The 72,089-nt window shown below is 38.7% G+C and overlaps 2 protein-coding genes across 4 annotated transcripts; both read left to right on the top strand.

Moving 5' to 3' along the window:
• The first annotated feature begins 5,704 nt into the window (after nucleotides 1-5,704).
• LOC137255490 (uncharacterized) lies at nucleotides 5,705-6,862 on the top strand. Its single transcript, XM_067792925.1, has one exon. It carries the CDS (start codon nucleotides 5,705-5,707, stop codon nucleotides 6,860-6,862), a length of 1,158 nt encoding a protein of 385 aa, XP_067649026.1.
• Nucleotides 6,863-13,617: 6,755 nt separating this feature from the next.
• On the top strand, nucleotides 13,618-42,410 carry LOC137255794 (transmembrane protein 98-like). Of its 3 annotated transcripts, XM_067793334.1 has the most exons (8): nucleotides 13,831-13,955; nucleotides 21,346-21,413; nucleotides 22,328-22,497; nucleotides 23,985-24,116; nucleotides 24,694-24,903; nucleotides 25,846-25,966; nucleotides 28,590-28,626; nucleotides 32,219-32,329. In XM_067793334.1, exons 3-8 carry the CDS (start codon nucleotides 22,361-22,363, stop codon nucleotides 32,245-32,247), a joined length of 666 nt encoding a protein of 221 aa, XP_067649435.1. In that variant the 5' UTR covers nucleotides 13,831-13,955; nucleotides 21,346-21,413; nucleotides 22,328-22,360; the 3' UTR covers nucleotides 32,248-32,329. The 3 variants fall into 3 exon arrangements, with proteins under 3 accessions (XP_067649434.1, XP_067649435.1, XP_067649432.1); XM_067793333.1 differs by lacking the exons at nucleotides 13,831-13,955; nucleotides 28,590-28,626 and adding an exon at nucleotides 13,618-13,701 and having other exon boundaries at nucleotides 32,219-42,410; XM_067793331.1 differs by lacking the exon at nucleotides 28,590-28,626 and having other exon boundaries at nucleotides 32,219-42,410.
• Nucleotides 42,411-72,089: the final 29,679 nt, after the last annotated feature.

Here is a 72,089-nt window from a genome sequence, read left to right on the forward strand (position 1 = left end):
CAATGTCATGCAAAATCCTATTGAGCATCAATAAAATACATATTTTACTACTAGTTGAAAGTAATTGTCCTTTTGTAAGTCGGTGAAAACAAACTTAAATAGCATTCATCCCAAGACAGATCGCCGCCATTTTTGAAAATCCTGAAGTCAAATCCATTTGAATTAATGAGATTATGTATGGTTGGTTCTCATCACGTTAGAAAATCAAAACTACATAAATATGTATTTGAATCATTACCAAAAGGAGTTTGCATCACACAACCTGTAACATAACCTAAGCGAGGTCAGGGTCGAAGTGAAAATACTGCGCGATAAATGTCTTCACTTGCTAAATTTACTTGGTTTGTAACGTTCACTCACCAGTATGTAGACACTTGTCAATATACGTCTTTATACTTGGTCTCATAATCCTAATTACTTTATAATCATACTTGTATGCATTTTGAAACTTAATAAAAAGAAACGATCTGCAAATGTATAACAGGAATGTAAGTTGTAGACATTTCATAGTTTGCCTATATGAATCATAATTCGCACCCACGCCCTAGTGTATGTCGTCTGCATCATTACACTTAACGACGAAAACAATGATTCTGTTGAAAGCTACGACAACGTATTAAAAACAAAAATGCAAATATTAAAATTAAAGTTATAGGAGCAATGTGAGGCTATTACCTTGTTCGAGGAATGTATCCATCAATATCCACAAAAACAAGTCATACATAATTCATCTGAAGATTTCCCAAGTGATGTGTCTTTTAACAGTCTAGTATACGAAAACGTGATGTATCGTTTCAGGTTTTTCACATTGCTGTATAGTTTCATTGTTTGCCCAAGATAGCACACGTGGCAACTAATTGCATAATGTGCGTCATTCTTTTTAAAAAGTTATTTAGTTAGCCAACAATGAGCAATCAATCTATTGGCGGTTGATCCTTTGAAAGAAGGGTGTTGTTTTACATAGACACAGACACGACAGAGTGTATTCAGTATAGATTAGTAAATGCACATACATAAACACTACTTTTCGACAAATCCCCCATTTAAATCCCCATAAAACTAATTAATCAATCAGCGTGTTATCGGTTAATCCTTTGATCGATCCAGACAAAAGAAATGCCAAATGGGGGCCTTTGTCGGGTAATCTAAGTGGCGTTACCACTAATTATACCTGTTATAAATTCATTGACTGAGCATCAAGTGAATGATGACAAATAACGTGTAGGTTTATACCACCTAACACGGATTACAACCTAGCGACACCTAGTGATTTTGACAGAATCGTCCATGAAAACAAGGGTTGTAACTCGAAAACTAGGCAAAGTAGGAGACAAAACTAAATGATAGTAGATTGTGAGAACATATAGCTTTCATTTTTCTCAGCAGCTTTCGCGATTTCAGGTTTGTACAAACCTGTAAACGAAATAGTTTAACCCCTGAAATGTAGATGAATACTGCGCAGACCCTCATTTCTATACCTACTATTACGTCACGGAGACGCGTCGCTCTGATTGGTTGAAATTTCGTTTGCGGCTGAGAATTGTGCGTTGTTGACAAAAAGGTCGATTTAAGGTAATTAAAGATCGAAATGAGCAGTTTTAATGACGGGGTTTCATTTATAACGATGTCAGCAAGTGATTTTGCATTTGTACCCTATTAGAATATATGTGACCTTTAAGTGTGTGTCATCGTGTTACCTCCAAAATATATAAACATATACTGTCTGGTTTAATGCATACAAAAGCATCAGGACACTATATACTGTGACTGCTTTCTCCAAGTCCTATGAAATTTGTCTTCAGTAGCCCAGTGTTGTGCCGTTTCCATCCTTCCTCGCTCATTTTGTCTATTTTTCAGGTAAACAATTCAATCAAAAACAGAGTTGGTATGATGTTTTGATTGTGATCAGCGTATAATTAAGTATTTTATCTTATATTGCAACTGATCGGTCCTCTTTTGAGTCAAATGGACTATTGTGGTTGATAATATGAGTGACAATGGTGATGCCATGACATACATTCAAACAGCTACAGGCAACATATTGACCGCCATTTTACGTAACTTCAAACTATCAGCGTCGTCGCCAACTGTAAAATGCACCCCAGCGCGTCAAGTCTGACCGAATCACTTCAAACAGGCCTGTATTCAACAAAAACCCTCTAAATGATTCTAATTTCATATAAAGGAGGCTTATAAACACACCCAACCTTGGGGGCATAGCATACACCAAGACGCTAGAGGACGCCTCGAGCACGTTTCATTGGTGGATAAAACTAGCCTGTGTTCAGTTGCACAAACACAATACATGCATACTGTCAGGTGCAAATTACAGGTGTCGGGCACGCCCTGCCTCTGGGATTCTGTGAATGAACATTGAATACGTGAAATAGGTATTTGGACGCCAAACTGAGAGGTTGTAGAATGTGTATAATCACTTAACTGACGGTCAATAAAAGGAGCTATGAGGTTAGTGAGTTTGTGCTAAACGCCGCGTTTAAAATCAATAACCCTGTTATATTATGGTTGACAGTTTGTAGTGAGAGGAAAGCCCAAGGTGATGGTTATTTTTTATTCCACAGGTAGACAGCGGGGTAGCCTAGTGGTCAAAGCGTTCGAATACGGAAGACCCGGGTTGGATTTCCCACATGGGTACCATTAGTGAAACACATCTCTGACGCCGCACATATTCAATCACCTGATTATCTGGTTGCTGAACTGAACTTTATTTACACTCTTTATTTACACTGTAAGAGGTACAGGGTTACATACAATGTATTACTTAAATACAGTTGTAAAACATAAAATGGTATACATATCGCTTGATTTCGGACATAAGCCGTATATACATTCATTTAATCAGCAAATAAACAATTTTACACTCGTGTGTTATCGGTTATCTTTTGTGGTGGCATTGCTTATAATGAGACATTATTATTTTGCAGAATATTGCTAATTTCCTGATTGTTCCTAGTTTGTTTGAGCGAAATAGCTGGTTCATTGTGTACATGTTTGGGCTGCTACAGAAATAGTTGTTAGTATATTTATTTTCTTTCTTGGGTCAAAGTAGAGCACATAAACAAAAAGTGAAACTCATCTCCATTATCGTTGGTATTACAGAGAGTACATAATCTTTCATTCCTGGGAGTTTTAATCCATCGTCCGGTTTCAGTTGGAAGGAACTGGTTTGAGGTTCTGAAATTAAGTAAAGCCCTCCGATTATTATCATGTAATAAATTCAGATAGGCTTCATATTTGAATTCAGGGTTTTTAAGGATATTATACATAGCGCCTCTTGAAGAATTTTCTGTGTTTGAAATCCAGGTCTGTAGATTGATGTCCTTAAGTCTGTTTACTACAAGTGCTTTAAGATGTTTTTTTATTTGGACATGCATGTGTAGCCAAAATTTAGCTCATTCCAATTTGGTCAAAATTGTCCTTAATACAGACAATCCATTTATAGCTGGATATATTACGGGTTGTATCATTATACAGTAATTTATAGACATGGAGGGAGAATTTAGATGCCTTTCCTGAAACGAGTGTTCCCCAAAAGAGAAGCATTCGCGATTTAATTTCAATTTCCATTGCAGCAGTTGTATTGCAGATTCTGTACAGGCCCGGTCATGTAAATCCAATGTCGCCGACAGCGGCGTAAAACATCAGTTCTGTGAGTGTGCGTGTGAAGTTTAACTTACGAAGCACATGGAAATGTGTCAGACGAGACATGATACGAATCGGTTTAGTATTTGTGACAGGGTAGCTTGGTGATGGTCACAGACATTTTAATACTGCAGCAACACCATACTCGCCGTGCTAGCTGGTTAACTATTTTTTTAAAAAAAATTCATTACCTAATATGCTCTCAAAGGAGGCACGCTTTATGTCGACTGTCTAAATATACCTGTGGGCGTTTCACGTCAGAGACTTACTGGAAAGCTTGAATATGACATGCATCTATATTTTGGTCTACTACTGAGTAGCGCTTAAACTCTGAATATATTAAGATTTGGCAGCAACAAATAAACCCATTTAAATTGAAAAGGAGCCCAAGTGAGGTGGGAGATTCAGGCTTGTGGAAATCTCGACTTGCTTCATTTAGGGCTAAAGTTTAGCATTGCAGGGAGAGCTAGGCACGAATGTGGCAGATACATTACACTGTACTTTTACAGTCATGTACATATTAGTTTTAAGTCATTTAACCACTTTGTCAGTATTTGTATATTAACAACTACATTGTGATTGCAGAATTGTCATTTATTTTTGTAACATTTCTAGATATTTAAATATTAACAGTTACTTGCTTTGCAGTTATATCATTTCGTATTTATATATGAATGACTGATGTTTTCTTTCAACGGATCTGTTCAATTGGATACTAAACAGACTCATCTTTTGAAAACAATCCCCACATTATCACTGTCATTCCATCTCGCCAATGAAGAAGAAATCAGACTCACCTCCAGTTTCTGAGATTCCTTTTCCGGACTCTACGACACCGCCGCACGTAATTGAGGATGTTGCTGTTTGTCGGAATTGGTCAGCAGGCAGCGATGCCAAAGGTGATAAATGGTGCCCTGAAGAACGTAGAAATGTTGAGCAACTGCAGACTGCAACTTTCCAGCTTCAAGGCTGCCTATGGCGATGTTTCAATGGCATTCGGTCGTGGCATGATGATTTTATCTTTTCCTGCAAAAACGAATGTCAAAATTAAACACAACTTTTGTTGTTTTTTTGTTGTGATCGATGCTGCCGTGCATTTTGCTCGGCGTGTTTTCTTGGTGGCGACAATTTTGGGCGAAAACCTCTTCAAACGATAATGGCAAACTAAAAGAATGGGTTTTTTCGTTACAAATTGTGTGGAACATATTCCTAGTGTGCCCCGCCGTGATATTGTTGGATAACATAACATACTAACTCACTGAAGCGAGAGGAACAGCCATCGGTTTTATCCTCTTGGAAGGGGAGGTAAGCCGATATGTCAGTGAAGCGTCCGTACAATACCCATTTCTGCATTTGCAGCATGCGTTCAGATCGCCTGCAGATCCACAATTGCATAATCCACAATGAAATTGAATCAAAAACCCTAACTTTTATACTTTGAATCAAAAACCCTAACTTTTATACTCTTAATTAGAACCAGCGGAGGAAATATGATCACGGGACATATTTCGAAAATAATTTAATTGTGGTAGCTAGACGACGTCTGTTTAGTTCATGATCAATCAAGCGATGAGGGACCGGTCATACGTTGTGAGCCCCTATACGGTGTCCTCCCAATACGACTACTCTCCAACTGGACTACTTCCCAACTCGACTACTGTTGAAATACTCATTTCAATTAGGCACCCTTTATAATAATGGACTCATTCCACTGACTTAGTTAAGTAAAGAACATAACATTTAAAAAAAAATAATTAAATAACCAGGAAACAGGACGGATTGATAATCCTCACTTGTTTGATCAGCTATTTGTTTATACAAACATTAGTTTTATCTGATTGCATCTTTAAAGTTGTGTTTGTGATGATCCTTAAAAGAACTGATCAAAGTATTCTTGTATAAACAAACAAACAAACAAGCTTCAATGCAAAACAAAGGAGTAGTAGCAAGAGGTAGTAGAGAGTTAAATGTCTCAACGTCTCAGTTTTTCAAAACTTAACTAACTTAAGATTGGAATGGAAATTTCATGTTATAACTATGGCGAATGTTCAGAGAGTTTGTGATATCACAGAGAGGAGCCCGGCAGGTTATACATCAGAGCTATAGATACAAGCTGAACCGCACTGGAGATACTGCAGTCTACTGGAGATGTGCTCAGACTGGATGCAAAGGAAACATCTCTACAGTTGGCGAATTCATTCGTACTGTTACAGGAGCACACAACCACCAACCAGAAGATGAGACATCAATGAAGTTGATCAGCAACCTCTGGGCTAACACCAAAGACGGTCGCCGATTCCTGGCAGTTAACAGTGGCAGAGAAGACAAGATTCTTGTATTTGCGACGGATGAAACACTTGAGATGGCCCAACAAGCGAACATTCTGTATATGGATGGCACTTTCTATTCTTGTCCAGGACTGTGGCACCAGCTGTATGTCATCCACTCCATGGCCGGCGGCAAGATGTTTCCCCTCATGTTTTGCCTCTTACCAGACCGTCGCCGAGAGACTTACACTCGCTTGTTCCAGCAACTGAAAGAAGTTACCCAGGACAAAGTAGGAAGACCCCTCAGCCCAGACGTCATCCAGGTAGACTTCGAGTATCCTGCGCACCAGGCTATTCACGCAGAGTTTCCTACCACCGCAGTCCGAGGTTGTTATTTCCACTACTCCCAGTGTGTCTGGAGAAAGGTGCAGGACTTGGAACTTGTACGTGCCTATAAGGACAACCCTGAAGTTGGACGTTTGGTTCGCCGTGCTGCTGCACTGGCACTGTTGCCTGCAGGGAATGTCCAAGATGTGTGGGTGGACTGCATGAATGACGGCCCTATTGGTCATGCCAAGTGCGAGCAGTTTAAAGACTACAACTGGGTGGACTTCGGTGCTAGATTCCCCATTGCTGTCTGGAACCACAACAACACTGAAGGGCCGAGAACAAACAACCACCTAGAGGGTAGGCACCATCACCTGAACCAAACTGTGCAGCGCTGTCATCCCAACATCTTCAGTTTCATCTCCACCATCAAGTCCTTGGAAAGACTGCTTGCTCAGATGATGCATGGTGCCAACCCACCACCCAGGAAGAGGAAGTATGTTCAACTGGACACTCGTCTGCAGAACCTGAAGACCCAGCTGCAGAACAACCAGAAGACACCCTTGGAGTTCGTGGACGCTGCAGGAAGATTGCTGAAATTAGACTGAACACTGTGCACATGATATACCTGTACCTAGCAACATTCAGTGATGACTATTTTGGCTATGCGACAAATTAAATGCGCTATGTGATAAATGTGTGATAAATGTGTAATGTGTTGTATGTAAAATAAACATGAGATTACACGTGTGTTTATATTTTTGTTGAAAATGAACTGATCCAAGAGTCGCATGATAGGGGTGACAGGTAGTAATTAGAAATCAGTCGTCCATTAAGTTTGTGTATTTAATGAGTAGTCCAGTTGGAGAGTAGTCGTAATGGGAGGGAACCCCCTATACAACATTGATGGTTAGTGGGTGTGATGATTTTTATGAACTTGCATGCACAATGTGAATGACCCGTTCACAGAAAACATGACTATTTGGAATGGTCAGTTATTATGTCTCCGTGATGACTAGTGACTACCTATTAATTGCAGTTATGACATACATTACATAACATGACAATTAACAATGGTTACGTTTATACAATTTTACGATGTTTGCAAAGGGAGGAGAAACTTGCAGGTTCGTTAGGTCCTTTATCAAGCTCTTCAGAAGAAAACCTCTTCCACTGCACTACACTAGCCTGATATATATTAACTTTTATATTGACGTTGTATAAGCAACAAAGATTCAGTATTTACTGGCGCAAGTTTTTAAACCATATGTGCCAGCATAGTCTCTCTTTCGTGCCGCTTAATGCTTTAAAGGACCACTAAACTCAATTTTTTGGTACTCTTTTTATCACTGCATATGAAAGACCTTTGGTTAGTCATAAACGAAACACCATTTTAAAAAAAAAAACAACCTTGTGGTTAATTAATACCAAGCGCTTAAAAGTTGCTAAAAAGCCGTCTGCTTCTCTCTCGCCCGCAAACGAAACCGCAGACAGGTTACGTAACTCTGTCACCAGAGCCCTACAGTGACGTCATAGAAGGAACGATTTCCGGTTAAATGTAAAGAAATTGTGTAGGAATATCGTCATTTTGCTGATTTCTCGACGTCAACAAAGACATGCCGAATTGTTGTGTTGCCGTCAATTGTTCCTTGGGGTCGGGTGATGGTGTCACTGTGCACAGATTTCCACCAGACTCTGTAGTTTGTGCTTAAATTGGTTGTTAGTGAGTGCGAAGTGAGCTTTGTGGAAGCCCGTGGTATATACTAAATCGGATGGTTAGCCCCCTACCACGCTTTCAGGATAGACAATGGAGTTCAAGTTTCATCGAGTTAATAAAATCAAGACTGCTTACTACACATTGTTGACCAAAAGGATTTTGCATGGATATAACGCTTCTTCCTTGGAAACGAGTGACAATATTATCATAAGTAATATATTGACCCCTTATATTGACCGATTCCAAGAGTGAAGCTGTTATGTTATAAGCAGTGTCATGTAAAATCCTAATGTCTATCAATAAAATACATAATGTCCTGCCAGTAGGAAGTAATTTTGATTTTGTAAGTCGGTGAAAACAAGCTTAAATAGCATTCATCCTCAGACAGGGCGCCGCCATTTTTGAAAATCCTGAAGTCACGGGCTAAAGTCCGTTAGAATTATTGAAATTATGATTTGTTTTCATCAAGTTAGAAAATCAAAACTACTTTTTACTGGTAGTTAAATATGCATTTGAATCATGGCCAAAAGGATTTTGCCTGACACAACTTCTAACATAAGGACTTCTTCCAAGGAAGCAAGGTGGGGGATCGAAGTGACCTTTACATTGCAAGGAATGTTATATTGACCTCCACCTCACTTACAAGAGTGATATTGTTATGTTATAAGCAATGTCATGCAAAATCCTATTGAGCATCAATAAAATACATATTTTACTACTAGTTGAAAGTAATTGTCCTTTTGTAAGTCGGTGAAAACAAACTTAAATAGCATTCATCCCAAGACAGATCGCCGCCATTTTTGAAAATCCTGAAGTCAAATCCATTTGAATTAATGAGATTATGTATGGTTGGTTCTCATCACGTTAGAAAATCAAAACTACATAAATATGTATTTGAATCATTACCAAAAGGAGTTTGCATCACACAACCTGTAACATAACCTAAGCGAGGTCAGGGTCGAAGTGAAAATACTGCGCGATAAATGTCTTCACTTGCTAAATTTACTTGGTTTGTAACGTTCACTCACCAGTATGTAGACACTTGTCAATATACGTCTTTATACTTGGTCTCATAATCCTAATTACTTTATAATCATACTTGTATGCATTTTGAAACTTAATAAAAAGAAACGATCTGCAAATGTATAACAGGAATGTAAGTTGTAGACATTTCATAGTTTGCCTATATGAATCATAATTCGCACCCACGCCCTAGTGTATGTCGTCTGCATCATTACACTTAACGACGAAAACAATGATTCTGTTGAAAGCTACGACAACGTATTAAAAACAAAAATGCAAATATTAAAATTAAAGTTATAGGAGCAATGTGAGGCTATTACCTTGTTCGAGGAATGTATCCATCAATATCCACAAAAACAAGTCATACATAATTCATCTGAAGATTTCCCAAGTGATGTGTCTTTTAACAGTCTAGTATACGAAAACGTGATGTATCGTTTCAGGTTTTTCACATTGCTGTATAGTTTCATTGTTTGCCCAAGATAGCACACGTGGCAACTAATTGCATAATGTGCGTCATTCTTTTTAAAAAGTTATTTAGTTAGCCAACAATGAGCAATCAATCTATTGGCGGTTGATCCTTTGAAAGAAGGGTGTTGTTTTACATAGACACAGACACGACAGAGTGTATTCAGTATAGATTAGTAAATGCACATACATAAACACTACTTTTCGACAAATCCCCCATTTAAATCCCCATAAAACTAATTAATCAATCAGCGTGTTATCGGTTAATCCTTTGATCGATCCAGACAAAAGAAATGCCAAATGGGGGCCTTTGTCGGGTAATCTAAGTGGCGTTACCACTAATTATACCTGTTATAAATTCATTGACTGAGCATCAAGTGAATGATGACAAATAACGTGTAGGTTTATACCACCTAACACGGATTACAACCTAGCGACACCTAGTGATTTTGACAGAATCGTCCATGAAAACAAGGGTTGTAACTCGAAAACTAGGCAAAGTAGGAGACAAAACTAAATGATAGTAGATTGTGAGAACATATAGCTTTCATTTTTCTCAGCAGCTTTCGCGATTTCAGGTTTGTACAAACCTGTAAACGAAATAGTTTAACCCCTGAAATGTAGATGAATACTGCGCAGACCCTCATTTCTATACCTACTATTACGTCACGGAGACGCGTCGCTCTGATTGGTTGAAATTTCGTTTGCGGCTGAGAATTGTGCGTTGTTGACAAAAAGGTCGATTTAAGGTAATTAAAGATCGAAATGAGCAGTTTTAATGACGGGGTTTCATTTATAACGATGTCAGCAAGTGATTTTGCATTTGTACCCTATTAGAATATATGTGACCTTTAAGTGTGTGTCATCGTGTTACCTCCAAAATATATAAACATATACTGTCTGGTTTAATGCATACAAAAGCATCAGGACACTATATACTGTGACTGCTTTCTCCAAGTCCTATGAAATTTGTCTTCAGTAGCCCAGTGTTGTGCCGTTTCCATCCTTCCTCGCTCATTTTGTCTATTTTTCAGGTAAACAATTCAATCAAAAACAGAGTTGGTATGATGTTTTGATTGTGATCAGCGTATAATTAAGTATTTTATCTTATATTGCAACTGATCGGTCCTCTTTTGAGTCAAATGGACTATTGTGGTTGATAATATGAGTGACAATGGTGATGCCATGACATACATTCAAACAGCTACAGGCAACATATTGACCGCCATTTTACGTAACTTCAAACTATCAGCGTCGTCGCCAACTGTAAAATGCACCCCAGCGCGTCAAGTCTGACCGAATCACTTCAAACAGGCCTGTATTCAACAAAAACCCCCTAAATGATTCTAATTTCATATAAAGGAGGCTTATAAACACACCCAACCTTGGGGGCATAGCATACACCAAGACGCTAGAGGACGCCTCGAGCACGTTTCATTGGTGGATAAAACTAGCCTGTGTTCAGTTGCACAAACACAATACATGCATACTGTCAGGTGCAAATTACAGGTGTCGGGCACGCCCTGCCTCTGGGATTCTGTGAATGAACATTGAATACGTGAAATAGGTATTTGGACGCCAAACTGAGAGGTTGTAGAATGTGTATAATCACTTAACTGACGGTCAATAAAAGGAGCTATGAGGTTAGTGAGTTTGTGCTAAACGCCGCGTTTAAAATCAATAACCCTGTTATATTATGGTTGACAGTTTGTAGTGAGAGGAAAGCCCAAGGTGATGGTTATTTTTTATTCCACAGGTAGACAGCGGGGTAGCCTAGTGGTCAAAGCGTTCGAATACGGAAGACCCGGGTTGGATTTCCCACATGGGTACCATTAGTGAAACACATCTCTGACGCCGCACATATTCAATCACCTGATTATCTGGTTGCTGAACTGAACTTTATTTACACTCTTTATTTACACTGTAAGAGGTACAGGGTTACATACAATGTATTACTTAAATACAGTTGTAAAACATAAAATGGTATACATATCGCTTGATTTCGGACATAAGCCGTATATACATTCATTTAATCAGCAAATAAACAATTTTACACTCGTGTGTTATCGGTTATCTTTTGTGGTGGCATTGCTTATAATGAGACATTATTATTTTGCAGAATATTGCTAATTTCCTGATTGTTCCTAGTTTGTTTGAGCGAAATAGCTGGTTCATTGTGTACATGTTTGGGCTGCTACAGAAATAGTTGTTAGTATATTTATTTTCTTTCTTGGGTCAAAGTAGAGCACATAAACAAAAAGTGAAACTCATCTCCATTATCGTTGGTATTACAGAGAGTACATAATCTTTCATTCCTGGGAGTTTTAATCCATCGTCCGGTTTCAGTTGGAAGGAACTGGTTTGAGGTTCTGAAATTAAGTAAAGCCCTCCGATTATTATCATGTAATAAATTCAGATAGGCTTCATATTTGAATTCAGGGTTTTTAAGGATATTATACATAGCGCCTCTTGAAGAATTTTCTGTGTTTGAAATCCAGGTCTGTAGATTGATGTCCTTAAGTCTGTTTACTACAAGTGCTTTAAGATGTTTTTTTATTTGGACATGCATGTGTAGCCAAAATTTAGCTCATTCCAATTTGGTCAAAATTGTCCTTAATACAGACAATCCATTTATAGCTGGATATATTACGGGTTGTATCATTATACAGTAATTTATAGACATGGAGGGAGAATTTAGATGCCTTTCCTGAAACGAGTGTTCCCCAAAAGAGAAGCATTCGCGATTTAATTTCAATTTCCATTGCAGCAGTTGTATTGCAGATTCTGTACAGGCCCGGTCATGTAAATCCAATGTCGCCGACAGCGGCGTAAAACATCAGTTCTGTGAGTGTGCGTGTGAAGTTTAACTTACGAAGCACATGGAAATGTGTCAGACGAGACATGATACGAATCGGTTTAGTATTTGTGACAGGGTAGCTTGGTGATGGTCACAGACATTTTAATACTGCAGCAACACCATACTCGCCGTGCTAGCTGGTTAACTATTTTTTTAAAAAAAATTCATTACCTAATATGCTCTCAAAGGAGGCACGCTTTATGTCGACTGTCTAAATATACCTGTGGGCGTTTCACGTCAGAGACTTACTGGAAAGCTTGAATATGACATGCATCTATATTTTGGTCTACTACTGAGTAGCGCTTAAACTCTGAATATATTAAGATTTGGCAGCAACAAATAAACCCATTTAAATTGAAAAGGAGCCCAAGTGAGGTGGGAGATTCAGGCTTGTGGAAATCTCGACTTGCTTCATTTAGGGCTAAAGTTTAGCATTGCAGGGAGAGCTAGGCTGTAGGCGAAATAATATGGTTCAGGGCTGTGAGACAGACTTTCATGTCCGTACAGGAGTCAATACAGACAGCGCCCCTTAGGCTGACTGTATGATTTGCTGTGTTTTCAGTTCAACGTAAAATAATGTTTTTCTCAGTTTTCCCCGCCACTGTGGACATTTATGCCTATAGTTTTTAATAAGACAAACTACTCTTACCCTTTAAGGGCAGTGGGGAATAGCCATGTGGTTAAAGAGTTCGATCATCACGCCGACGACCTGGGTTCGAATCCCCCACGTGGGTACAAAGTGTGAAGGCCATTTCTGGTGTTCTCGCCGTGATATTGCTGGAACACTGTTGAAATTTAAGTGGCGAAACACTAAACTCACTCACACTCACTCACACGCTCAAGAAAAAATGGTCAACTTGATATTTTATTCACTTTCATCCCTTCAAAATTCGATCTACATAATGAATCAATCTCTGGACTATACTCAGTTGGGCGAAAAAGATAAAGCATTTCATTAAATATGGCTCACATTTCGTGACAAATGGTTTGGGTTGGGTTTTTTTCGGCGCGTCCGCTCTCATTCTGGTTTACACAGGATTTGAGAAACACATTAAAAATTACGGACATCCTTAACACACTTCGTACTGCATTAATTTGCAATGACTTTGCAAGATTTGTAAGCGAGATAGGTGTTACGCTCCCCATTGTCCTCACGATGGATCGCATTTGTTGACGGTGTCAAAATGACATGGGATACGTAAACGAGCCCTGAAAATTTCCACCCTACACGAGTTACTCCCCGTCTGTATACACACATTTTATGAAGTGCTTGCTACTTAATTACTCAGGTTGGTGACGGGAGCCTCAACGACAAAACGAAGTGACTCACAAGACCCTTTCAAGTCACGTGATCAAAGTTGTGGGCTTGCAAAAAGAGAAAAGTAAGTTAAATTTTATATACATGCGACCTATATAACCTTTATCCAACTTGTGTAACTTTTTAAAACCTTTCGCCTTAATCGTTCAAAAAATTGTGAAAACTTTTCAGACAGTTCGAGAGTAGGCGATGACCGCCATCTTAGTCGATGAGAGAGGTGGAAAAGTTTGTTTGCATTTGTTGATAACGTTCAACAGGTGGTAGAACCTCTAATCACGCTTTGATTTACGCACTGCTGCAAATTGTTTACCCTCCCAGGTGAGTTATCTACATTAGACGTCATAAGATTGTGATATATTGCTATTAATTTCCTACTTCTTCAGGGGTTTGTTTACAAAACGATTCCGGACACCGTGGGCTTGCAGATCATGATTTATTGTTACACAAACTCACACATTGTTATACATCTCAGACTTTATAGTCGATACTGACGTTAAGACTGGTTGCATAACACATTTATTGCAGGTGTCTTGTGATATGACCAAGTAACCCAAACTGATAGTGTTGTCATCTGGTCAAAATGTACTACAGAGTAAACAGAATGAGACGCTCCTATGCAAACATAGTAGGTGGGATGTACTACCGTATTACATTTACAGCTGTGAAAGGTTAACAGCTGTGCCCAAGCTATCAAATACTTACTCCACAGCGTTTGACACCATTTGTGATAGGGATAGTGGGTTTTCAGAGTAGTTAAGCATTCGCTTATCATAAGTTTGACATAAGACCTGGGTTCGTTTCCCCACATGCGTACAATATGTGATGACTATTTCTGCTGTCCTCTGCTGGAATATTAGGCTAAAATCAATCACTCAGCATTCATGACATATGTCACATGGTTTATGTTTCAATTACAGTCATGTGGAGGATCAAACTCGCTTGGCCAGCTTCAAGCTGAGTTTGATTAGAGTGAGTCCAATTAGCCAGCACCCATTCCACAGAAACGTGTGCTTAGTTTGTGATCATTTACCAAGTGCCAACACACTATTGTTTATTGTTTCACACAGAAACAGTAGTCATTTTCTCAGCAAAACTCAAAACTTGATAAAATCGTATGGCTTATCCAAAACCATGGAGGAAAATATGTTTTTCGGTCACCAGTTGTGTTTCATGGACCATCGGTTCATGTCCGCAAGTCATCGTCATTCTTTTGAAGGAGACATGTGAATGTCCAGGATAGAATAGGTTTTCAGCAACCCATGCTTGCCATAAAAAGGTGACTATGCTTGTCATAAGAGGCAATTAACGGGATTGTCAGGTCAGACTTTTTGGCTTGGTTGACACGTCATCAGTTCCCATTTGCACAGATCGATGCTCATGCTGTTGATCACTGGATTGTCTGTCCAGACTATAGTTACACATCACCACCATGTATCTGGAATATTGCTGAGTGCTCTGTAAAACTAAACTCACACACTCACTACTTTGAAGGATGATCAACTCAACTTTCACCCATTCAGCGAATTTTTCAGTTTCTTAAAGAATTTGGGAAGGTGATGGACAAACACTTGACGCAGATCTCCAAAGTGGGAATAACTATATAAGGTATGAACCTATATATGGTCATACATGGTTTTGCACACACCATCTGGCGAGGTCGCTATTTCAGTGTTCGCATTAACTCAGAAACCTACATTTTTCACACACAAAAAAATAATAAAAACATGCAAAAAATATTTTGTGGGCATGGTTTGGATGCATCAATTCTGATCTACTTATTTTTAAAAAGACACCTCAAAACAGCAACATATTAAGAAAAACTAAAAAAAATCATGAAATGATTCAGGATTGTGAATGCAAATTTTACACACATAGGATGTGGACTACGTGTTTATATTTTTATTTCTGCATGCACTCTTACAAAACCTGCAGCGAATGCTGTATTGAAAGTATTTATAAACCTTGGGAATTCCAAGTTTCTGTAACATAATAGCCATGTCAAGAAGGATGATGTTACACTTAGTGCGCAGACAAGAGAAACAGGAAAAAAACACGGAAAAAGAGTAACAGATTTTGCTAGGAAAGAAGCAACAGGCTAAAAAGAGACACTTTTTCAGTTGTGACTTTATGAAGGGGGGTTGTGCAGAGACAGTCGGTGAAATTGCTCAGTTGAGGTTTGTTTTTGCAGATGAATAGTTTACTTGACAAAGTTCCTTATATACTATCAAGTAAGCTGAGTTGGTGAGAAGTTTCTTTAGTAAACAGGCAACAACAACAATAAAAAAAGATGATCAAAGTAACACTTTTTACATAACTGAAATAAGACAATCAAACAGGGCTCCTGATAAGGGCTGTATTGGCACATGTGCAAAAAAGTAGCAGATGAACACCACAGCAATGGTGTATGTTTTTAGAATTAATTATAGATGTATCTATCTGAGAAAGTTTTGCTTTATTGTGTATTGTCCTGTTTACACGAGTAGCAATATTATAGTGCACATATGAAATGAAACACAAGACTACTTACATGCCATTAAATTCCATTCAGTACTCTAAGTGTACTCTAACTTTTCCCAGTACTCTTATATTAAAAAAATAGGGCATACATACTCCTCAAGTCGAAAAATTATCTGGAGCCCCGATCAAGGCTCATCCGAATCTTGACTAAGTATTTATATAAAAACTGTTACTTTTTTCCAGTTACCTTTTTGCCTGATTCTTTTCTTCCTGTTACTTTTTTTCCTACATTTGTTATACTTCAGTATCAATAGAAATGTAACTACCCAGAACACAAGATGCTTTATATGCAAAGCATACAGGTAGAACATGTCGTGCATGAAGTGTAGATTTATTTGCTTGAAACATGCATGATTTTGAGTTAACACGAACACTGTCCAAGTTCCAACATACACAAATTGCCAAAATTTGTTTTTAGGCAATTGACTAGTCTGTCTCTCACAGTCACATTTCATTTCCATGAAGTTCTGCTATTCTCAATATCATATTATTGTGATCTCTGTCTTCTGCTGTCACCTCGGTGAGAACAGCTTGTACTCCTTTGTACAGTCTGTATATTATCAAATTGAGACCAGACAGTCAAGTGATCGACAGCATGAGAATGAGTCTATGCAACTGGAATACGATGAATTGATGTTGTTAACCAAGTCACAGAGTCTGACCACCCAATCCCTCTTACAACAAGCATACTTTACTCAAGACCAATTCTCATCAAACTGGATCTCATAGTCTGGTTCGATGATATGGTTGGTGTGGTACCCTACTGCCTGGGCTTGCACTCATGATATTGATCTCTGGGTTGCTGTAGAGCTTCATTATTTGTGGGCTATTGTCATGTGGAGAAATGTTTTTGGTATGGTGTGAAACAATGAACTGGTCAAACTCAATGGTATTTGGAATGAATCCCAAACCAAACATTGCAACTAACCCTTGCAGCTGTTTTCAGTATTTGGCCAACATAAAATATTATATTATGTCAATAGTTAGAAATCACCTAAAATTTAGATGTATTTTCATACCTACAAATAGCTGAGGTTAGGTGATTTGGTAGGTTTGATATGCATGTGTTATTGTTAAGTGATACTGTTATATACATATTTCTAAAAGTAGCTATCACAACTGATTATATTACATGTATAACACATGATACTGTTTCCAAATGAGATCATTGACCAACCCCTATTCGACAGTGTTAGAAATATGCATTTGCACCTGATTAGGGCAGGCAGAGAATATGGAAAATGCATTAAGAATGCATGGTATATAAGTCAATTGTGAGAAGCCAGGTTTTGTCAATAGTCAGGCGAGAAAACACTGATAATAGATAATTAACTTAGTTGACAGGTCTTTGACGCTGGTATAACATTATTGTGAGCATCTCAAATGTTCTATTTATGTAAGCCATTTTCATTGGTATCTTTCACCAACTGTTGCAGGTGGGATTCCCCTCTATACAGGTCATGACATTAACTGTGCACTTACCTCCACTGAGCATAGGCTGTGTGTGTACCAGGCCGTGAAGGAACAATACTTCCTTGAACTTTCCCTGCTGTCTGTGTTTAGACTTTTACCTATCAAAGATGTTATCAAAGGCCAAAGTAGACTAACAACTAGTCTCTGAATTGAACATATTTTACAGAAAGTAAAACTTGTAGTAAAAAATATAAGATATAATGAAAAGGAGCTTTGAGACTTCTTTCCTTTTCAGATTCCCTGAAGCTGTGGAAATGTAGACTTGCCATGTTTTCTAGACTTGCACAGACTTTCTTGGATAGGTTTGTGTCAAGGTCTGTATGACCATGATGACAGACTAAGGCCAAAGTTGTGTTTGTATTTTGGATACAAATGCTGTTGAAAAGACAAAGACAAAAGAGATATTTTTTTCTTGAATAGAATTCCCATTTTAGTTGGACCTGAACAGGCCAAAAATCATGATAATCAGCTACAGTTCTGCAGCAGATATCACTAATACTACCTGAATCAGATGGGCGTTTGGATAGCCTGGTGGTTAAAGCGTTCGATTATCACGCTGAAGACCCAGTTTTGATTCCCCACATGGGCACAGTTGGAAATCCCATTTTTGGTGTAGAGCTATTCTTTCCCAAATTTTTTCTGCCAAGGCCACAAGGTTTACAATTCAGTGTAATTCCCAGAATCAAGATGCTGAGATTAATATTTCATTTGGGTTACATATCTACCAGCTTGAAAAATGACGTTTACATCATAATACCTTTATCATATTTTTAGCATTGTTTAGTAATACAACCATCTCTTGTATGAAGATAAAAATTTGAATAAGTGAAATAACCCCAGACTATCTTTATTTCTAGTTTTTCTGATCCCACCCAAAAAACAATTTTGTAATTGTTTTTTGCCCCATTGGTGCCAGTTTCTTTAATAATGTCTTTCAAATACAAAGTTTGGCGTTGACAATTTCCCATGTGTTGTTATAATTTGGTGAAAAGAGTTATTGATCGTGTTTAATAGGACCAGGATTTCTTGTTTTGTTCAGTATTTTTCCATTGTAAATATAACAGTGCATTTAGGAAAATGAGAGCATCATTATCAGGAATCTAAAAACAAAGCCAATTTGGGATGAAATATCTTTCCCCAATTTGTATGCCAGAGGCACGTAGTTAAGCATGTTAAAAGGTGTTAAAACCAGAGCTCCCTGCTTTTAATTGGTTCCAACTTGGGAGGCCTGAACTGAATGTATTCATGGCAGGGTGACATACACTTCCTTGAACACACAGTGACACAACAAAGTGTTGCCAAGGTTACCGTATTTTCTTGTGTGTAGTTTGTGTGTTGTTTAGCACCTCAGTCAAAATCATTATAGTTATATTACAGCAATTCGCAAGTAACTGAGTCTGGACTTTATGATCCAGTGATTAACATCACTAGTAAATTGAGTAGCTATCTACACAATTGGGGTATGATGAAGTGTCAACCAAGTCCACCTGATCCCGTTGGTCACCTCTTGCGGACAAGCATGGTTTGCTAAAGACCAATTCTAAGCGGGATCTTCACAGGTTGTGGATATTGAGACAAGAATTACACTAAGCATTGTGATATAAATATGTCCATATTGTGCAGTGTTGGATTGTGTACAGTGACTGTTCATGTGTAAAACACCACCGAGTGGAAGGGGTGAACATGATGCACCTCATAATGAGTTTTGATGGTTCTCTTTTTCTGATCACAAATACACTGCCCTGACTACGTAACCTGTTCGTAACACTGGATAAGTAATAGCTAGACATGGAAGTGTATAATAGAAACAAACATTTAAAACATAATTTGTTTGATTGCAAAAGTATTTGTTGTTTATCTGGACTTACGTTTGAAAATCTATTTTATCGATTTTAGTCAGAATTTTTTTCAATATTGTTCCTGTTATTATAGGGTAATTGTTTGTGAAGTTATCAACATTTGGTGCCTAGCCTTGTCATCAAGATCAACTGTGATAAGGCAGCCAATTTTGCTACACAAATACTAACAAAGCATGACCCCATGATGGCACTGAAAACTCTCCCAAGATGATTCCAAATAGACACTGTTTTTTCATAACAAGTTAATAGTGCATGGCGGAAAGCTTGTCTCCTAACACCATCCATTTGATCATGTGTTGCATTGGAGCTTGCACTAACAAACATTTCAAATGAAATTGAAATTGATTTTAAATATTATTTAATAAATTTTCCACTATAATGTTTAAGAATAAACAGCAGAAAATGATTTAAGTCCCACACTTTCAAGTTTTTTGAATGAGTTCACACAAAAAGTAATCTGTTGGCGCATTATAAAGACTATTGAGCATAAACCGTGCTGAATGGGAGCGAGAGAAAGCATATTGACTGTTTGCTTTATCCAAGCTAAAACAAATATGCCTGGATTAGGCTTTATGTGACACTCGCTCAGACCTGCGATTGTTGGCCAGTGTTTGCTTCTATAATTAGCCAGAGGAATGTCATGTTCCTGATGGCCGTGGTGACGGGCCGATGGTCAGCATCATGAGATGCAGAGTAGGTGCACTTTAAGTGTAATCGTGTAGCTTTAATACTGAGTATCACGTGGTTGGGAATGCTGATGTATCAGCCCTGTATTAAAGGTACATGTGTAAATATTGTGATGGTATGCTTTTAAGAGCAATCTGTAAATGGTGTTTGGTTTACCTCCTTTGAGGAGGAATTATGTTGGTAGATTTTTGTTGGTGTCATATTTGTGTTCATGGACGTAATGTTAAAGGATGTGTTGGTTTGAATTAACATTGGGATGATCATCTACTTATGACGATCTAAACAGACAGGTTTCTTGAGAATATCAGAAGTACATCCTTTTTACAAGTCTTGTGCCTACAGATGCTTGGTAGGAGGAAGAGTAGTAGTAGTAGTGGTGGTGGTGGTGGTGGTGGTAGTAGTAGTAGTAGTAGTAGTAGTAGTAGTAGTAGTAGTAGTGGTGGTAGTAGTAGTAGTAGTGGTGGTGGTAGTAGTGGTGGTGGTGGTGGTGGTGGTAGTAGTAGTAGTAGTAGTAGTAGTAGTAGTAGTAGTAGTGTCATGATGCTATTGCAAAGTTGAAAGATGATTTGTACTCAGAAGTGGACACTTCCAGTGTCCCTTTTCTTCAGTAATGATGTGATCCCTACCAAAGGTAACAATCCCTTTGTCATTTTTTGATATCCAAATCTTAAGGTTTGCCTGGGATTACAATTCCAGCCCATCCTAACTACACATCTCTTAGCACCAACTTATCTGCATCATGGATATGAAAAGGTTATCAGGCCCTGACTTCTCAAAACAGACTGAAGTTTTTACTCAAATCTCAAACTGAGTTTGACAATTTAAAATGGCTAAAATTGTATTTTAAGTCCTAACAACTTAAGAATTCTATTCACCAAATCAAACTGTCTACTATGTTTCAGTTTATAATTGATTTGAGTTGATTCTGGAAAATGCATTTTCTCAGATTTGAGTATTACCTCTTAAGTCATATAACTCAAGACTTAAGTTTGCTTCAAGAAATCGGTGCCAGGTCACAATAAGTGATCATAGTCCTATGGGTCAGACCAAAATATCTGAACCTATACCATCTACATGGACTCAATTTACAAGGATCTGTATAATACAGTTACCATGCCATTAGTAATATTTATACATCAGGATACGTGGGACATGTTTTTTTTTTTTTTCAGGCCGCTCTGGACTTGGAAGATGCGATTGTGAGCAGATGCTCCCGGACAGAATGAAGACGTATAATTAGGTGAGACAAGCACCTTGTTTACCCTGTGTTAGCAGGATGTGATGTGTTTATGTTGACACCAAGGGACAAGGGCAGGGAGGGGTAAACCAGGCAGCTCATGGAGGACATTCTTGGGGAAATGCAGTCTTACACTAACTGAAAGGTCACCTTCCCTAGGATATAGTGCCAGTTACAGTCCACTGAAAAGTCATTTTCCCCAGGTAATAGTGCCAGTTACAGTCCACTGAAAAGTCATTTTCTCCAGGTTATAATGCCAGTTACAGTCCACTGCAAAGTCATTTTCCCCAGGTTATAACGCCAGTTACAGTCCACGGAAAAGTTATTTTCCCCAGGTTATAATGCCAGTTACAGTCTATTAAGTCACTTTCTACAAGTTATAATGCCAGTTACAGTCCACTGCAAAGTCATTTTCCCCAGGTTATAATGCCAGTTACAGGCCACTGCAAAGTCATTTTTCCCAGGTTATAATGCCAGTTACAGTCCATTGAGTCATTTTCCCCAGGTTATAATGCCAGTGACAGGCCGCTGAAAAGTCATTTTTCTCAGGTTATAATGCCAGTTACAGTCCATTTGATTTCATTTGAAACCGATGAATCTCTCAGTAATACAAACTCTAATAATTGTAACAAATCCAAATTTTGCAGTTGGATGAAATCAACAGACCAACTCTGGTGGTGTGTCTCATAATTTTGGACATGAATAGAAAAGTTATAACAAGTGATCATTAATTTGTTGTCACTTTTCGCTATTTCTTATGAGGGGCACCACTTGCTGGTAGAACAGACAGGTAATCAACAAGCATGTGCATTGAAATTTCTATTTTACATGTACAACAAATTACGACTTGATAGCTGATTTTGTGGGAAATATATCCGAATATATTTGAAACTCAGTTAACCCCATGTGTTTTCCAGACTTTCCAGATCAACCCTTCCTGTGGTAGCAACATGGAGATTGTGGTTGTGGTGGCTATCAGTATTCTTGCCACGATATTTCTTGCCTCTCTCGCAGCGCTAGTATTTGTGTGCCGGCAGAGATATTGTCGTAAGGTGGACCTCATCACAGCACAGCACAAGGACACGAGGTAAGATGCCATATGTTATCACATTATCAGAATTATGTTAAGAGATTTTTTTATACAATTTACAGTGTTACCAATACGATAAATCATTCCCTTTATATCGCTCGCATATAATTATGCAAATGAAGTCTTCAAGCTTTGTATGACTCCCAAATGCTATATGACGTTTCAGTGACAGGTGGCCACATTTTTATTCAATTTAGCATTGTTCAGATGATGTCAGGGATAACTGAAAGAGTTTTGGGGATGTTCTGACTGTATGTGGGGTGTATTTAATATACATTTGAGCTGTATTCAAACTTCAGTCAAAATATTCCAATACATCTCCCACCTGAAATCAAGCAGAAATTGAGATACATTCTGACTGAATCGAGGCGCATTTTTGATTTGGCTCGTCTTTTCTATACTCCCTCAGTTATGTTCAGAATTATTAGATTGCAGTTAGAATGCAGTAAGAATTCATAGAATGTAGTTTGAATGCACCTCAAATGCTCTTAGGTATTTTTCCACTTTGAATGTACCTCAAAAGTTTTGAACATGTTCAAAACATTCAAGCATGTTACAAGAATGGACCCGCATATTTGGAATGCATCCAGAATCCAGTAAGAACTTTTAGAATTTAGTTTGAATTTTCAAGAATCCCAGAAATTTTCATGCTAATAACATGCTGGGTCATTCTTCCTCATGTGTGAAGGGGGTATAACATTGTCACTTACACCTTACTTTTGATAAATTCCTCCTATAAAGTGCCCTTTGCTTTTTTTTTCAATGTGTAAACTTGTGCATCTAGTACCAACCACATGCTTTTCTGAGGCATATTCACTTTGAGCCAGAGGGTGATGTGACTGTATAATTTGACGTTCACTACAACTGCCTGGGCACTTTACGTTACCTCTGCAATGCTTGCAAACGGCAATATGCCCATCTGCTTTTCGGTTAGATCTCAAGTTGAGTTCAGAATTCTTCCATATATCGGCTTCAGCCTTTCATTTGGCACAAATTTGTAGTCAGTTTTAGCCATTTTGTAAATAACAAATTGTAACAACATGTTTTGTTAAACCATTCACTCATTTACATCATCATCTGGTCATCATCTGGATGATTGAGCTTTCACAGCTGCCAGTACTTTTTGTTTGATTATTTTCTGCTTTCAATCTACATTGGATGGACGCATTTTAAAGAGACCATATAAAACCAGTGAGAATACAAATGTTTCTAATAAATATCTTTGTGAAGAGAAAATAGCGTTTTTGTTTGAACAAATAATCGGTTTTCTGCAACCTTTGGGGGTATTAAGAAGCGCTCCGTCAGTCCACACTGATATAGACACAACAAAACATATGACATAATGATATTGATAATTTGTTCATTGAGAGTATTTTGCCATTGCTCGGGATATTGATGACTAAGTTTTCTTGTTACAATTTTTATTTAAATGTTTCGTTAAACTTTTGTTAAGCATGACAGCCCTAATATTCCTATATTGTCAGGCCTGATGTACAGCTGATCACATCCGACTCGGGTCCTCAAACAGTGACTGGAGTGGAACTGGACGATGTCCAGATAACCAACCCCAAGTTAGAGGAGATACTGAAGGACGAGCGATGGGTGGACGATGCCACGTAAGACTAGAACACTTCTTAGCTAGGGGTGAAATTGTATTGCGCAGTATTTTGCAGGTTGGGCATACAGTAATGCAGTCTTAAGATCAATCATATTTTTGGTAGTCATAAAGTCATAGTTTTGTTAATTGAAACTAACAAAGATAATATTTTTTTTGTTTCTGTGTTACAAACAGGCTTGACTACTCTTATCATTAGTCTGCACATTTATCAAATCTCCAGTGTTAGCGATAGGGTTTGTATGAGTGTGTGCAGAAATAAAATAGGAAATATTTAGTCCAAATCTTTTGCACATGAAATTTTAATTTACATTCCTGAGCAATTTTAAAATAAATTGGTTCTTTATATGTTGCTGTTTGAAGGTACTTATTCAAATTATGTAGATCTATTCAAATTATGTATTTCAGAGTCTCTGCAGCCAAAACACTCATGAAAAATATTTTGTGCATGATTTTGTTATTTTTTGCATGAAAAAAGCAGGTTTCTGCATTAACGTGAACACTGATCTCATCATAACTCTACGTCACTCAAATCACATCAGCTGTTGAAGTTTTTCTTGTTTTGGTATTATTTTCAGTGGACTAGTGCCTCACTGTATATCAATACTGAAAACTTGCCACCAGCTGACGGAGAAACTCGTCGGCATGACCATGGGTAATGCCCAGAACATTCGGACACAGGAAACACTCACCGATATTGTTGCCATCGCCAAAAGAATCAGTCCTAGAGTTGATGAGGTGGTGAAATCCATGTACCCCCCTCTAGACCCTCGGCTACTGGAGGCCAGGTGAGTAAATTGTTTTTCTGATGCTACCTACCACCACCCATCAAGACCCTCACTTAGTGGAGGCCAGATGAGTAATACCAGTGTTTCCATTATCTGGTATATACTTGACTTTGGTCGGTAGAAAGATAGAATGTCCATTAATTTCAGAAGCTGTCACCCATCATGTCCGTCTCGAAAAAGATGATGTGACATTGACTTGTTATCAAATAAAAAATAGCAGATTTGGAAAACACCAGGCTAATAATGGCAGCATTGACATATTATGAGACTCTCTACATTCCTAACTGGTTTTTGGGTGCAAGGTCTCATGCACAAATAAGAGCGTTACCACTTGACTGGTAAAATTTATAAATGTCCAGTATTTGAAATGCTAGCCAGTCAAAAAGTTCAGCTGTTAAAAATGACAGCTGTATCTCTGATAATGCTTTTAACAACCATGTAATACCACCACTTGTGCACCACCCATGAGACCCCAGTTTTCCTAGAACTGTGTTGGTCAATAAGCCATCCATGCATTAATATCAGTCACAGTAGACTTCAGCACTTTTCTCCTTTATGTTCTCATACCCCCAGTAACTGGGGTGAATTGAGATTATCTTTTTAGACCTCTAACTGTTTAACAGTTTGTTCATGACGCAATAATCTCCTGAAACAACTCACTTCAAATCAGTTATGTGTAATGTTCATAACTGCACCTAATGAATTTAGATGGTCACGCTTGCTGGCTTTGTTGACAGATGTCATTGTATCCTAATTACATAGAACGATACTCATGATGTTGATTGCTGGAAATGTCTTGTGTATTAGTATTTCCAGATTGCCTCCATGCAAAATATTTGCTATGGCATTAAACAAACAACAACAACCATCAGTGATTACAGCATCAAATTTATGCCACACTTATTTTGGATAGTAAAATGTGTTTGTGTTGAATAATTGCAGATGCACAGCCTTGGTCCTTTCTGTCAGCCATCTTGTTTTAATCACTAAAAATGCCTGCAAGATGTCAGGAGTCCTTGACTGGATTGACCAGTCTCTGGCAGATGTTGAAGATCACCTGAGGGTAGGAATCACTGACATCATGACCCACAATACTGAACCCTATATTACCATGTACCTCTTCCGATTTCAACCCTAGATATTAACATCTGGAGCAAGATCAGATTTGAACAGACATGTTCTTGGCCAAATATTTTTTTTTCGTCAGTTGAAATTTTTTATGACATATGTTGTTTGTCAGTCGTTTTTTTCTTTTTGTGTGTCAGTGTATTTACTTCAACAAGTAACATTGCATGACTGGTTTCTTGTTAAGTGGTTGCCTTTGTGCAGAGTTGCTGTTACCTCTCAGCGAGTCTCAGTATTTTCTGCAGAATGTCTGACCCTGGTGTTATAATCATGCTATTTTGGTGCTACAAAGTACAGGCATGGTAATCTTATCTGTAAATTCTTGTATCTTTGCACTGAGCAGGGTAAGAGTTTTCCCTTGTATTTGGTCACAAAATTTGTGATGTTCTGATTATCAAATCTGACCTTGATCATGTGTCACACATATATATCCTCCCTTTCATGTTTCATAAAACTGCCTTGTATCGTACACTTCCTTCTTACCCAGTCATGTTAGGGTATACATGGCTCCAAGTAGATGGATCATTTCTTGACAGAAACTTGTGAACTTTAATTTCACCTGCTACCCAGACAGCTACTTTAACTTCAGTAATTTGAGGTTATTTCAGTTTCAATCGCAGGTATTTATATTTCCAGGACATGGAGAGGTCATTCTTTCAGATTTAGATCTAGATGTAATTAATCTTCAGAAAATAAAGGGGAAGGCCTATGTGCTTGCTTGAATTTTGTTTACTCAACCATGCTTGTAGAGTTCGTACCTAATATGTCCCATTTTATACCCCTGAGAAAGTTTTCAGTCACATGATCACTTGAGGGCAGTGTGAAGAAGCTTGTGTCCATGAATTCATGAACATTCATGAGTAGAATTTGATTCATGATCATGAAGGCAGGGTCTCATTGGTTTCAAGGTCCCCCATGATCAAATTCTGAAACAATTTATTTTTTTTTTTTTTTTATTTATTCATTCGTGAGAAATTGTTTGATTTTAGAAGCTGAAGAATAATATATTTATGTCGATTTTACCATAATGACTAAACACATAAAGTATGAGGGAAGATATCTGGAGCTTTGTAGCAACAAGGCAAGATCTTGAGTATGAATTGATTAATATTAATGTGTTTACATATTTTGTTTCATATGTGTTTTATGTGGTCCTGCTCAGTTTAGGGTAATGTGTGCAAAGATGACCTTTTGGATTTTCAAGACCTTCCTGGGAATGAAATTCAAAATGACTGAATGAACAAAATGAAAGACAATCTCAAAATTAATTTTTACTGGCCTTGATGCTACGAAATCTAGAATGTGGGTCGGTGCTGTCAGAATATAACTGCTACCCATGTATGAAATGGGACTAGTTAATTAATAAGCTATTGGTTCTTGGGCACTGAAGTTAAAGAAAACAAATCTTCCTGAGAATGTATTATTTATATATTTTGTGTTATATGTAATCATGTCTTACATGTACAATGCTGAAACTCTTTAAGTTAGTTGGCAATTTCAGGTTTTCTGACTTGAGTTCTGACATCATCACAAAGTCTGTGTTCCACAGTTTGGTCTGGTCGTGGGCTGATTAGCAAAATGTTGAACATATCAGAATTTTTTTTCAAATCAGTGCCTGACAACCAATTGTTTTGTTTTAGCCTGATACCAGACCAGTGTGTGTTCTTGCTTCTCAGATACATGCCTGCTGTATTTGCAAAATTTGTTTTGGAAATTCACCCCATTAGTTAAAAATTACCTTTGTTTGTTTTTTGTGGGGTTTTTTTAATGTTTTTTTTTTGTCAAATTGTTTTTATTACCCTTATAAAAGAAACTCTGTAAAGCAAGGAAGCAGGTTGGTTTGGTATGATGGTGATGAGACCATTCCTAATGGCCAAATAAAAACAATATTGTAGATCCGATTACACCTGTTTATGATTCAGGGTTAGTGGGTAGGTAGGATTTTTCTTGTTCATTTATTTTGGAAGTAAAGTATGAAATATTTAGGAGATAAACATACTGTGTTATAATAGCTCTAAATTTTGTATTTAGAGCTATTATAATTTCGTTATATACCGCTGATTTCCCAACACAATCCGTTTATCTCCATTCTACCATAACCATGTTATTCAGATTTTAAACAAGTACATGATGTGTTTGAAAATCAGAGGTATATAACGTGATTATATACCTCTGGATGACTTTGATTAACCAATCACAATCCAGTATTTACTGAAGTCATGGTAGAATTACACATTTATTAGTGTGTAATTGTTTATTCAGTCAAGCTTGTAACATCATGTTGACTTTCTTTATCTGAATGACCAATATCTGTGAGTGCCAGGTAAAAACAGTGGTATTTGAAAGCCCTATTTATTCATGCCTCTTAAAAATGACAGGGTTGGCACCAGAATTTAAAAAATCCGGGATCAGTTGGGTAATCGGAACCACAACATGTTTTTATTTAGGCCTGTGGTGGTGACGGGATGGTGATGGGATTGTGATGATGATAGGGATGGGATGAAGTTCATACTATAGACCTTAACATGTCAGCCGCTAACATTACCCCGCTTATTTTGTAGATAATGAAAATCATGGCGAACAATGATCCTGGTGTAGGTTAGTATCACTAACATTGCTGATACCATATTTCCTCAGAATGATGCTTGGACATCAAGAGATGCCTCACCAAAACCTAAAAAATAAGTCAGAAGAAAGTGTAGAAAAAGTATTACCGTATTAACTGCTGAAATTTAGAAAGTACACATTGAAAGGTTTGGAATGGGTCTTTCTCAATTGATGTATCATGTTCTAGCATCATCAATTAGATGAAATATGGTGTGCTTATGCCAAGATGAATTTCTCACATTTACCTAGTGCTTTGTGTTTATGATATATTATTGTTTGCCGTCTGTCCTCTATGACTGCTTTGTATTTAATATGCTATTTTTCACCTGCCAGTAATTTGTACTTGCTATGACGGAAGTTCCATACGGGCTGGGAGGCATTCCTTGTTATTTTGTTTTTGTTCATACAGCTTCATTGTAAATTGTGTGTGTGTGTGGTGTGTTGGGTTTTTTTTTCTCCTTGTAAAGTTGGAAAAGCATTCACATGTCACATCAAAGATTCTAGTTCACGTCCTCACAGGGGTACAATCTGTGAAGCCTGTTTCTGGTGTTCCTGCTATGATACTTCAGGAATATGGCCAACAGCAGCCATACTCAATAACCACAGTGAAGGAGAGTTATGCCCCTTTGTTTCTGACACACCTTCGGGTCTCCATCTTAGCCCTGGTCATGCTAGAAGCTTGTGTTTGTGGGTTCAAATAATGTTGTTTCCAGGTTTGTCTGCACTGTACTTGGAGCTTCACCTAAGTTGTAAACATCTGATCCCACATTAATCCCACATTAAGCTGATATACCATGGTCATCTTGACGCAACAAGAGTACTGTACAAAGTAGCCTCAAACACAACTCACTCACTACCTCTTTTAGGGCATAGGGGTAGCCTTGTGGTTAAAGCATTTCCTCGTCATGCCGAATATCTGGTTTCAATTACGTACACGGCACAGTATGTGAAGCCCATTTCTGGTGTTTGCTTCAGTGACAATGCTGGAATGTTGCTTTAAGGCTACATGAAACCATAGTCACTCACTCACACGGTCACACACTCACTCACTCGGGATGTAAGGGTAGCCTAGTAGTCATGCCTAAGACCCCTGTTCAATTTTCCCCACAGGCACAGTATGAGATGACCATGTTATCCGCCATGATATTGCTGGAATAAAAGCTGTGCAAAACCATACTCACTCACTCACTCACTCACTCAAACAAGGATTGCTGAAGACCAATTCTTCTTCTTTGACCTACCTTTGTCATTCTGTAAATATTATTCATGGAGTGGAGTAGATCCGAGAAGAATGACATTTTATTCTCCAGCTTGTATTTGCCTGCTCCTTCATTACAGGCTTGTTACCATGGTTATCTAGCCAGCACACCTAGCTTGTTATTACGCTCAGAGTTTCAAAAGCAGTATTAAGGGCACTTTATCCATCATCACAAGGATTGACTAGATATTTGAAATTTACTCAAAGCAAATTTTGTAAAGTTGAACAAACAATGGTATCTGACCTTCTGTAAATATGTATTTCTTTTTCACACTGGTTGTCGATGTTAATTATAATCTTGTAGAGTGAGTGAGTATGTTTTAAGGCTGCAATGTCACAGCTGGGATTTCTAGAAGTAGGATTTTCACATGGTACCCATTTGGAGAATAAAACCCTTGTCTGTGAACCCTTTAACCTCTAGGTTACCATACCATCCCAGTCTTGTAGAATTAACACCTATCATGCAAAGAAGTGCACTGGGGCCTGGAATAGTCATGGCTGGATTTTTGTAACAAGCCCACAAAATAATGATGATAATGATGATACAGTTTTGCATGTTGCCCCTAGTGACCTCTTTGTCAGTTTAAATGAAAGGCTGGTTCACCAGGAACGCTTACTTCCTTGTTGCATGGTATTGAGGTCATCACGACCATTATATTGCTGTTTTTCACATCACAAAGAAAACAGACACAGACTTTAGTCATTTTGTTTGTGTGTTGATGGGTTCCACAACTGAAGTGAAAATTTAAGAAATTATTTAGAAGCATCTTTTAATTCCATTGAATATGCTGTATTTTGCAACAGCATATTGCAATGAAGTCTTGAAACACCTACCAGGTACTCGTAAACCTAAGTATTTTATATCATATCACCTGATCATCTAAGGACGTTTCTTTATTCTTGCATTAGAAGACTTGTAAATTCTTGTGCTTGAAGGTTTAGGAGTTCAGTGAGTACATTTCTCACCTCAGTGGTTGCTGTGAACACAAAGAAAATTTAGAAAGAAGTTCAGTACTCAAATTATTTGTTGTCAGATATCCAGCATACAAGAACAAATATTTTTTCAGGTGTTTTTTTTTTTCATCTTTTGAATAAAAAAATGAAAATCATTATGGGCATCATTATTCCCTTTTAAGTATGCCTTTTTCTCAAAATAGTCTATTCACAAGAAACTTGTTTTGTAAATTGAAGTTTCAGTAAGCGTTCCTTGAAAAAATTACCTGCTTACTCATTCTGAAGTTACTCAGAGAGGAGTAAATATGGAGTGTATGATGTACATAGTTTGTATGCCTATGAGTACTTTATTTCTGAAATACTATTCTCCAAAGATTTTTTATGTTTGAAACCTTTCAGCACATAGATGTCAAGGTCATGCTGGATCATGCAGGCTTATTAAATTACCAAAGATCACATTCTGACATTGGACTCATGTCATTAGGTACATTACTTAGACCTGATACAGCGAGGGTCACTTGCTGACTTGGAACTTTGAATTTATATTCTGTCCAGTCATGACCAAAGAAATAATACCGACAAGCTCAAATTTCTTTGGCTCTAGCAAGTGACCAGGTCATGAATTATGTTAGCCAAGAGCCCCAATACAGTCTTACAGTTTTGACCATAGGACTGCATCGCAGCTTTTGGCAAGAATTTCATGAACTCTTGTTTTCATTTTCAAGAAAATAATCATTCATGTTGGCATTTCTGAATGAACAGTGACGGTTTTTCAGTGGGCACATAATGGAAATAGAGTTGAACATGGTAATAGCACAAAATGAAATAGTTGAAGTTATATTCGAGGAAACCAGCTCTGATGCCAAGGTTGTGATCACGTAGCTTCTACTCAAAGAATCAGCGTGCCATTTGGGGAAAGTTAACCTTCAGTAACATCTTGGCAATGCCACATAACATCAGAATGCTTTCTAGGACATCTACAACTTCTGTAGGATTTGTTCTAGGTCATTAGTAATGCCGTCTAAATGTTTCAGCAAAAATCAGAAAAGACATATGTGACTTTTACACGAGGTCAAGGTTAGAGAAAAGGTCATTTTCATTGTGTTTCAGTTTTGACTAAATTGCCCTTTTTGTTTAAATGAATTTGTGCTGCATTGTACTTGTTATAGATAGAAGGGTTGAATCTATCTATGTACTTGTTATAAATGATGACCCTTTGTACACTTAATGCATCAGAATATACACTTGGTGATTTACAAGTTGAAAAGAATAATAATTATTGATGTGAAGCTACATGATCTTGGCCGATTAGCACATTCTCTTATAACTTGTTTTCATTAATTGAGAATCGTGGTTGTTTTCTTCCCCCAGGTGCTACGAGAGGCGAGTCTGAACAATGAGTATTACAACCCCCCTCAGACAGAAGTTACAGTAACAACGCCAGACATTGAGGTGCAGATGCCTCAGCCTGAGATTGTCATGCAAGCAATATCGTCCAACAGCTCGTCTCAAGTGTGAACATGTCTGATAAATGTATGAAAGAAATGTTTAATTTTAGTACTGCTGTAATCATGAAAAACAGATGGTTGTCTTTGTGAAGATGAAAAGGGGCGGATGTCGAGAGGTGCTGTGTGAAGAGTGACTGCCATCAAGGGAAGTCCAGTGTCTTTAGGCAAGGGAAAGACCACATCACTTTTAATCCCTGCCATTACATTTGTTTCTTTTGTGACGTTTATTCTGTTGATGGTCACACAGTTGATGGCCATATTCTGTGACTTTAATCAGTGGTCATCTCCCAGTTTTAATGTGGAAATTTTCATCACAGGTACCATATGATAAAATTGTATTTATGTTATATTTCATTATGTGGTCTCCTATGATGTGTGTCAAGGTGGCATCTAGTTTGGGTATTCCTGTGACAATCTTATGATGTATACTACTTATGAGAAATTAAGGACACCTGAGTTATGGGTGATCCTTAACTTACTTTGATTAGTATGTGCCTGGATTGATTAGTCATAAACATGTGAGTTTATAACTTTAGACTGCTGAAAATTATACTGGGTTTATAAAATATTTTTTTGAGTATTTCTTAATGAATTTGTTGAATGGCAGGAGATATGTAGATGTACCAGACTTTTTCATGTTCATGAACAAGAATTCAAAATGGCCACTGGATTTATAGCATGCAAAGTAATGGGAGAACAATAATTGGTTGAATTTCAGATTTGTCGAATTCCTTATATGGGGACTAAATATGATGACATTTGAATATGTAAACACATTTCCAGAAGATGTTTTTAGTGTTTTTGAGTTAATTCAGTAAAATAGTATTTGAAGTTTAGTTTTTGCCTTGGCTTACCGAAAATGTCTCTGACACAAGAAACATCATATTTCTGGAGGTACAATGTTATTCATGAGGTCTGCATTCATGATGGCCAGTGCTTGTATAATCATGATCATGAACATTTTTTCTTGACTTCTATGTTTCAGACAGTGATGTTTTTAGAGTATATTTGATTATGGTTGTTTGTATTTGAAGAAAGTTTTTTTTACAGTTTTGTAAGACTAGCATCTCATTGACTCGTTGTGTGATAATTATAGGAAAACAAAACATGAGGTGGGTCTGGTAACAACCGAAACTTTGACATATTTGACATACAGTGGTTGTGTATGCTGATGACTTATCAGAGAGAACCTATTCCACATCCTTTTAACCAGAGTTTATCATTCAAATGTGTGATATGTGTAATTTTAAGTAAGGTTAACCTCAACTACCATTCCTAAAACTGCTTCAAACATATCTTAAATGTTTTGCTATACCATTTTCAACTCCCCAAGTTTGATGGACGGGTGCTTGTTACACTGAAATATTGCCAAAACATTCATGTCACTCTGTGAAGACAGCTTGTTGGACGCTGGATATTGGGAAGGTTGACATGCATGGCGTGGTGTGAGAAAGCAGATGTAGTATATTCATTTTTATGTAAAAACGTGAATGCATAGCTCATGGTTCTCGAACAAGCATTGTCAGCAAGTCAGCATTGGAGAAATTTATGCTGCTCTATAAATTCCATGCTTCAGATTTTTTTTGCATGTCTCAAGGGACTTTTAAAACACACAGCAATTTCCTATTTCTTTGTTGTTCGATATTTCATCTATATGGTGACCTGTAAATAGTCGAATCCAGTACAGACAATCCAGTGATCAACAGCATGAGCATCGATCTGCCCAACTGGGATACCCTCTCTGTTGCAGCCAAATCAGTAAGTCTGATGACCTGATCCTGTAAGTCTCCCTTTATGGCAAGCATGATTTGTGAAGGACAAATTCTAAGATCTTCAAAAGGGGAATGCCAGGGCCATTACAGTAATATGAAAGAGTCCTGTGTTCTGTGTATCCTCTCAAATAGCGTATATTACATATCAAAGTGTCGTTGATCTCTGGATTGTCTTGTCTAGGAGCAGTGGATAGTCTGGTGATTACGGAGTATGCTTATCACCCCAAAGACCTGATTCAATTCCCGACATCGGTACAGTTTGTGAAGTCTTTTTCTGGTGTCACCAACCATGCTATAGCTGGCATGTTGCTAAAAGCTGTGTAAAACTTCACTTTTCTCTGGTTTGTCAGTTCCAGCCTCGATTATTTACAGACCACAAATATATACAATTGGAACATTGCTTTTCCTCACATTAAACAATTCTCTCTGGCCAAGACATTACTATGACAGCGGTATAAAGCCCATTGGGCAATGTTTGAATCAGGTTGGCACCACTTGGTTCTTTTAATCCACCTCATATATTGATGATATGGATAGTGCTAGAACCTTATGAGTAGCTTCTTTGAGAGGCATTTATAAGTTGTAGTAGCAAGGGAAGATAACAATATATGGATGAACAACGATTTTATTACAGAGTGACGTTTTGTTGTAGGCTCCAACCCTGTTATAGAGCAAGTGATCACTTTGCTTGAAAATGGCATTAGAACCTACAGCAACCACTTGCCTTAGAACCACATTAGAACCGACAATGATCACTTGCCTAATAACAAGAATAGAACCTAAATGATCACTTACATAATAACAGTGATAGAACCTGCAACGATCACTTACTTGATTGTAGTGTTAGAACCTACACTGTAAAAAAGTTGTTCAACCATTTACTGTTGTCCTTCCTAGCCATATGGCTAGCTTATTGCACATTCCATGCATGAAAACAGGTCCTGAAAACAATGGATGCTGCACTCACTCACACTCACTCACTTACTCACTCATTCAACATATTCTGAGGCAAGAGCTGAGGCTGCAGGTGACATAAACTTATAAATCCTGGAGTTGGTTCCATTTCCAGGGTTTGTGATTATTAGTGCTTTTTTTTGCTTTCATTTTTTAACACTTGAGATTACCACCATCATAATATGCAAACGTGTAACCATGGTTACTAATATTCATGTCATCCTGGTTTTCTGTTTTTGTGTTTGTATCTTCACAACATGTCATAGTGGACATCATCCTTCATCACCTCTTTGTCTTGTCATCCACACTCAGTAGAATGTTAGTGCTATCATCACATTAGCTGAAAGGTTCTTTGAGTTGGGTACCACCCATATCCGTATCTTTATTTCCAAAACTGTGAGGCCACTGGCCTATGAGTGCAAAAACATGTATGGACATGTAATACGATGATAACACTGAAAGCATGTACAGAATATACAATCTTAATGTGACAGAACTGATTTTTCAAATGCATCCAGGGTACCATTCTTTGTTTTGAAAGGCACCTTATAACTGAAACAGAGATTAATCCTTGCTAGCCAGTGGAGGGTACCAAAGCCACTTTAGTGTCCTGAAGACATGTTAATCTTCAGGTTTCAGTAGAAGTTTAAATATGGCAATTCTTTATAATCACATGTTCAAATGAGATCATTTACCGTAGGGCTGTGTATTGGTGAAAATGTATTGTAAGGTATTGGGGTAAGGTGCTAGAGTGTTATTGAAAGTAACTACATTCAGACATTTTGTTGCCATAGAAACGGGAGACAATAATGCTGGAGCAACAAAACCATTATGAAGCAGTTTCAAAGTGAAAGATTTGTGAATTAATTTCTTTGTTAATTTCAGAATAATTGATACAACTGATAAGACAGCTTGTTTTCCTAATCAGTAGATATTCTTTCAATTTTTGTTATTTTATTTTATTTCTCTTAGCTGTTGACAGTTTACTGGAATGGTGTTCTCTCAAAATTTGATTGTGACACCACCTTGCCACTTTCAAGTTTCAGACTTTAACTGGAGCATGCAAAACAATGCTGCAGAAACAAAATCCACTCACTTTTCAAGATACTTGCAATGGCACTAAATGCCTTACTCTGGTCAGCTTTGGTAAATCTTTTAGTAGTTTTAAAACCCACTTCAGCCCTTTGTATTGGTTTGTGCCGGATATTAACTCTAAAGCGTGTTTTTAGGATCTTTGTCAAACCTGTGGAGCTTAGAATATGAAGACTTGAAACAGAAATTTGTTGTATGTTGCAGGTTGTTAGAGTGTTAGTTTTTGTACAAGATATTGTGATGAGATTAGCATGATACATTTATTGTGTCTGTAATGATCTGAAAATAACTCTTTTTCTATACCTTGCATGTGTATATACTTATACCTTGCATGTGTATATACTGAACTCTGATAGTGCCTCAAACGAAATTGAGTGTTACTCATTGTCAGATGCGTTTTGTCAAAAACATCAGTCTGTTGTTGAAGTTGTGTAAACATCATTCCTAAAATTAAATTCAGACAATTTATTGTTGATCCAGTGTCATCGCTCATAAACAGTCAGAGGTTAGCCTTGTGGTTGAAGCTCTCACTTGTTGCACCAAAGGCACAGGTTTGATTCCTTGTAGGATGACGTTATTCTGTTGTTGATATTGCTGGACTATTGCTAAAAGTGGCGTAAAACTATACTCACTCTTCATAGCATTTTTATTTGTTCGTGTTTTTATGCCACATTCAGCGATATTCCAGTTATAAGACATATTTCAGTGACATCAGTGAGTCTGACCACCTGGTCCTGTGAGTATAGCCTCTTACTACTAACACAAGTTGAATTTGCTGACGGTCGTTTCAAACCTGGATCTTCACTGGATCCTCTACATACAACCAGACCTTGTACAGATACATTACTACTAGTGGAATCTGACTGGATTGAGAGCACGAAACTATGAGATTTAGTTGTTTTTTCTTTTGTATTTTCTTGTTTCCACAAGGCTTGAATATCGATTACCATGGAATAAAACCATACTTCTCATCTTGATACTGAGATATTGTACCATAGAATATGGTATTTGTTTTTGTCATATTCCATTTTTAAAGCATATCATGAAATTGTTGCTTTGGTTGATGTTATGTTATTTTCACAGTTTATCACATGTATCTTACACATGGGACCCATGGTTGAAATAATGTTCTTGTCACGCTGGAGAAATTGTACTTTTGGAGAAATTCTAATTGAGTAATGGAAGTAAACATAGAGTATTTTTCTGCTGTCTCAGCACAATGACAGTATTATGTAGTAGTCTGTGTTAGTGATGTATCCCAGCAAAACTCTATACATTTCAACCCTGTGTATCTGGACAACCCTGTTAATCTGAAATAGTCTTGATAATAACCAAATTTGAGGATTGACATGAAATATAATGACAAATAACAGACTTGAATCTTTACAGTGCCTGAGGTTTTTAGGATGCCCATTCACTTTCATTATGACTACATCTTTTGGCAAACAAGGATAGGTTGAGCACCAAGCTGACAATATACCGTAATTGCATATTTGAGTTCAGCCCACTGTCACTTTCCATTATAAGCGAAGGAGCCCCAGATGGTACCAACTTACCAACCCAACCACATGAAAATAAGTACAACTACACATGGAATCAATTTCATCATCATGCACTGCAAACCAAATGGGTATGCCATTGGCATGCAACCCCTACTCTTAAATGCCATCTCTGCGTCTGTCAACTTATCCTTGTTTGCCAGTAATGTGTCAGGGCTGGTGGTTATTGCAGTACACAGGTGTTCTTTCACTTCACTCGAGTGGTATATATGATGTGCAGACCCTTATAGCAAATTGTGTCCTGATAAATGTTTCCCGCTTGCAGTTCCTTCCTTCTTTGAAGATAAAGAAAGTATTCTAAATGCAAGAGGCTTAAGGAAGCTAAGGGCTAAAGTACTGGAACTCAAACAGCGAATCTCAATGGACCTGAAAGCGTTAACCACCATCGTTTCTTTGGTCCTTGACTGCAAAATGCCGTTTGACAAATTGGACAATTGTAGTCCTTTGGGCCCAGCTGACAAAATGGCTGAGGGTAATTTTTCTGGTCTATATGATTCAGCTGACAATCATTTTAATGTACTATAGTGTTGAGATGGTTGAAACAGTATCCTTTATTCCACAAACAACAATGAAGAATGTTTGATTCATACATTGTCCATGGAGATTTTAACACTATCGATGCTTGTTCATAAATATTTTCATAAGGCCAGACCAACTGTATTTTTGGTTTTATGGATCCACTGGTTGTATTGTTTCAAGAATAAGAAAAAAGATAAAAGTTAATTTTGTCTCACTCAAAGAATAAATTGTAATGTTTTTATTGGCAAAAAATGTTTTAGATTGTTGATTTTTTCGTTTTTACCCAATATGCACTTAATAAATTTTAGCATTTGAAGGGAATATTGCTTTGACTGGTGATTTTGTTTTTTATGTTTTTTTCTCCTCATTCCTTAAGGTTTAATGAGGGGGAAAAATCCATATAACAAGAAATATAATTGGTGTGGCCTAATGTTGAATTTGTGAGACATTTTAACACAATTGTTTTCTTAATATTTGTAGAAATGTTCCCTAATATTGTAGTATTATGGTCACTTTAAGTGTGACTGATCATGATTAAGGTAAATATAGTAAAGAACATATTTGCAGTCTACTGGCTGTGAGAAGCAGCTTAAATGACATTCAATGCAGACCATGCATTGCAAGAATAGTGAGGGTCATTATATTACCATGCAAGGGTACATTTGAGTATTCAGAAAGGTGCCTGGGGTATAGTTCTTTTGTTCATTTTTATCTTCTCATGTGAATTTTTCAGAAAGTTCAGGTTCAAAAATTCAATTTCTAAGACAAATAAACAGTTAAAGGGTGACGTCTTCATTAATATTTTCAGAAAAAATTATAATGTGCCCTCTCTCTTAACAGCTCTGAAAATATGTCTGCGAACCATAATCTTATGATAATGGTATTGATTCAGATTTTAGACGTACATGAGTTTCACTTCAAATGCACACATGTTCATGGGAGTATGTGTGCTAAGTGTTTCATTGGTTGGAGATTTTGATTATGATCATCATCATCATAGAAGCAGCTATAGTAAGGTCCAGGTATAAATGTAGTAAAGTGTTTTGGTGCTGTAATACTGGTTTACAAGGTACGTAATGGCATCGATAAAGTTCCCAACATGATCAAAGATGTTTGGCATTGATTTAGAAACGTGTGAAAAATGGGTAAATTTTGATAATGCTCAAGAATTGTTTGGCGTTTTAATACCTGTTATTCTTTATTTGTGACCGATATATTTTATGTGTAAAACATGTAAGATTTTAGCTGAATCTTGTCACTGTGAATTCTGAAGTCTATTATCAGAAATATTTTCATTGTTTTACTGATTGAAGTGTGATGGCATTTTTTCATTGGCATTAGAAGTATTGAATTTGTTAATGCATTGTTCATCTTGTGTTACATAGTTACATTCATCAATGTGATGAACATGAAGTCTTGCTTTAACGAACAAATATGCTACATGTTTTCTCATAGCTTTTATACATTCATCATTTAAACCCAGATATATTTTTTTTACCAATATTGAATTTTTGCTGGAACTCATTCCTTTGAGAGATGGTTATGTAGCTCAGTGGATGCAGTGTTGGTGTGTGGTGCTGAAGTACCAGGTTCAGTTCCTAACTTAGGTACAACATATCAAGGTCATTCCTAGCCAGGGTCTGGAATATGCTATGTACTCTGAATTAATATTCATATCTGACATACCACATATTAACAACCCAGGACATGTAATCACAAAGAAAGTAGTAATATGATCAAACTGGTTGTTCTCCGACTTCTTTTGAGGAATCTATGTCTTAGTGTTGTTTATATATCTTACTGTAATGAATGTTGTCAGTGAGGGAAAGTTTGGTCAAATTTTACATAGGTATGATCACTTCACTTGAATATGAGCTTGGTCAGTTTGCATTGTGGATAAGGAGTTCACTTGTCATGCCAAAGTCCCATGTTCGATTTCCCACATGGGTACAGTTTGTTGCGCCCATTTTTGGTGAACCCTGCCATGATTTTGCTGGAATAAAAGCAGCATAAAAACCATACTCACTCAACATGAATATGAACTTGATGTATTTCATGTTCACATCAGGCATTGCACACTATGCTGTATGTGTGCAAATCTTTCTAATTTCTCTGCATCGAATGTAAGACATACTTTCTTCATGAAGAATAATCTCATCATATTTGTCATGTTAATCAGCAATTGTCCAGTGTTGACACCCTTTTTTAAGTGAAAAATATGCACAGATTTGTTGTTTTGGATGCAATTATGAAATGGATCAAAGTTCCCTGTATCACTCAAGTGGGTTGTATACTGAACAGTTTAAGAAATGCAAGTTTGAAAAAAATGCTATCTCAAAGAAGAAAGCGTTCATGTTTATGTGCTCTGTTTAAACACTTGACAAAAAATAACATTTGTGTTTCTTTTGCTGTTCAGTATGTTTAATGCTGGTCAGAGATCGGTGCATTTTTCTAGACATTCCATATGCCACTATCATCATCCATGCTGCTTTAGTTAGGGTTTTTTCTGTCGATCAACATCTGTTACTTTTCAAAGTTTTACCATTGTACCACTATTGATGTATTTGAAATTATGTTTTGTTCTTGTCATTCCAAACGAATGTTTCATGATTGTGTATTATTGATACATTTAGAAATATATATTGTTTTTGTCATTCCAAGTTGTTATGACGATCAGCTGTGGTGCTGCAGTTGTCTCCCATTAGTGTCCCAGCATCCAAAGATCATGATGCATTTCTTTCTTCCTGTATGCTGCCAACATCATAACCAAATAATGTACCTGAAGGAGAGTTAACAAATCCAAGACTTTAAGTTAGCAGGACCAAGAATTCATCAACAATTATGTATATTTATATAGTGCCTCAGGTGGGACTGAAGCACAGCGGGTCATTGGTCCTGGATTTCATGGTTTTGGGTTGGTTCCAAAGAGGCTATGATGAGGCTATGATGTAACTGAAACACTGTCTAAAATGATATCACACCACTCACTTATCGGGGTCTTTTTAATGGAAATCATCAAGTATTGGTCACATTGGCTAAACGACCTTGCAATCAGTCATGTTTTGTCATAATCCGACATAATTTTGGAATGCTTGTTTGCATTAACAATCTTTTTCACAATACTAGTTTTGCTAGTGTCATTAACTTTACATTTCGTAAGCACTACAAGCTCGCCCCAAGTCATGATTGTATTATCTTAAAGACTCAAGGAATTTTATGTTACTAATCGTTTTAAAATGTGAAATTTGCAAATTCATTTTGTGCAACTCTGCAGCGCACAGTACCCAACACCCCCTCAAAAATAATGACACCCTGTAATTTCATAGAGAGGTTTTAAATCTGGGTTCGATTTCCTACATGGGTACAATGTGGAAAGTTCATTTCTGTGTCCCCTGGTAACTAAGTAACCAGTTGAGCCACAGTATTGATCTTCTGACCCTCTTCTGAACTGCAGCTGTGTGTGATGATGATAGTTACAAGAAGAGAATGAAAGCATCATTTTTTTGCCTTACAACCCCTTTAGTTTGACAAGTTGCTGTGTTGAATACTGTTTGTGGTCTCTTGTATTTTAAGTAGCGAGTGGCCTTCAAATGGAAAGGCCATTAAATCTGTAGCGTCACCAAGGAAATGAAAACAAAAAATGTTTATTTTTACTTCACATCAAATTGACAGGTTATTTTTTTTGACAAAACTATACCGCCAAGCAAAGGTTTTAGAAAACGAAACCATCTCATGGATGAAAGGCTCGTAAAGAAAACTTTTGGAGAACTGTCACTCTTATTGCCCTGATTAGTTGATGTCAAAGTGTAAGGAAAAACACTTATGTTGCTTGTAGCAAGCAAGTAAATGGAGTTTATTTGATCCTAAACTGAAATACAATCCTAGTTTGTGTGTTTTAGACCTCCTGTGAATGAGGAATTACATATATATAAATCTGTACCAGGTTAAGTCCAACTAAGGGAGACTGCAGTTTTTGTCCTCTACTTCTGTAGGTGTTATTAACATTGTTGTCATATATATATTATTCGTGACTTTATCAAGAAATGTTTATACAAAAATGGTGATTTGTATGTCCTGTTTCTATTTACCGAATCATGTGCCACATTATTATGTCCATCTGTCATTCATTCTGATACTGAATAAAATCAGTTTCTATGTGTCTTCTTGTTCATTTGACAATCTGTAAGTGTTGTGCTTGTGTGTTCATTTAATAATGAAAGAATGTTTATGTTTATTTGATTATGGGAGAGACTTGAGGAGTGTGTTTAGTTTCCTGTACATTATAGTAACAAAAACAAGTAAAATAATCTGATACATATAACAAGCCTCTAAAGACTGGCTGAACATAAGCAAATATTTTTTCAGAAAGTTTTCCACGACATTGTTTCAGTGACCAGAATTAAATGGTTTAGTATTTTGTTGACTTTTGAAGTACCAAAGCAAACAAGATTTTTATTTCATGTGTTCATTTGATGATACATGGCTATAATAACTGTGTTCATTTATCTAGCTGAGACTCATCCTCGGTATCTCAAGGGTATACGTTCCAATAAGTCTCCACTTACATCGAGGATGGCTGACACTATGTGTTTGAAGATATATAGAGGGAATGCTTTTGTTTATTTAACAGTGTGAGCTCTTGGGTCCTTTTGACTAATCTAGGAGTGATTGAAGGAGGTCAAGGATAATGGGATGGCGTTATTGGAGGTTTTAAGGTAGAGTTGATATATTTCAGTCATATGGTTTATATTGAATCAACATGATTTTCTGATCTCAACACAATACACCCAAGTAGGAATTAACCCAAAGTGTCAAAGACCTCTTTGTCCTCTTTTTGTTTGTTATTTAACAGGGCACTCTGCAATATTCCAGCCTTTTAATCAAGTCTTTACCAGGCAATCCAGAAAACAAAAACAGGAACATCAATCTACTTAACTGTGATTCGATGACTAGTATCAACCAAGTCAGCCAGTCATCGTAGAATAGGCCTTCAGCAACCCATGCTTGCCATAAAAGGTGACTATGCTTGTCTTAGAGACGACTAACGGGATCGGGTGGTCAGGCCATCTGACTTGGTTCACATATGTCTTTGCTTCCCAATTGCACTGATCGATGCCCATGTTGATCACTAGATGGTCTAGCCCAATCCCTATTCATATTACAGACTGCTGCCATATAGCTGGAATATTGCTGTATGTTGCGTGAAACTCAACTCACTCACTCTTGACACTAGCAAGGCATGCTGATTCCAACACCAAATCTGATCTTAATGCGTTTGGTCCACAAGGTTACCCATCTGCTCTACTATTTCGAGAGATGGCTATCAAGCATTAGTTTTGAGGAGTGAATGAGTTAACATTTTAGGTCACACAGGCAATATGTCTGTCATATCATGACAAGCACATACTTGACATTGAAATGGAGTTTGTGTATAATATAGAAATCTGACGTCAAAGGACAGTAAGACATCTAGGATATCGCAATTGCAACTGAAAATAGCGTAAGAAGTGTAAACTGTTTGGACAGTACAATATAAAACCTGATCAACAACTGAAGGTAGATCACAAAACTAGGGACCACTGAGACTTACAGTACGTTTGCTACCTGCATGGACTCAAGCAAAATCAGAACCTGACCAGTTAATGCAAGCGTACGTAAAATAGCGACATGTATATGCTCCGCTGTCAGTATTGCTTACCCATGGCACGACGTTACAAGCCGTTGCAATAATCAAAGTCCTGCAAGAACTGATCATTGAAGTTTACATGAGGCAGAAAGTTATTTTGTTCCACTGCTGTTAGTGATGTCAGGACACCAGCAATGGACATGGCACACTGCAACAATGACTGGAGCTGAACCCTGGCGTGACAAGTAAACCAACTAACCACTTGGCTACCTCAACAGCAAAGTCTCGCTTGGCCGCATGAATGTCAGAATATGGAGACATAAATGAGAGCAATTTCTTGCTGACACCCAATGGTGCCTGCCGCAGACACGCACACACGGCACTGTACATTCTGCCAGTTTCAATCCGTTAGTCCCCTTTTAAACTTAATGTTTCTTCTACTGTATCCATAATATTGGCTTTTGATAATTACGTAAGTTCGTTCCTTGTGTAACAGTAAAATAGTAATTCTTAGATATGTTCAAATTAAGGGTCTGGGAAGGTTCGCTAAAGTCATTCTATCTCAACGGGAATGGGCCAAACATTGTCATGCTCCCTTGTGTATAGTCTGTTGGGATAGAGTGGCATCTTTGTTGCATTTGATTTTGCCTAAACGGATCAACACCTCCAGAAACAATATGCACCCAACACGACGTGTTATCACTGGAGGTTCTCTACAAATGTAACTCCGCCGGAATACCAGGAGATGCATGTGTTCATTTGACGCATTTTTAATACAACGCGTGGTAAAACAAAATTAAAATCAATATGTCGACAGTTTAAAAGCTATCACATTGGGGCTTTACGAGTAGTGATAAACTGTCAAGCGAATGCTCCGGAGGCCGTTTTAGGGTTGTAAAACAATGAAATGGAGTCCGTGAAGAAGAAGCGTTAAAACATGGCAAGTACATTCAGTGAGGATGTCAACATGCATTAGGCGTGTAAAACAGGTACGTTCCTCATCGTTTGCCCCCGAAGACATTTATGATGGTTGTATGAGACTGACATTTAGCCTAGGAAATAAACTGATTTTATTTGATTTTATATTTGCACCAAAAATGAAACCAAACCCAAAGGAGCCTATAGCAATTCGTAATTTAAGGATTATTTGGCCTGGGGCATGATTTCCAGCAACATAGACAGTTATGCCAGACTTTAGTCGGAGAAAGCTTGTTACCGATTCTTTGGGACCAGGGAGACTTAAGTATTAGGCTAATGCCTTGTCTCCGAATATATATGATTTTGAAAGTAAGAAATAACCCCATTTAAATTGAAAAGGAGCTGTATTGAGATGTTAAATTCGGGACTTGAGGAAGTCTAGACTTGCTTCATTTAGGACTTTTGTATTGCAGGGAGGGTTGTGCAGTTGGTGAAATAATGTTGTTCAGTGACTGAAAAATACTAGGGCTATCTAGACTTGCTACAATCATGCTAGACGTGAGTTTGACAAAGTTTGGGATCTCTTTGGGATCTGGGACACAGACGAGCATCTAGTGAAGGTATCAAAGTAGACTTGCACAAGTCTGTAAGGCAATGTTAGTAATTAATAGTTTAAATGATAATTTCTTTAAAAACAAACAAACAAAATTAACAAATTGTCTGACTGTCCTTGTACTATCCGCCTATCTATACTTGGGTCTTTAAATGATGGAATCACCACTCATCCATGGGCTCAGCGTTCCGTACAACCTTGGAGCTGGGTACGTTTGTATAGGGTACTTTTTACATGTGTATGTGTAGTACCCGTGCCGACAAAGAACTCTTCAGCTGGAATATATTAACATGCACAGATTTCTCATCTGGCGTTTAACAAAACCTTAACATACCGCAGAAAAGCTTTTTTAAGGAAAGCGTGAAAGACTCAATGCAAAATCTGTCATTTTGAAAATTTCAGTAATGTGGCAGAAGCTTCATTTCACAAACCAAGTGGTTTTGAACAGTAATGGTTAGTCTGTGAATATGTATAATTTTGAAAGTAAAATAATCCCATTTAAATAAAGAAGGAGCCCTGGTGAGATGTGAGCCTATGAAAATCTAGACTTGCTTCATTTAGAGTTGAGCATTGCATTGAGGGAAAGGTAGTGGGGAGAATGATGTCCTTGAGGGAATGTTCGATAGACCGTAGACTAACAACTAGTCTCTGGAATGAACATATTTTTCTGAAAAAACGTTCATAGTAAAAAAACAAACAAATAATATAATGAAATGGAGCCCTGAGACTTTCCTCACCTGAAGCAAAGGAAATCTAGACTTGCCAAATTTTCTAGACTTACCGGGGCTTTCTTGGATATATTTACTTCAGGGTCTGTACGACAGACTAGATAGACTGCTGCTTTTGCAGGAACCTGAGCATGAAGTCTTTGAGCATGGTGATGGATGAAAACGCGACTGCCCACATCGACATAATTACAAACAACTCATCCTTCCCTCATTCCTACCAAAACCATTACCCATGAAGAACCACAGGCTTCGGCTGCTCATTACCTGGCTCTGCAGCAGGAAGGATGAACATTTTGTTAAACGTGCCCGCTGTGCCGGAAAACGGACTGGAAAATTTGTCCATTTAATAATAGCCTAAACAGTAATCAATTTTCTTCAAACATAAAGAAACAAGTCAATGGCGACAGCGCAGTTTGTTACTGGTGCAAACATCCAAGGAAGCTCCGTGCTGTAGGCGATTAAGTACGCCCGACGTGTAGCCGTAGGAACATATGACTCGTTTTGTTAAGACGCACATCGGTAGTCTTGACTTGATTGTGCGCATAGGAGGGAGGGTACATGTGTGCGGGTTAAAACAGTCGTGTACATGTAAAAGAGTCGTGTTTCATACATTTTGAAGCATTCAAAAGAGTCGCTTTTCGTTAAACCATTATTCGATCAATGCTGTGTAATCCTCATGATATAAATCATGTATAAACATAAGGCCACCCCACCGTATTTTCTGAAACCAGCTAGGTTTTGTGTAATATGATAATTGTTATTGTTGTTATTGTTTAACGCTACTCTTCCCAGTATTCAGCCTATAATCACAACGGTCTGTAAATAATGGAGTCTGGACCAGACAATCCCGTGACGGACATCATGAAAATCGATCTACCCAACTGAGGTCCGATGACAAGCATTCACGAAGAAAGCGAGTCTGACCACCCGAAGCCGGAAGTCACATCTTTGGACGAGCAAACAGGCTGCTGAAGATCAACAGCAAGGATATCTGAAATAACGTGCATCTACGGGATATTAATTCTTTTCGACCACAGTCATTCCCACGCTTGTAAGTTTGGATACCAACATTTGCCTGAAGGATGGTCTGTCTCACAGCCCCTGGACCACATAATTTCCCGTGCAACCAAGCCTCCTGCACTGCTAAAGCCCTAAATGAACCAAGTTTAAATTTTCTCTGGTCCTGAATCTCTGGTCTGCCCTGAGCTGTTTTTCAATTTGAATGAGTTTGTTTGTTGCAATCAAAATTATATATTCAGAGACTAAGCATTAGTCTAGATTAGCAGTTAAGAAGACTAATGATATAATTCCTGAATGTTCATCCGACACCTCCTCAAATTCCTCAACAACACTGCTGCAACACCGTTCTGCAGTCGCTTTTGATGCTTCGTCATGTATTGATGAGTTTATTTGGACAGCGGTGCCAGACAAGGTTCTGAGTTACCGATTGTCACTTTCTGTTACTCAATAACAGTCTTTTCGATAGCTTGTTTCTGTGTGGTTTAGTCTTGTGCATTCCCTATTATCCTGTATGCCCTCTACAGATGATTTCGTTTAACGCAGCGAAAACGTTAGTCATGAATAGAAATGAATAAAAGATTAGGCCTAGATCTAAATAGCACAAGTTAAAATTAAAGCGTTATGCTTCACTTGAGTATTATTCTAAACAAATAATAGTTTTCACAAAAGGATTCTTACCACTGACGTCATACAAATAAGTCGCTGTTAATAACAGATACGGTCTTCAGGGTGTGACTTTAGTATTACCCCACACTTAGCGAATATTCCACCTATATGGTGGTCCGTAAATATCGTGTCTGGCCCAGACAATAGAGTGATCAATAGCATGAGCATCGACCTAGCCAACCGGGATACGATGGCATGTGTCAACTAAGTCAGCGAGCCAGACCCGATCCCGTTAGTCGCCTCGTATATGTGACAAGCATGTGTAACTGAAACTCAATTCTAACCCGGATCTTCACGGGTTCGTTTGGCATAGAGCAGATATTACAAATTGATAATATGACGTCACCCTTCATTTCAGTACAATTCTCAGTACAATAATACTATTAACAGGTTTCCAAAAATGGTCAATGTACGATTTCGTAATTCATACACGTAAGTCGCAGATCAAAGGAGAATTCCCTATTGATTTTTTTAATATCTCACACGGGTGGATAACATTGGCTCTTGTTCATTGTTTGTTTATCATGAGCTCGATGACTATATATTTGGTTGAATTTGAATAAAATAAAATTCATATTCCCCGTATTTTGAAACAAAGTTCGCGTCATCATGTTCGCTAATGTAGTTGGTATAGTAAGAACTGATTATCATGGGTAGTAAGTCACGAAACATGTACGTGTACTATCGCCAATCCTGAGTAATTTGTTCACCGTTAATTGCTCCTTGGTATTGGGGAGAGTCGATTGTTTTGCATTAGTCAGTAATGAGCAATACCTTATATGTCAGTGTTTTCTCAGCGTTTACATTTAACCATTTACGTAACTATGACCCTTAACCTTTGTAGCTGCCATCACCGGCATGTTCTAAAATTGCCGTAGGACCCCTTCATCTAATCTTTTATCAGTGTCATTTCAGGATAGATAGCGAATATATTTTTTTTTCAGAATTACATACCAGACGCATATTGGTCATTGGTTACACAGTGCAAGCTGTCTAATTCGGACTCGACTGGGGTGGAGGAGTCCAAATTGGACTGGTGGGAGTCAAGAGTTAGCTCCCTTGACCAGGAGATACGCATGCACAGTACGTTTATTATGAAAGACACAACTAAATGAATAAATGGACGAATGAGCAAGGTCCTTCTGCGTCACTGCCGGTAGCCTCGTACTTCGAATTCTTTGAACTGTTGCGGTAAATTCTCAAAGTCATTATCCATGATTGTATTGCTTACTTATGTGATTAAATGATGTTTTTGTGGTCGATAAGGATGCTGGGTCTAGTGCTATGGGTTTTACCGATCTCTTTCTTGGTAATGTGGACAGAGCGTCGCCGAGGAGAGCGGGCGGTCTGTGGTTCGCTCCCCATCCGCGTCATACCAAATTCGGTTAATGATGATTCATGCAATCCATCCTGGTGCTCGGCAAAGAGGGGATGAAACGAAAACTGATAGTATCTTCAGTATACTGGTGTATGTTGTCGTGTCGTGTCGCGTCGTGTTGTGTCGTCGTGTCATGTCGTACTGCGATGTGTCGTGTTGTGTCGTGTCATGGTGTGTCTAGTTGTGTTGCGTTGTGATGTGTTGCGTCACATCATGTGCCGTGCCTCTTGTCGAGGTGCGTCTTGCTGCGTTGCCTCGTGCCGTGCCGTGCCGTGCCGTGCCGTGCCGTGCCGTGCCGTGCCGTGCCGTGCCGTGCCGTGCCGTGCCGTGCCGTGCCGCGCCGCGCCGCGTCGTGTCGAGGTGCGTCTTGCTGCATTGTCTCGTGTCGTATCGTATTGTGTCGTGTCACGGACCGTTCCATTCTGTTGCGCGGCGTCCTACAGTGCCATGTTGTAATATGTAGACAAAACCTTTGTCTGTTGGTTAAGCCATGAATGATGGAATCTCCAGTTTATGCAGGTCATATACTTAAGCACATATGTCGTTAGGCAAGCGTAATATTCACCTTGCCTCAGCCTTAATCTCTAGAAGCGGCAGGGTAGCCTTGTGGTCAAAGCGTTCGCTTGTCACAAGGACCCGAGTTCGAGTATATCTCGAATATCCCTCTCAATATCTCGCTCAATACCTCATGCACTCAGTGTCTCACTCAGTATCTCACTCAGTGTCTCACTCAGTATCTCACTCAGTATCTCACATGATATGCGTGAACAATACACTCGCGCGTCACATACACTGAAGTCTGTGAACCAAAGAATTTAGTTACATCTTTCAAATAAGATTTTTAGAACGTTATACAAACGAGCATTATATTACAAACGTAATTCCAGAAAGTAGGTTAGATCACTCGGTGAGTAATGGACACGGCGCCTGGTGGTCGTATTAAGCAATGGCGTTTTTGTGTGGGAGTCTGATTGTGCCCATCAAGACGACGAAGACCGATTACAAGTATTTAGCAGTTTACTGGCAGGTTCTTTCATTGCGATATAGTCAACTGAACGCAGTGAACTCTCCATAACGCTGCTGTTGTAGTGCTGCAAGTACTCCTTCGTTAAACATTCCAGCTGTATTGAGACGTGAAGATCCGGGTTAGAATTATCCATTACCCCGTGCTTGTCTTTAGAGGCTACTAAGGGGATGGTCTGGCTCGCTGGCTTGGTTGACACATGTCATCGGTTACCAGTTATATAGACTGATGCTCATTCTGTTGATAACTGGATTTTCTGGTACAGACTCGATTACTTACAGACTGCCGCCATATAGCAGGAATATGTCCGAATGCGGCGTAAAACTAAACTCACTCACTCGCTCACTTGGGTTATGCCAGTGTGCTAAGCAGATGAATAATATGTTTTTCTGCCGCACCTGGGACAAATCGTCCACTAGTATAGAGCGGGTATTGCTTATAGGGACCGTAGAGTAACGTACAGGTTACGTCGATACGTTGGGGTAAACACGTGTACTGAGGTCATCTTCTGCCATACTGCACTGCGGTACAATAACCCCGACTTGCAGGCAAACTTTGAATACTGGGGTGATGAGATCTGCACTGGTTGGCAACACGCTGGTAGACACACATTGAGTACTGGGGCATTTTCTGTCTGGAGATGCATGAGTACTGGGAAACAATTCTACCCTGAAATCTCACGGGTGGACACACAATGAGTACTAAGGATATATTCTCTCCCTGAATCCAAACGTGACTGTCCGGTGCCTTTTCCGATATTCCCACCATTAGGACGTCATAATTATAGTCTCCCCACTGCTTCCAACAAACTTTCAACTTTATTCTAACAAATCTGTTACTGTCTGCTTCCCGAACTCCAGTGATAGGGGAGCATCACGCTATGAGTGACAGCCATTGTTTAAACAATACCTCAATAGCTTTTGGGAAAAACTATGAGTGAAGTATTTTTCCCAAAGAAATTTCTGTCACGTAATAAGTCAACAAAGAACGTTGTATGCACTTTAATTTGTCTGCTTCAAAGTTAACGTAGAGTAATAGACTGGATTATTTTTTCCTAAAAGAATTCTTCACAATTCCTGTGTCGTCTTATTAACTCCGACAGTCCTTTTAAAGAAACACGAAACCAGGGGTTTGATAATACCCTGTGAAGCGTTCCTTCATCTTCGGTATACATGTCTTTTTTTTCTTAAATGGATAATACTTTTTTTCTTTTTTGTTTCCTTGGTGTTGTTTGTTTGTTTGGCCAAGCTTCGGTCCCTACAGTTGTGGAAAAACATTGCTGTGTTTGAATATGTGAGCGAGGTTGGTTTTATGCGGCTTTAGCAGTATTCCAGCAAGTATCACGACGGAAACACCAGAAATAGGCTTCACAGATTGTACTCATATACAGAACCGAACCTGGACCTTCCGCCAACGAGCGAACGCTATAACCACAAGGCTACTCCATCGCCCTTGTTTGAATATACACTACCCATCAAACTGTCAAACTGTTAGGTATATCTATACAGTGGAAGCTGCATAAACCGGCACTCATCGGAACTGAAGAAATAATCCAATTTCGACAACGTGCCGGATTGTAGAGCTGATGACAGAGGCACAGGCTGAACTGAGATTTTATGTTGTTGACACTTTGCCGGATTGGACAGATACCGGTTTTGACAGCTTCCACTGTAGTTACGTCGAAGGTTAATTTATCCACTAACTTGCCTGCACTAAGTGCAAACCTTGTGCAGATGAACTGCACGAACTGCTGAAAAGCATGTGGAAATATCTCGTATGCGAACAACCGTGTTTGGCCGTAAAATTTGGTTAAATTCGCCAAGTTTTCACCAAGTTTCATTATGACGTCTTTCAGCGGCATTTAGCAGTTGTTATGTATGACAAAGATTTATGCATAAATCTTTTTTAACAAATTCTTTGACACACAACGTTTCATCATGTTTTAAACTCATTACAATAAGTTTATCCACGTTACGAATTTGTTTTACAATGCATCAGTTAATGTGTAAACAGTACCTTCAGACAGTATGGAATGTTTTGCAAAATTTGTTTGGAACAGTTGACTACATTTGGCTACATTTACTCTATTGAGTCTAATATAACTTTTGATGAGTAGTATATGTTTGCTGTTGATTTTAGCATTGTGTCTGTGATATACTTGTGTACTTATACACACTTGGTATCATTTTATATGGCTAAAATGCATTCACGGCTTAAATTGGAATGTAGTTACTTAAATCCTCCATAACAAGGACCGTGGGGATTTACATTTCTACTTCCTGCATGGTTCCCCAGCTGGAGTCGAGGTTAAAAAAGGTTCATAAATAGTAGCCATGTGACTAATAGTATTTCTCCCAAACAGGAAACGGAAGCTGCTAATGAAAGTATATCTGATTACTATGATAGACATTTAACGTTTTTAGTTACCCAATCTCCTCAATTTCTGTATCACAATTAACGCAAAAACACCATAAATCACCTAAAATGAATTTCAGATGGGGTTTCTTAATTCAGATTATTAACACGTGTGACTGTTAAACACTATCCTTACCATTTAAGGAAATGAGCTAACTTTTCGGGGATTCAATTATTGGACTTCACATACGGTGTTATTTGGGGCCTCGAACCCGGGCTTTCGTTGTGTCGAACAGACACTTTAACCACTACCTCCTCCACTACACGATAGATCTCGCCATGTCATGGGACAGAAAATAAATTCAGGTTCAGCCTTCGGGCCTAAACATGTTTCACTACGTACAAATGTTTAAGAGTGCATTTGATCGCTAACTAATTCAACCATTGGTTGTTCTAGCTATGCGCATTTATCTGTTCTAATTGAACTGAGAAAATGCGGTCGAGTAATCACACATTACACACTTTATATCTATTTCTTATAATTGTCAAGAGTCAAAATCCGTGAACAGAAAACAAAAGTGTCGGTATTTTATTTGTATTATATACCTGTTTAACTGTGACAAGCTATCTAGACGGGCTTGCCCAAGACAATACGAGCACAATACAAGCACGCACGTACACACAAACACATTCACACACACACACACACACACACACACACACACACACACACACACACACACACACACACACACACACACACACACACACACTCACTCACACACACACTCACACTCAAACACACACTCATTTTCATTTACACACACACACACACACACACACACACACACACACACACACACACACACACACACACACGATCACTACGGCAAGACGGCAGCATGCCGTCGATGTGACCCTTCACTTAGTGAGTGAACTTCCACACTGAAAGTCGATTCTCATTAGTTGTTATAGCTCGAGTTTGTACATCGAAGGAAGTTTACACAACTTCTTTCGGCACTTATACTCGTGTTTACAATGACAGCCATGCAACAACCAGCTGTGTCGGAGGCAGGGCGGGCCTTTGTTATTCTGAAAGCTAAACGTGGCTAAGCATTTGGACCAACAACTAGCCACTGAAATGAACATATACTCTTCAAAAGAGTAGTGGAACTTCAGGGGTTCTTTTATTTACCATTTAAATATTTAGGAGATTTGTCGGAATCAATCAGTGTTGATATGATAATACCGAATGAGTGCATCACCATTTCCACTTCCTTACAACCAGAGCTATTTAGCATGCAGTCGCTTTTGAAAGATGGTTGGTGTATAGCATGTAATTTGCATGTGTACGATTTTCATTTTAAAACAAACGACTAGAAACAAACACTAACAAGTGCATGATGCAAGATGAGTGTCAAAATTAATGTTCTAGGTGATTTCCTGACCTGCTTGAAAAATCGTCAAAATCAAGAATGGGACCCCATGCACGTGTCTATCTGTAATGTTTGTACTTGAAACATTTCTCAACGTTTACATTTCCTATCCAAATTGAATTCGAAAGTTCAGGTTCCCCTACTTTTTTAAGAGTATATTTTACAGAAAATAAAACAGTTCATAATCTGTATCTGTGATTTGCATGAGCTTTATTGGATCTGTCTGTTTCAGGGTATGTGTGACAGACTCCGTAGCCTTGCTCCATGTTGTACTGAATGCGAACTCCATTATAGCAGGTATAGTAACACCATTCTTTAGGTTGCATAAAAACAGTTAAAAGTTTCTCGGTTACATTATTTTTTTCAAAAGTGACGAGGTCGGTAGGACTATTTTTTAACAATTTTGGATAGAAAACAGTGACGAGGGAGGAACTCTTTTTTTCTCTCGGCAGAAATACAGCTTGGGAAGTTTAGCACGTGTTAATTAGTTTCAGATTCATTCAAACTCATTCTTACAGACACTCATTCTTGTAGTGGACAAATTTATTCTTTTTAAATGGCAATAGAAAATTATTACGCGCACAAGTAAAAGTGACACGCCCATGTCCGAGAAACTCTACTTTTCATATTTACCCAAGTCTACATTAGCGAGTTGTACAAGGACGCCTGTCTGCTATTTATAATTTTTAGAAAATCCCATGTTTCGTGAGTGCGGCGTTACGAGAGAGATTCTTGTACCATTGTTAAGAATTGTTTTATATTGTATGCCCTAACTTCTAAAATGCCACTCAAACAAGATATCTGCGTGTCACTGTAAGTCTACGTCAGGATCAAGTCCAGTGGAGTCGGTCGGTATTTCTGACAAACTTTATGGATAACAAATTCCCTTGTTTCGTGAGTGCGGCGTTTCGCTACAGACGTTTGCATCCTGTTTCATAACGTACAAGAATCTGTATCGACCCCGCCGTCGTGATCAATCACGCAGGCAAACGTTACGAAACTATGCAAAAGCGTAAAGTTCAAGGTAACGTTGTGTGATGGGAAACAAAGCTTTCAATTTCTTGGTATGGGGATTTCGTGAACTCTCCCCAGGAATGTGGAATCAACCGATCCAATGTTTACGACATCACAAGAAGGGAAAAGCCATATTTCACATTAAAAATATTGATGTTTTAATGGCACCAGAGAGCCTGCACGCAAATGTCGTCTTACTACGACAGTGAAAGTTCCTGGTGTTGGAATCTACACCACTTTCCTTTGATCCTCTTTTGTAAAATAGATTGTATTTGTAATTCACAGAAAATATATATAAGTCCAAACAACCTCTATCGATCCCCGGTATCTTTACATACGATAAGGGTCAGTGGGGTAGAGTAGTGGTTAAGGCGTTCGCTCGTCACGACGAAGAATCGGGTTCGATTCCCCAGATGGGTACCCTGTGTGAAGCCCATTTCTGGTGTTCACCCCCGTCATATTTCTAAAATAGTATCGATACAGTGTCGATATAGTGTGGGGCGAAAAACTGGATGAAACTGGATTTGACCTTTCGATCAAAACGTAATGGATGGAACACTGTCGCCGAAATCTTGCTCTTTTATAGCTATGCTGAGTCAAAAAAAACTTCACAAAATGTAATTGTTAAAAATTTTGAACAATTTTTCTCTGATGATACATCTGTGTATCCGATCCGTATCTTTTGACTCTAGAAAATCGTTAGCAAAACCTACTCAAACCCATCCATTCGTCGTTCAAAAGACTTAGTGCCAAATCAGGTTTTGCACGTGCAGTCGATCACGTGATCTTCGCATCGAATTGAAAAAAACACACTTTTAAACCACAGTTAACGGTACTTTAAATGCGACGATTGTCAAATGTGCATCGTGAACGTTGGCATGTTGCAAGCGGGATGATCAGTTATTGACGTCACAAGAGCAATGGGATGCAGCCGTTGTACAGTATATGACTTGAGAGGTCAAACCGCCACCACTTCTGATCGTCCAAGGTCAGGTCGTCCCAGTGTGACATCACGACCAGAAGACCTTCAAATCGTCCTACGTCACTTACGTGACAGATTTCTGCCGGCTACACGAACCAGGGTTGAGATGTTTAGAGGTCGACTGTCCTCACAGACCATTCGAAATCGGTTGCGGGCTGACAATCTCCATTCTCAACGTCCATATCGTGGGCCAATATTGACGCCGTTTCATCAACGTCAACGTCTGCTGTGGGCCCAACGTCACCTTCGATGGACCCAGAGAGACTGGAATCGAGTCGTCTTTAGCGATAAATCCAGAAATTTTTATTCTTGTGACTTGACATTCTGTATACCCACGTTTTGGAACGGCGGTGTAGCCCAATGGAACTGATTGTGGTAGTGTCAATGTATCGAGCACATGACACAGATCTCGGCAATGAAATAATATATTTAACCATGCTACCATCTCTTGCTCTTTTAAAATGACCTGAAGAAAGAATGTGAAGTTTCTTTTTTGACTCAGTATATAATTTCCGTAAAGGGGAGAATTTATGGATGTCAATTTCTTTATTTTGAGAGACACGACGTTTAACAGTATATTTGTACTCCTTCATCAGGTGAATGTTCAAAGACAGTAAGATGTCCCTATCAAACACATTACCATTTACAAAAAAATACCTTTCGTATGTATTTCATTACCAGCTACCGTCTAACACGGAAGTATTCACATAGGAAAATAAACATATTTGGGGAAATATTTTCACGTGTAATGCTATTGTAATATTACAGACTAACCGATTATGTTTCGCTGTGTTAATCCTATCAAGGGCCACAAGAGAAAACCAACATCGGACATACTCATAGCCCAGTATCTCTGATTAGAATTGATTGTGCTGGTTGGGGGTGAGCTAAGCTTACAGAACCAAGACCTAATACATTTATCTGTATTTGCGGTTATTTCTATATTTCAGTCAAATCAGTCGCGTGTCATGTACACATTCGTGACTTGATCTCAAATCGTTAGCAATTGTACACATCAATGCTTTGGCCAAACTTAATCATATAGTATGTAGACACAGCGCTACTGAAGTTCACAATAACAACGTTCCCGTTTAATCATTAAATGCGATTATCAGCGATAGCTAGAATATGCATAACATACGCACGACAGTCATAAATCATTCGTGGTTATCTAATAAACTCGTTGTTTATTTATTCAGGTGATAATAAACTTCGCTATCTGCTTTGTTAAATCTGTATCATGTGGTACCATGTCCTGTCCTGAATCGATTGTATCTTGCTATACTTTGTATATGCTACTACTTTTGGCAAAGACTATAAGCTGGTCTCTGAAATGGACATGTCTTACATAAAACGTATTTTACTTAAAATTATAAATACAGCAAAAAATTAACCTAGATACTTTTCTTTATTTTCAGAGACTTTTCATAATTGCTTGCGTGAGCTTTTTGGTGTGTATTTGAATCCGTGTCTGTATGACATGCTATCCTTGGCACTACATTAAGGTTTAGGGAGCATGTCATAATGTGTGTTTCTGAGATATTCTTACGTACTGCTGTTGATACTTCAACTGTGTTTAAACCCGTGAAGGTCCTGGGTAGAATATACCTTCAGCAACCATGCTTGCCACAAAAGACGACTATGCTTGTCGTAAGAGGCGACTAACGGGATCGGGTGGTCAACCAAGCTGATTTGGTTTACACATGTCATCGGTTCCGCATTGCGCAGATCGATGCTCATGCAGCTGATCACTGGATTTTCTGGTCCAAACTCGATTATTTACAGACCGCCGCCATATAGCTGGAATACAGAGGCGTAAAACTCAACTCACTCAACTGTGTTTCTTTTACGCCGTGTACCTTGGATACGTTTTTGACAATACATGCATAAACTGTAGATAGTGTTAGCACATAGTGTGGTGGGGTACAAGTTAGAGTGTGTCAGATATATAATGTTCAGTCATGTGGTGTATGGTCTTGTACATCTTGTCAAATCAGGCTAATCAAAGTTAAGAAACTTTGGGCGAGGAGAGTGACCATGGATCTTGGATGAGTGACCATTTTTGGCAGCTTGTGTCCTGAGAGTTTCCAGGACGTCCGATCCCAAAACGAAGCAAATGTGGTCTCACCTTAGGCGAGTGTGTATGATCAAAATTGCCTCTGTTCACCCAGCAGACAATGGGTACCCGATGGGATAAAGTCATGTGACTATAACCCTCTAGCCCCTAACGGGTTATATGGGTAATAACAATGAGATTGTTTGGGCGCCTCGAGTGTGGATTGTGCATGGAACTGTCATATCGTAAGCCATTTCAAAACGTTTCTTAAAACCTTCATATACTGAAACGACATAATTGTTTCAATATATATCCAAAGTGCACCGTAATTCTTTTTCCTTTGCTTGATTAATGTATTCAGCAAACATTGCATACGAGTGTATCCCGTCTGAGACGAACATCGACAGATGGGGACGTATTGAGACTGGTGGAAGGGTCGGCCGAGGCGGTCGCCTAACCAGCGACTACGCCGACGATGTGATTACCATTTTATATATACCATTTCAACCATTTTTCCCAAGCCATAATGAACATGGCTACAGCTGTTTTCATCTCTACCGCTGCCTTTTGTCTTCCGCCTGTTGTCCACCATCCTGAACTACCATCCACAAGTATTCCAAATGACGCTCTTCGACAGAATGCGCATTATAAAGTATGGACTATAATTATGTTTTACAGATTAAGATTGATATGCAGCAGAGAGGGTTAGGGGTGATCCTGGCACAGTCAGGCCGGTAAGGCTCATCATTAGCTCAGGGCCCTCACCCCCTCTACACGCAGCCCAGGCAGCGAATGGGAATTCTCCCAGGAAACACTGCCTAGTCGAACCCACCAAGACCTTTCCGGAGAATATGGAGGCTCCCCAACACTGCTGCCTTCTGCATTACCCAGATTGTCAGAAGGGTTGTGCTCCCGGTGGAGAACCCGGGCACTCTCCTCATCTGCGCCAAGAGATCAGGAGGTACCAAACCAAGGGCACCGAGAACAATGGGGAGCCTGACGACAGTGTACTTGGGATGCAAGCGAGACATTTCAAAGGCGAGGTCCGCATATTTATCATGCTTTTCCTGAATCTTGCCAATCACACTGCTGTCAAAAGGGACAGAAAATTCTATGATATAAATAATTTCATTGGTTTTATCAAAAAGGACAAGATCAGGTTTGTTGGCTGGAATTCGTCTCAGGCTGTATATTGGCCTATTCCAGAGAAGTTTATAGCTGTCATTTTCCAGGATGCCCTGGACATGTTCAGGGTCGTACCATGGATGGACCTCGAGGTCAAAACCACAGGCATGGCGGAGACGATAATAAAAACAGCGAGCCATGCCATAGTGTCTTTTAAGATATGCTGTTTGTGCCAAGGAAGGGCATCCACTGACAAGATGTTGGACAGTCTCTGTAAAGTCATTGCAAAGACAACATTTCATGTTCACATTTTGGTTAAGAATCACATTCTGGCGATTGCGAGTGGGAAGTGACTGGTCCTGAGCAGCAAAAAGGAAGCCCTCAGTTTCATAAACTCTAACGCAAGTGGGTTGCGCAGCATAGAGAAAATGACCAGTATTCTTATAAGCGAGCTAAGCGAGCAAAGGTTGTCAACGTACTATCCTCGCTTCGGTTCGAAAACTATTTTTCATATCAAAGTAAAATATCGCCACCATCAAAAGTATATACCCATTTCTTCACTGGGTTGTGCTCTCACGTTTCCAACCCCATGTTGAACAATTACTCCTGGGAAATATTTTATTCAACATTTTAAGCGCAACTCGTGGTATATCAGAGCGTTCTTCGCCTCCATTCTCCCTTCCAGCTTCCGGTTCAACGGAGTGAAGGAACTGGAGGGTATTATTCCATATGGAATACTTATAATTACCTCCCTTGCTTCATTCGCCCATTACCACAGAAGTGTTTTTATGCAGAATCAATGTTATGAAACAATAGCGACGACAGAAATAACAAATACACTCCAACAGGTTCACAATGAAACTAGGCAATATGGTATTTCTTTTTAGTTTCTGTTGATTCTTCGTTCAACCTGAGCCTGGCAGGGGTAATGGAGGCGAAGAACGATCAGAATACCACGGGTGGCTCTTGAAATGTTGAATAAAACTTATTTCACGTGAGTAGTTATTAAACATGCGGTAGAAAATCTGAGACCACAACCACGTCAGGAAATGGAAATGTACCTTTGGTGGTGGCGATATTTTACTTTGACATGAAAAATATTTTTCGATCCGAAGCGATGGAAGTACGTTGCCAACCTTTGCTCGCTTTGCTCGCATATAGCAAGACTTGTCATATTCTCTATGCTGCGCAGCCCCATTTGCGCTACAGTTTGCCTGTGGTTGGATACCAACACAAGTTGAGGTTCCTGGTATATATGTACTTCCATAACTGATTAGCCTTGCTCTAAGGCTGAATGCTAAGCCCATGGATGTACAGAAATTCTATCCTCTAAAGAGGCGGCAGTAGGAGGGAGGCAGTAGATTTTTTTAAGAACGATAGTCTAAAGATGACAGATTGTTAGAGGGATATTTATACTTTTTCAGAATCTATTAATTATTACACATCAAATATTACACTAGAGACTCGTGCAAGTCTAATAAGTGATGTAAACATGCAAATATTCATTGTAAGCATATATAGATTGTAAGCACTCTATTTTTAGCTGACTATATACAAGTCACTCAGTGGCTGATAAATAAACTCATCGTTTATTTGTGTTGAGCAGGATAGAACTGCTCCCTAGTACCTCTGCCAAGCGAGCTGATTCTCCAACTCACGTGTCAATGCGTTCTTTTACTGGGCAGCATACATCAAGAAATGTTTGTGTGTTAAAGCGCGTGCGTGACGTGGGTTCGATTCCCCACATGGGTATCGTGTGTGAAGCCCATTTCTAAACTCGCCGTAAAACCCTAACTCGCTCACTCGCTAGAGTGTATGTCCTTCATTACGACATAAGCTAACTAAAAGAGTAACCCATGCATAGATCGTCGAACAAAGATGAATTCTGTCCTTTGTTCCTCGTCTCGCCAAACTGAGTCATCGTAGATTTGAGTTCCACTTGCCCTCATTACAAATTACAATAACTGCAACTCACATTCAGCTGCGTAAAGTCTGAAATACATCTAAGTCAATTGACTAATTATATGATTGCTCCACTATTATACAAACAATCCCAACTGACATTCAAACCTGCGTCGTTCCGAGCCAATCAAAGGGAGGTCACTCTAATCTTCAGCCAATAAAAGGGAGGTAACGTCGTTGATAAATGATTCTATTTATCTCATCAGATTCGCTCGGTATTTTGAAAACTCCACAGCGTAGTGTGTCTTTCTGTATAATTCCTGGGCCTTTACCCTGACATTTGGATAATGGGGCATTTACATGTCATTAAACAGTTACAAGCAGTCCATCCATCGAGACGAATGAGTCACTGTGTTGAAAACAATGGTGAAGATATGATTAGAGTGTCTTGCCGAATTACAGTTATTTATCAAGTCATTATCGCATTAACGACTGTTCGCATATGTGGTCGCAGCCCATTATATGGGTAACTGTTTGCTAATGCTGTACTCCCTGGGGACGTTAGAGAGAGCGTGTCTGGCTTCTGGGTTAGTTCCGCCTAGACCAAGTCCTGAACCCTTCTGTTTAAGTTAGTAATTCAGAATTGGATTTACGGTGGTTTTAAGACCGTACACGTAACTACGAAATCAATATCGCTCATTCACTTAAGAAGTACAGTTTGCTCCACTCTGGCGTGTGTCTTATTTCGACGGACACTTAGGGGGCACTTAAGCACATTAAGAAGGACATAATCAGGTTTGCTTAGGATCGTCGACACAGGGAGATAGATTCGAGCATTTGAGCTAGGACGCTGTGCTACAAGTGCAAGACAACTTGAGATATGATTTGGGACACTGATTGAGGCTGATAAGGACATATGTCCCTTTTGGAAGCTGGCAGCTTTCCAAGATGGAGAGTCTCACAGTCCCTGAACCATATTACTTTTCCTGCTTGCTAGCCCTCCCTGCAATGCTAAAGTCTAGATTCCATCGTGTGCCCCATTTGACTGGGGTTCCTTTTCAATCTATATGAGTGGAGCTGTTACTAGCAAAAGCTACCACAATTATGTATATTCAAGGACTACGTGCTTGTCTTTAAGATGGGTCACATTTGAACTTGAACTCTTTGAAAAGATACCAGTTTTACCTCTCATATCTAATACACGGTATATTTTGATCGAGAGAGTATGTGTATGAGTGAGTGAGTTAAAATGTACAATCACATCGGCTATATTGCAGCCATATCGTTACGAGAATAAAAAATAGTTATATCATAAATCAATAAAATTACAAATTAAATTAAAAAGACAGTAAAACTATTAGCATCACGGACACCCATTTAAACCTAACAATTCAGTTTTAACTATATTCGACAGTGCAACATGAAAACAGGCCATAGAATTACAGTATATATGCTGCATGGACCATGGCTGGATATATACAATCTCTTCAGCCATTAGCAATTCCCACGAATGCATTGGCGTGATATTGCTAAAAGTCCCCGAAAGACTAGTCCTTGTTTTCAAACTCTTGTAACATGGAGTAATTTTGTTCTCTCAAAATATATATGTTCAGAGACTAACTGTTGCCCTTCATTAAATTTCTTTAGATTGCTTTCAAACGGACGCAACACAACTGTTCGTCAACAAGAAACAAGAAAGTGTCCGCGAATTAACTTCCGTAAATCACTTCCGAATGTCCCACCAACATATGCTGGCGGTGAGTGGTGATCTGAGGATCTGAGGGATCACAGGGTCAGGCTAGTCAGTCGTTCAGACCCTTAAGCAAATATATCCAAGAAAGCCCACGCAAGTCTAGAAAATGTGGCAAGTCTAGATTTCCGTAGTTTCAGAAATGGAGATAGTCTCACGGCTCCATTTCATTATACTATTTATTTTTCTTATGGACTTTTTTCAGTAAAATATGTTCATTTCAGAGGCTAGTTGTTAGTCTAGGGGTCAGGCTTGGTGACATGGGCCCGTGTATCCCGTGAGCGTACGGTGTTGCACTTAATCACCGGTTTGCTTGGTCCAGTTTCAGTCATTCACAGAATGGCATAATACTTCCGGGTCACGCTTTAAGTAATAAACATACTCATAGTAGACAATCAGTCATGTCGAATTGGTTACCTGCAATGAAATGAAGTTATGATTACATATTCAAAGCAATGAGCGACCGGCAGGGTCTGTTTATGTTTTAAGCTTTAATGACAACTGGCATGGTTTGCCCGCACTAAAGAATACTCACGCAACATCACGTGACATCAGAAATAGGCTTTTCACTTTGAATCTTTTTAAGAATTGAATCTCGCCTACGGAGTGACTTCCCCACTATTCAAATATCTCTCCTTGACTACATATCGGCCTTCTTGCAACATACTTGTGCATGCATGTTTTTTCTATGTCGCATGCTCTTGTCAAAATAAATTAGCAATAGTATGTTTAAAAAGTCGACAATATTTCAAATTGGTAATTTCAAATGTATCAAAATGTCAGTTTTAATGAGCTTGTGTAATCTCTAAAAATCTATAGATATTAGATACTTTTTAAAAATGTCTATCGCAACTTTGACGTGTACTACCCCTAAGTAGGTGAGTGAAATATTTGTGGATTTGACTAAGGCGACTTTTTTACCCCTCGTGAAGTGGAATAACAAACTTGTGATGGATAATGACGGTTTGGATGTCAGTTCGCCTGACTCGTTTTGACATATGTGTGTACATTCCTCCTGTCAGGAAGGTGTTGAGAGGAAGGATTGGATAGTCGTGTTTAATTATTTCCCTGACCCTGCTGCTGACAGAGTGAAGCCAAATGTAGTCAATATGATAGTATCAGAAGATTACCGGCGCTATCGCTCTACATGGAACTTCTTAGAGGGTAATAGATGAATCGAAGAACGAGATACCAGTTTCAATGTGATTTTCTTATTTCAATCAAACTCAACTCACGTCTTAGTGCTTCCGTTTACGCCACTTTCGACAATATTCCTGCAATATCCGAGCAGGAACACCAACAATGGGCTTCACACGTTTTGAATCGATCTCTGGTCTTTGACGTTTAAACCACTAGGCTTCCAAACCGTCCCGAGAACTTCCCATTAAAAGCTATGCATGAAAAAAAACGCGTGATTGTGTATAGGTTCCTTCGATCACAGGCTGCTGGGTGTCTCTTTCATTGATCATGTTTCTGAAGACCATTAAGCGAAAGGTAGATGGGACTTCTTTCAAGCGATCTCGCAAGGGTAACGAGAACCTAGGTCTGATCCTAACGAGATTGTTTGGGTATCTTCCTTCGCAAATACGTGAGTGTAAGATTTAAGTCACGTGCAAGCTGTAATCGATATCACAGATACATCCTACAAGATCTAATCATTTATGATTGTTCGTCACAGTGAGACATGAGGCCTGCTCGTGCACTACCGTTAGTTTAGTCATGTCACTTAGCATAAAGTTCATACGAATATAAAGTTTAACCATTTTTTGCACTCTTTCAACATAACAAATATTCACCTTGTACTTTCATAGCCAACACATATCAGACCTACATATGTGACCTACATTTACCTCCTTTACGTTGATTAATGTTTTTCACATTTACTAACAATTCAAAGCACTTACAACTGAAGGACACGTCAACAGCTTTTTACTTCTAGTGAGAGAAAAATAAGGTTAGTTGTCATCATTCTCCCTATGACTTTGTGTATATTGTTTCATATCAGAAGAACATTTATACTTGAGAGTACACTTTCTATTTAACGTACTTTTTAGCATTATAAGTCTTTCCGACTGACAGCACAATGAAGCTATGATGGCGAATGGACCCAAATTACCACAACTGACCCGTAACCAGAATTGGTGTAGATCATGCAATCCCCTGGTTATCACAGGAAGCACAGACATACACAGCTTTGTTTGTTGCTCACAACCAGCTCTAAATTATCCACACACGCCTAAGGGACACAACTCTGTACAACAGGTTCAGGGTCGCAATACATTTTGACCCAAACGGCATTATTTCAACAAGTAACATGATGTGTGCAATCTTTCACTTGTTTTTTTCCATTAATTTCTGATTCTGACAACCCATGCAGAAGCCACTCTCTGTTCACTTAGTGCATGCTTTTATTAGCAGATGACTGACGTTTCTTCGTTGTTGTTTCGTGAAAGTTAAAGGTTATGGTGTTGCAAGCTTTAATTCATTACACTTAAGGTAGCTGAATCATGTCTTTGTCGTAATCTCTGTAAAATGTAAATGCACCAGCCTTTCAATTCAGTTTGTCTTCTACAAGAACAATATTTACCCCCAGAGTATAGTGTATTAACGGCAGTCATACTGGGATTTAGTGTCCTCTTTGATGTGACACACAGTCAATTACAACCCAGAGTTGCACTCTGCTAGCGCGTAAGACGCGCCGAGACGCCCGTTCCATGTCTAACCGTGTCTGTTTATCAAATATACATCGTATCTCCGGCTGTCTGAAGCGAAAATTTTGTTATCATGACAGTGAAATCTCTTGGCTTCAGCTCTGAAGGTGAACATTTCAGTTTGACACGAATTTCCGTACTAGGGAGAGGCTGTAGCTTGGCTTCCTTGGGGAACAACGATGACCTCTGGAGTGAAACACTTTTGTAGGCTCTTGAACAAACGTCTAGTTTCTGAAATGAACATACTTTACAGAAAAGACAGCTCTTAAATCATGGTGATAAAATATAATGAAGAGCATCCCAGAGACTTTTTTTCATTTTTTAGACGGTTTCCAGAAAATGAAGAAATTTGAAGTGAAATCTTATCGTAGTCTCAGACTATCGTTGAAGTCCGCAGTAATGTCGGACGGGAGGTGTTGCCATGCCATCGGTTTAAAGTGTCAACTTGATGGTGAATTGACAGAGAAGATTCGCCCTGTAGGTCTCGGTTGGTGGTAAAGTGTCACTATAATCCCGTCTGGTATTGAGGTCGTTCCCTAGTGTTGAGCTGATTTTTAAGTCTCAGCGTCATTTCTAGACTAACAACTAGTCTCTGCAATGAACATATCTTACTTAAAAAAATGTTCATAGTGAAAAAAATGATATAATGAAATGGAGCCCTGAGACCTTCTTCATTTTCAGCCTGAAGCTAAGGAAATCATGCCACATTTTCTAGATTTGCGTGGTCCTTCTTGGATACATATACTTCAGGGCATGTACGACAGACTACGTTATCTCACATTGACACTGAAGTCTCGCCGTAATCTCTGGCTGAGAACTAAAACTAAACGTTGTCGTATTTTTAATGGAAGTGGAATATACAGATACAGATTCTATTTAATTATCTGGGATGCCCCAACGTCACCATTGTTATTTCTTCTCCAGTACATATCATCAAACATAAAGTTTCAAAAAGGACCCAAAAATAAAACAAATACGTTAGTTTTACACGAAATGTGGCAATCTCTTTCAAGCAAAATACACCGCGAATGATACAGAATAAGCGCGATGTGAGTTCGAGAAGAACACTACTTCCGTGTTGTCTGTTACAACTGTCAGAATCCGTCAGGAACTGATGCGTTTCTTCATCCCATGCCATACTTGTCTCGGAAGTCGTTTCCATATTGCAGCGTTGGTATCGACAGAGTGGAAAACAGTACATAAAGGCATCAACTCGCCCTGGTTCCATCAACTGGCGTGGATGTTGTACAAGTCAGCTATCATTATTCTGACAAGCTGCCTTTGGGAAACAACACTCACAATCACATTCGTGATTACTTGTGTCGTTCCGGGACAAAATGAATAACGAGTTGAGAAATAGGATTTTAAATGCGGATTTAAATATCATGATCACTGGCTCAGGAAATGTGTTGTTTATGCAGGTTTGGGATCAGTTAAAGCCGAAACAAGAAGAACAAGTTTATGGGGAGGCAGATCAGATTTCACTGGAGAATGGCACTGGGATCTGCTTAATTACATTCTGTTGATGAACGTACAGTGAGCATCGTGCCTTCATAATTAGTTCTTATTGTTCCCATGGTTACTGTGTTTCCATAAGACCGTGCATTGAAAGTACGTGTAATGATTTGTCTTAAATCACAACTCGCGAGATACGTTAGTTCCCTGTGGATTAACGCCATATTCAAGCGATAGCTTTACGCCGCACTTAGCAATATTCCAGATATCTGTAAATAATCGAGTCTGGACCAAACAATCCAGTGATCAACAACATGATCGGCGCAATTGGGAACCGATGACATGTGCCAACCAAGTCAGTGAGCCTGACCACCCGGTCCCGTTAGTCGTCTCTTACGACAAGCATGGGTTGCTGAAGGCCTATTCTACCCCGGACCTTCACGGGTCTTAACTATTCACTCAACCCCGGGAAATCCAATGATCGATAGCATGCTATATTTTCAGTCGCTATAAACTTACGGGACTGTTTGATGACATCAGATTCCAATCTAACACTTCAAAGTTCCCCCATCCATAAACATTTCAGAACTGGTCTTCCTCAACTCGTATTTGAAGTGAGGGGTGACAAACGGGGTCGGATGGTCAGGGTAGTTGACAACGGTTGAAACGTGTCATCCTATCCTATTTGCATAGATCGATGATCATACAGCTGACCACTACATACCGAAACCATTCAGCTGACATATTGCAGAGTGTGGCATTAAACAATAAACTCGCGAACAAACAAGAAAAATGCATGTACATAACATAGGATAGTCTATTTAAAAAGCTCTGCCTATAATTTGTTTATCAGCAGTTTAAACAACAAATAATAGAAACAAACAAGCAAACAAACAATGGAGTTGTCCCTTCTTCGTCCACAACCACTTGAGTCATCAAAGACATCATTAAAACGACGTAAAATCTAACACACACATCAAAGTTTGTATCAACTTCTGCTATTTCCAGTGGAGTCCTTATTGCGTACCTTTACGGTCTCGCGTAGTGTTTGATAATTACCACACAAACACGCATATATTAAAAAATCAGACAGACAAAATATTGTCGGTTAAGTGATGGCTTCGTTATATCGACAGTCACCTATGGCCAAGTGAATGTCTTCAACAAGGATTGAAATTCATCATTAACGTGGTTGCAGAAAGGTAGTCCAAAGGTCTGTTTTCACATGGCTGTCACCATCAGGACTCTCAGAAATGATAGAGTTGATGCAGCTTTTTTTCAGACATTTTTCGTTCAGAGTGTTTCAGCAGTGACATTGACGGAACAGGCCATCCAGGCTACGTATCATCTTCAAGGACGTGTTGTCACCTTTCATCGACGAAGTAAAGTATCTTTGGACAGATGATCACACCCACTTTCAAAACTACTTTTCTCCCCTTTTGCGCAATCCACGATCACGGGATTCTGGCGTACCCAAGGGACATAACTCTCCACATTGCGGCGCCCAATGTTGTCTCCTCCTCTGTGCCCAGCCCCAGCGACTCCACCAACATTCAGATTACTTACTGCACTACAATTCGACACGATATTTATTAACTTCACAAACTACCCATTCTCCTAGCGACAAATTGAATATATGTCCGCATAAATGACAGAGCAAAAATAGATATGTTCTAAACAAACCGACTTTGGAGATCAAAGCCGATGTAATTACTGGTACCACTATATCAAAGGGGTTCAGCCAAATGTCCCTTTCTTTCATCTTCGTTCAATGTCAAAAGGTGAAGTGAACAAAACCGTGGACAACCAAAACACTTTGCTTTCGGGAGTTACTAACTTTTCCATAATTTAGGATTTTTATTGTGGTATTTTTCATCGACTCTTGTACGTTAAAGAACGAATAAACTCATTTTTCTGGGACACTTGTTACCACTGCATATGAAAGACTTCTGGTTAGTCATAAACAGAACAGCATTTTATGTCGGGTATTCTAAGTGGTGTTACCACTAATTATACCTGTTATAAATCCATTAACTGAACATCAAGTGAATGATGACAAATAACGTGTAGGTTTATACCACCTAATACGGACTACAACGTAGCGAAGCCAAGTGATTTTGACAGAATCGTCTATGAAAACAAGGGTTGTAACTCGGAAACTTTCATAGCAGGAGACAACACTAAATGATTGTAGATTGTGAGAACATATATTTTTCGCAACAGTTTTCGCGATTTCAGTTTTGTACAAACCTGTAAACGAAATAGTTTACCCCCTGAAATGTAGATGAATTCTGCATAGACGCTTATATCTATACCTACTACCGCAAACGCGCCGGTATGATTGGTTGAAATTTCGTTTGTGACTGAGAATTGTGCACTGTTGTCAAAAAGGTCGATTTAAGGTAATTAAAGATCGAAATGAGCAGTTTTAATGACGGGGTTTCATTTATAACGATGTCAATGAAACATTAAATTTTATGCATTTGCACCCCCTGGAGTATATGTTTAAAGTTTAACTTTAAAGCTGTCTACTGGTTCGCAACAGGATCCGATTCCGTGCATGGGTAGTCATGAAGTTTTGGGTATGCCAGACCTAGTAATGTTGGGATCTTGCTTAAAGTGGTGCTATAGAATACTCAGGAGATCCGAACTTGACTTCATCTTCAGAAACCCATGCTAGTCAAAAGAGGTGCCTAAAGCGATCATCAGGTAGTCAGGTTCGATGACTTGTGTGACACATGTCATTATATCCCCTTTGCGTGGGTAGGAACTCATGAGGTCAATCTTGGGTTTGTCTTGTCCATTTACAGACCGCCGTCAAATAGCTGATATATGACAAAGTTGGGTACAGTCATACTTTAATACATTCTAGTATACCAGCATGCTGGGGCTGTAGAACTGGCATAAACTCGAGGGTCTAAAGAAACAACTACACACACATACAGGTGCACTTACACGGCTATGTAGGTGCAATGATATTGATCTTGACGTTAATTCCCATTTCACCCCTACTCCATACTGTTCATCATTGAAGCTTTCAGCATGTGATGGGAACCCAAAGCTACCTTCCTTGCTCAGTCCAACTGCCTTTACTTAATAGCAGAATGGCTGTCCATTAACACCGAACGTGTAAACGAACCTCTTGCATCAGGGACTTGACGTTTTATTTCTATTTCTTTGTTAACCTACATGGGGTTTATGGGCGAGTGGATCGAAACTGCTTTACTGATCTTATAGCCGTGTGGATGAAGCGTTCGGTCGGAATGAATGAAGACCGGTGCTCGATTCTCCATACGAGAATCACCAAAACCCTTTTCTAGTATCGAAAATCCCAGCGCTCATACATTAAAGCGAAAATCGGCGAATGCGACAGGATCCGGCTGTGTAATACATTATCGGGCATTCATACAGTATTGTCACGTGACACAAGATTAAGTTCAGGTAATAGAAATGAAACACTGCTGAAAATGTGTATCACAATCCTTTATTTTCAGCATGCATGAAGCAAAATTATACGACCAAATATTTAGAGAACAGAAAATATGCAAATAGGAATATACTATATATTTATTCACGGTGTTTTTGCACACGTTATCTTCACATAATCTTAGTGAAATTCCATATAGCCTGATGGACTGAGACTAATAAATGATGATGTGGACAAGAAAAGACAAAAACCCTCGTTGACCGTGAGGGTTGTAATTATGAACCTGTTCTCGCTGATTCATTGTTACTACAAATTGGATCTCAATGGGTCAACACAAATAGGTAAACATGGTTGGTGTTCCTCTGAAATAGCACATGAAAAAAAGTGTAAAGGTTAATAAATGTATAATTTTTTATCTATATATGCATTTAATTAACAATTATATAGCCTCTAAAATATCTTTTAATCAATTACTTTTATGTTAATCAAAATATGTATATCGTGATTGCAACGTGAACTACCCCTGACCAGTTGAGAAAAATATTTGTGGATTTGACTAAGGCGTCTTTTGACCTCTCGTGAAGTGAAAAAGGCAAACGTGTGATGAATAATGGTGGTTGAGATGTCAGTCCGTTTGGCACGTGTTGACACATGTGTGTATATTCCTTCTGTCAGGAAGGTGTTGCGAGGAAGAATCGGATAGTCGTGTTTGATTATTTCCCTGACCCTGTTGCTGACAGAGTGAAGACAAATGTAGTCAATATGATAGTATCAGACGATTACCGGTGCTATCGTGATAGAATATTAAATGTGAAAAAATGAGATACCTATTTCAAAGCAAGACAAGACTAGACAATCGTTTATTGTATTTTTGTCCACGGGCCCTTATACAAGGCAGTTACGTACAGAGTAGGGATATACATCAGGACATGATTAATTGTAAGTGCTCGTTACGACGAATAAATGCATATGACGCTAAACGCGCCAACACTGACAGACCACGCCCAGTGATTGTGAAACTGCACACATCTGACGACAAGGTTCCAGGTCTGAGCGATGACGGGTATGAAACTGCGAGACACCTATTTCAAACATTCAAAGCGTTATTTCTATGGTACCCAAATTAGACTTTAGAGATCTGTTAGTGAGAGGGTTTAGTTTGATGCTGCTTTCAGCAATATTTCAGTTATATAACAGCGTGGACTTCACACATTGTGGCTCGGGTCGCCGAAGTGACGAGCGGATATTTAAACCACCAGGCTACCCGACCACCCGATACGAGGACTTCCCCTTTAAGAGCTTTGTGATAAAAAAACACTCTCGCAAACTTGACCGACTGATGAAATGTAGAGCAGAAAGTGGGCATTTGCCATTTAGAAACATCTGCCTTCATGAAATATAATTTCCCCCAAAAAGGTTTCCAAATATTTTATTCAAGGCTCTCAAGTAAAGAAGTTAAAATTTAACAGATGGAAAGTCTGCTCTATTTACCGGTCTGTCGAGATTGGGGAGAATCCCTTTCAAACGAGTTGCCGAACGCCTCTTCCTTTGTGAATCTTTCTGCAGACCATTAAAGACAAAGGTAGATGTTGCTTCTTTTGACCTTTCCGAGGATGTATGATTCGAAAACACATTCGACATCTCATGAGGGA

Source organism: Haliotis asinina, chromosome 11, assembly GCF_037392515.1.
Source record: "Haliotis asinina isolate JCU_RB_2024 chromosome 11, JCU_Hal_asi_v2, whole genome shotgun sequence".
NCBI classification, from domain to species: domain Eukaryota; kingdom Metazoa; phylum Mollusca; class Gastropoda; order Lepetellida; family Haliotidae; genus Haliotis; species Haliotis asinina.

Bases quoted from the DNA above. Each gene is read 5' to 3' on its own strand.
- LOC137255794 (XM_067793333.1), top strand. From the start codon at position 22,361: ATGGAGATTGTGGTTGTGGTGGCTATCAGTATTCTTGCCACGATATTT. The intron at 24,117-24,693 runs GTAAGACTAGAA...TATTATTTTCAG, and splicing joins CGATGGGTGGACGATGCCAC to TGGACTAGTGCCTCACTGTA. The intron at 25,967-32,218 runs GTAGGAATCACT...TTCTTCCCCCAG, and splicing joins ATGTTGAAGATCACCTGAGG to GTGCTACGAGAGGCGAGTCT.
- LOC137255490 (XM_067792925.1), top strand. From the start codon at position 5,705: ATGTTCAGAGAGTTTGTGATATCACAGAGAGGAGCCCGGCAGGTTATA.